This window comes from Tiliqua scincoides, chromosome 5 (genome assembly GCF_035046505.1).
Source record: "Tiliqua scincoides isolate rTilSci1 chromosome 5, rTilSci1.hap2, whole genome shotgun sequence".
Lineage (NCBI taxonomy): Eukaryota > Metazoa > Chordata > Lepidosauria > Squamata > Scincidae > Tiliqua > Tiliqua scincoides.
This window is the reverse complement of record NC_089825.1, coordinates 99,764,267-99,835,426: the sequence shown is the minus strand read 5'-3', so window position 1 is coordinate 99,835,426 and position 71,160 is coordinate 99,764,267. Positions and strand designations below refer to the sequence as shown.

General features: G+C 45.7%; 4 protein-coding genes and 1 pseudogene across 4 annotated transcripts in view; all 5 read right to left on the bottom strand.

Moving 5' to 3' along the window:
* Nucleotides 1–7,229: 7,229 nt before the first annotated feature.
* LOC136652589 (olfactory receptor 6B1-like) lies at nucleotides 7,230–8,213 on the bottom strand. The gene has a single exon (XM_066629521.1). It carries the CDS (start codon nucleotides 8,211–8,213, stop codon nucleotides 7,230–7,232), a length of 984 nt encoding a protein of 327 aa, XP_066485618.1.
* Nucleotides 8,214–23,838: 15,625 nt separating this feature from the next.
* LOC136652588 (vomeronasal type-2 receptor 26-like) lies at nucleotides 23,839–39,593 on the bottom strand. Its single transcript, XM_066629520.1, has 4 exons — nucleotides 39,565–39,593; nucleotides 27,937–27,991; nucleotides 27,383–27,509; nucleotides 23,839–24,743 (listed from the first exon to the last, which is right to left on the bottom strand). Exons 1-4 carry the CDS (start codon nucleotides 39,591–39,593, stop codon nucleotides 23,839–23,841), a joined length of 1,116 nt encoding a protein of 371 aa, XP_066485617.1.
* Nucleotides 39,594–39,605: 12 nt separating this feature from the next.
* On the bottom strand, nucleotides 39,606–55,280 carry LOC136652587 (vomeronasal type-2 receptor 26-like). Its single transcript, XM_066629519.1, has 5 exons — nucleotides 55,068–55,280; nucleotides 52,744–52,870; nucleotides 51,465–52,361; nucleotides 49,705–49,850; nucleotides 39,606–39,785 (listed from the first exon to the last, which is right to left on the bottom strand). The coding sequence occupies exons 1-5, from the start codon at nucleotides 55,278–55,280 to the stop codon at nucleotides 39,606–39,608; spliced, it is 1,563 nt and encodes a 520-aa protein (XP_066485616.1).
* A 5,925-nt stretch (nucleotides 55,281–61,205) lies between these two features.
* Nucleotides 61,206–61,303, bottom strand: LOC136654876 (U6 spliceosomal RNA; annotated as a pseudogene).
* An 8,647-nt stretch (nucleotides 61,304–69,950) lies between these two features.
* LOC136652586 (vomeronasal type-2 receptor 26-like) overlaps nucleotides 69,951–71,160 on the bottom strand; it is a 14,258-nt gene continuing 13,048 nt past the window's right edge. The window contains exon 5 of the mRNA XM_066629518.1: nucleotides 69,951–70,091. Within this exon, the coding sequence (XP_066485615.1) occupies nucleotides 69,951–70,091 (141 nt within the window). The remainder of the gene's footprint in view (nucleotides 70,092–71,160) is intronic.

The window sequence follows — 71,160 nt, the reverse complement described above, 5'->3', positions numbered from 1 at the left end:
TCCAATGATATATAACATGATGGTATTATTCATACATATCAAAATTTTCATGATTTTGGTCACTCAAGCTCAGCTTGTTGCCCCCCTAAAACTTGATGCCTGGTGCAACTGCTACCCCCTGCACCTTCTTAGCTACACCACTGCTTGGCAGCAGCACTGCAATTTCTGCAGCACTGTCACTGCCACCAGAGCAGGGCTACTCCCCTTGAAGGAAAATGCCCTGCTTCCAGTTGCCTTGGTGGGTCTCAACCCAAAACGTTGGGAAACACTGATGTATAGGATTATGTTGTCATACTCCCAAATCTGAACAAAAACCAACAAAGAACAAATGCAATTCTATACCAGGTTACCAAACAGCAAATGTCCTTGAGCTTATAAAGGCTAAGTTCTGAATAAATATGCATAGAATTGCAATGCAAGTATTTAAAATTAGATTTATCCATTTTTACAGACCTTTCCATATTCAGAATTCTCCATGCACCACACTTTGTAGAGGACATTTGCTTCTGAACACAAGCAGATGATCTTTCCCTCATTCATCATTACCTGGCAGCAGTGCTTTTTTTGTAAATAAAAAGGTGCAGGAACTCACAACTTGTTAATATTTATTTATTTATTTATTTATTTATTTATTTATTTATTTATTTTTAAACCATTTTTTATTGGAGAAATAAAATATTTTTATGTGCTTCCCCCCTAAAGATGAACTTACTTCTGAGTAGACATGCATAGGATTGGGCTGTCAATCTCCACATCCCCTTCCCCCTAGCTATTTTTTCTACACAAGGGGAAAAATACTGTACAGGTGCACTTGTAGCGTGTAGTATGTAGTGTGGCACTACTTCGAGGAGAGGAAGCAGTGAATGGATTCTGAAAAGTTCCATGTAGTAAAATTACTCTAAGCAACTGTGGGAATAAGAACAAAAAAAGGAATTCTGTCCTTAGGTGCACATAGAAACAGCTACGTTTGCAAACAAGCAATTAAATATGGTTTAATTCAGGTATCAGAATACTCTGTGTCTTTGGGAAGGCACTTGGCATGCAATTGTATGTCCTCTGGTGCCCTGAGCAGCTGCTGTGCATTGCTGGAGAGGAGCTGCAAATGCTGGCTGGCAGAGGGCATGCTTGTGGGGGAAGGATGAGGAAGATCTCTGGCAAGGCTGGACAGCACATTGTACACACGTAGAATCCCTTTTCACCTGCCCTTAGCATGTGAAAATGGGTGCAGATATATATCTCTGCCAGGATTAAGAGCCCAATCCTAGGTATGTCTACTCTGAAATAAGTCTTGTTCTAGTCAATGGAGCTTACTCCCAGGAAAGTGCCTAGGATTACAGCCTAAGAGCCCAATCCTATGCATGTCTACTCAGAAGTCCACTTTAGTGAATGGGGCTTACTGTGGATAGGATGGCAGCCTCAGAGCCCCTCCTGTGCCTTGTCTACTCAGAATTCAGTCCCAGTAGAGGCAGTGGGGCTTCCTCCCAGGAAAGTGTGGAGAGGACTGCAGCCACAGAGCCACGCCTCTGCTTGTCTACTCAGGCTGCAAGGCTATGACACTTTCCTGGGAGTAAGCCCCATTGAACACAGTGGAACTTACTTCTGAGTAGACATGCCTAGGCTCGTGCTGCAGATTGGTACGGGGCTGCACCACCCAGCTGCCTTCCCCTCCTCCTCCGCCAAGCCAGTACCTGGGCTTTCCATGGGTGCTGCAGCCCGTCTCCCTGGCTGGCTGTCCGTCCTCCTCCTCGGCGTCGGCGCGTGTCCCCCGCACCCTTCACCGGCTTGGAAGCTGCGCTGAGAAGTAGAGCGCGGGGGGAGGGGAGGCGGGCTGGGCTCAGGCGAGAGCTTGGAGATGGGGGCAGGAGGGAGTGGTTGTGTGGTCAGGCAGGGGCCAGGAGCCCGCCCACCCTGCACCCCCCAGCACCCACCCAGCGAATGCCTCTATTTTGCTCCCCGCCTCCTGGAATGCCTCCAAAGGGGAGGGGCCCCTGCAAAAAGGCGCCGGAACTCCGTCCCCCCGCATTGCATTAGAAAAAAAGCCCTGCCTGGCAGCAACATTCCCCTGCTTAGACATCAATACCTTGAGGCAGATTTTCCTTTCTAAAACCCAAAAGGATGGAGAAAAGGTTTTCTTTTCACTTCTTGCAATCACAGCTGGATAGCACCATTGCAGGGGCAGCCAGGCAGCAGAAAAGGTACCCCACAAACATTCATGAGTGATGCGAGAACCTCTGGTCATTTCTTCATCAGAAGAGTCAAGGTTTGGCAGAAACAGGGTGATTGTGCCCCCTCCGCACATGCAAAATTCCTTCAACATGTAAAAGCCACAATACACAGCACTGGTACCAGAAATCTGAGAGGAGACCTCATATGGGGGGGGGGGGGACGGGGACACTTGGTAACTTAAATATGAGTTGGCCAAAAATAGCCACAAATTCTGAAATGAAAGCAGAGGTTTTAATGCACACCAATTTATTCTACTCGAGAGGCATGACACTGGGCTCCCTGAAGTCTTTTGAAATAAAGAACCCTTTGAACAGATTTGTTCAGCGCTTCTTTGACCTCCTTGTTTCTCAGGCTGTAGATCAAGGGATTGGCAAGAGGAGTTGGTATAAAACATATAAGGCTGATAGAATGGGGCACTTTATTAATTAACGTGCACTAAAGGAAAAAGTGCAACAGCGTGCCTTAAACTCCACCCCCAATGGTGAAGGTACTGAATGAGGGAAATGGTTGTGTCTTCCTCCCCCATGAGTATATGGGTGTATCATCTGACTCAAGGTTGCACTCGGTGAAGCCCAAGAGAACCTATCACAGCCAACCTGTAGGGGTTGAGGCAGCTGGAAGTGCAGACCAACAGGTAATGCTTTGCATTGGCTTTACCACTTCCAAGCCAGGGGGCTTGCCAGCCAGCCTCATCAAGCCGGAAAAGCAAGCTTGAGCGATCCTGGCCCAGCCCTTGACTTTGATTACCCCAGAATGGATGCTGGATGATGATACCTACTTAGCTAATACTTTACATTGCAAATTAGTAATACAAGAAAGTCAAGTTCCTCAAATGCAGCAGGAAATTATCACAGAACTTCTTTTCTTAGGTCACAATAGACAAAATGTGCAAAGTTAGGAAGATGAGAAAAAAGGTGTAGCATTCTGGGGGATGATGACACTTGGTAAACTGAAATATGAGTTGGCCAAAACCAGCCACGAATCCAGAACAGAAAGTAGAAGTTTTAATGCACACCAATTTATTCTACTCGGGAGGCATGACACTGGGCTCGCTGAAGTCTTATGAAATAAAGAACAGATTTATTGAACAGATTTTGAACAGATTTCTTCAGAACTTCTTTGACTTCCTTGTTTCTCAGGCTGTAAATCAAGGGATTGGCAAGAGGAGTACATGCAGTATATAGGACGGAGAGGATTTTGTGTAAAACACGTGGCATCTTGTGTTTTGGCAACACATACACTATGATTAGGGTCCCATAGAACATGGTAACAACAATGAGGTGGGAAGAGCAGGTTGAGAATGTTTTCTTCCTCCCATCAGTGGATGGAATACGCAGGATGGTGGATATCACAAAAACATAGGAGGTCAGTGTTAACAAGAATGGTGGGAAAGTGGACAATGAGGAGAATACTAAAGTTGTCCATTCTATTATGTACGTCTCACTGCAGGTAATTTCCAGGAGAGGTGAAAGATCACAGAAGAAGTGGTCAATTTCATTGGGGCCACAAAAGGTTAATGTTGACACAAGGTACAACATGACATACATGGATGAGAACCCGCTAACCCATAATCCAGCTGCCAGGCTAAGGCATACCTTGTCTTTCATGATCATCACATAGTGTAGTGGTCTGCAGATGGCTAGATACCGATCTAAGGACATCACTGCTAGGAGACAACATTCTGTAATGGCCAGGGAAGCAAATACGTAAAACTGAACCAAACATCCCCAAACAGAAATGGTTTTGTCTCCACTTGCAAAGTTAGCAAGGACTTTGGGCAGGATGTTGGAGGTGTAGCAGATCTCCAACAAAGACAAGTTTCCCAATAAGAAGTACATGGGTGTGTGAAGATGACCATCAGTCACAACGAGGGCTATGATGAGGATGTTCCCTGCCATGGTTAATATTTAGATCAGGAAAAACAGCAGAAACAGCAAACTCTTGAGTTCTTGAAGATCTCCAAACCCCAGGAGAATGAATTCTGTGAGGAGTGTTTGATTTCCCTGATGGTTCTTCTCTTCCTCCTAGAGGCAAGTTTAAGATATGACATCCTAGGAACTTATGACATGTCCGCCACTGCATTTTGGGTCTTATAATCTATTAAGAGGCATTGTGAATCAGCAGCTGCTTATAGGGGAGGAAATAACTTTTCTGAAAGCAAAAAAGGAGGTTCTACCTTAATCTCAGACAACACTCCCTCCATCTCAGCAGGAAAAAAATGGGTGTGAAGGCCTTTGCTGAGCAGAAATGATGAGACAACTGTTTTTTTATTTTTTTTCTCCCATCCCCCCAGCTCTATTATTGTTTTTACTGACTATCGGCAATTTTGATCTACTTTGAGCTTCCCTCGATCTGGTAGAAATCTATTGTTTGCTATTGCACCAATCTATTGCACCATGTTCTTCCTTACCTCATCAGCCTGTCGCACGAGAGAAGTACATTCCAGACTGTTCTTTATCAAGTCCATTTGTTTCAAGTTTCTCATTCACTTAACTATTAAAAATATCTAACGGGGTACCTGTTACCTGTTGTTATTCTAGTTGAGTATTCATGTTATATATTAAATGAGTTCCCTTCCCTAGGAGATACAAATCTCTTATGATCAATTATATGTATTTTCTTAATTTATGAACTCTTCCTTAGGGCTGTGGCAGATGGAATTAAATTATTGACAATACAGGTTTAGATTTTAGTGCAAACAAAATCAGTGATCTCATTATTTTAAGAATGGTATGTCCCCCGTGGGAATTAGGTGGATGGAATAGCAAATATATTGCTGATGGGAACCCACTACACGAACAAAATAAAGTGAACAACATACAAGAAAAGAAGCAACTGGAAATCTTCTACAACCAAACAGAGGATGATTTGCAGGAGGCATCAAACTTCTTTTATAAAATTCCTCTTGGAATGTTGGCACAGGGGCATCCCAATCCCAATGAAACTTAGGAGGTGCCTGGAGGTCTCCCCAGGCTAAGGGGATACATGTCCCCTTAGCCCAAGTAAAGACCCAGCCTACCCTTTTGGGCTTCTTCGATCCGTGCCAGCTATTTAGCTACCACAAATCCGGCAAGCCCCATGTAACGCTGGGCAGGTCAGGAGAGGGATTAGGTTATGGCAGAGGTCTTCTCTGCCAATACTGCCCCCTCCCAGGCCTGATCTGCCCCATTCCAACCTCCCTACAAAACTGCCTCCTCCCCACCTCCAAAATGCCCTCCTGCCACCTTGGCCTGGCTGCCACTGTAACTGCTCAGTGGCCAGGTCCACATGGCAATGGACACTGGAAGCCTGCTGCCTGAGTTAAGGCTGTGCAGAGACCAGGATGGAGCTGGGAAGGGGGCAGTATGGGGTGAGGATGGGCAGAATAGGGTGGCAATGAGGGCAGGTAGAAAGGCAGCTCGGACCCAGGAAGGGGATGGGTTTAGTGACTGTGGTGACCTGACCCCTCTCCCAGGCTCGATCTGCTTTCGTCTGTCAAAGAGGACTTGTGCCAGCAATATCACTGGTGCAAGTCCAGCTTGACCCACTGGGTTCACAGAGGCTTTCACAGGGCAAGGGAACAGATGTTCCATTATGCTGAGGAATCCTTCAGAGGCCACAACTCCCTGCAGGATTCCGTGGACACTGTGTTGGCACCCCTGCATTACCACATGGGGAGCTGCAATGGTTTGAGCTGCCTGGATGGTATACTTAAGGCTCTAATCTCATTCACACTTAATCCTATTGAATTCCATGGGGTTGATTTCTGAGTAGATATGTACAGATGTGAGGCTATAATTCTCAAACCTGTTTTCTTGGATTAATTTCTTCAAAAGGTGAATTTAAACCGCCATTTCGGTTTGTGCTGCTAGTCATTCTAGACTGTCAATTACTTACTTCAGTTAAATATGGCACCCCACTCACGTGCCTCCTTTCCTCATGGTGGCATTACATCATGCCTTAAAACTGTAGTCTGAAAGCAGATGGTTTGGCATAAAGTCACAAAAACGCAGCTGCCTTGACACGTGTATGCTTGGAGCAACTTCACCCCAAAGCAGCCATTTTAACCACTGTGCCGTTGCACACTGGTGTGCTGCGAATGGTCTGCAGGTGTTCTGTGGGAGTTTGGGAAAGGGTCACTTATTAGTGGGACCATTAAGGGATGTGAGACCCCCACCAACAGCATGGTGTGCCTTGTCAATTGTCAAAAGACTGATGGTGCACCTTGACAATTTTAGTACCTTGTCAGTGTGCCACAAGATGAAAAAGATTGAAAATCACTGCTCCAAAGGAACAGACCCCATATTGTTTGTTTAGCACAGATAAGACAATCACATGGGCATGCACACATCTTAGAATGCCCGCCAGAATTCTTAGGTATACATAAGAAGCCTATAAATGCTAGACATCAACTCTTACACCAGCAGCAGCAAACACAGCAGAACAACAAAAACAACAACTTGAGAATAGAACATGTGTGTCTCTAGGAGAAGAAGGTCAATATTGAGCCAATTGTCATTGGAGCTTTTGAAGCAGTGCCTAAAAGTCTGAAGAAACACCTCAACATTCTTGGTCTGGAGCAAAATCACACCAGCTCAACTCCAGAAAACTTCATTGCTTGGAAATGCAAGAATCCTACAACAATATGAGATCTCTGTAATTCCCAGAATTTTGGCTAGATCCTGAATTGCAGACTATAATCAGTCTAGCAGAGGCTGTGATGAATAAATTCTTCCAACTCACAATCTTTTATATAGGAGAGGTACAGACATGTATTTACATATTTAAAATACTTTTTTATTTTTGCATTTCAACAAAGATGTTCATCATGTGGTTTACATAGCAGAATAAATTGTGGGACGAAATAGGTTCCTGTCCCAAAGGGGTTCACACTGAAAAATATATACAGATGCAAAAAAAAAAAAAAAAAAAAACAACCCAAAAACCCCTGGTAAAACACCGGTGATGCTATGCTGGGATAAGTAGCATAAATAATTTTAAGTAGGTTTAGGACTCAGCTCATGCTACCTTATTCTTGAAACAATGACTCGGCCTTCCTTTGGTCTTATAACCTGAATCACTTTGCCAATGTATGTTCTAATGGCCTCTTTCACTTCTCTGTTCCTCAGACTGTAAACCAGGGGGTTGACCAGGGGTGTCAGGATAGTGTAAAAGACAGAGAACACTTTGTTCAGCTTTCTCATTTTTTCTGGATTTGGGAGAACGTAGACAATGATTAGGGTACTGTAATAGACGGTAACGACAATGAGATGCGATGAACATGTGGAGAAGGCCTTCTGCCTTCCAGTGGCAGACGGGATTCGTAGGATGGTGGTGATGATAAACATGTATGACGTCAGAGTCAATAAAAAGGGAGGCAGGGTGAAAATAGTGGAGAACACAAATCCCATCAATTCAAAGCTGTGGTCTTCACTGCAGGCAATTTGTGCTACAGGAGCCAGATCACAGAAGAAATGGTTGATTTCATTGGGACCACAGAATGTCAATCTGGTCATCAGATACATCATTACTGACATGGCCAGGAACCCATTCATCCAAGACCCAACAGCCATGATGAGGCAGAGTCTGTCACTCATAACAGAGGCATAATGTAGGGGCCTACATATTGCTATGTACCTGTCATAAGACATTATAGCTAGGAGGCCCAATTCGGTGAGCACCAAAGCAGTAAAGAAATAAAACTGGGCAATGCAGCCAGGAATGGAAATAGCTTTCTCCCCAGTCAAACCAGCAAGGATCTTGGGCAGGATGGTTGAAGAGTAGAAGGTCTCCAGGCAAGAGAGGTTTGCAAGGAAAAAGTACATGGGAGTGTGAAGGTTATTTTTTGCCACAACTAATACAACAATGAGGATGTTCCCAGCCATGGTGAGGATGTAAATCACTAGAAATAAGAGGAAGAGGACAACATTGAGATTCTGAAAATCTCCAAAACCCTGAAGAATTAATTCTGTGTTGATGGTTTGATTTCCCTCTTCTCTGATTGCCATCATCTGCATCTAGGGGGAGAAAAACAATACCGCAGTTCAGTGCAGTTTTAACCAAGAGCACCTATTACCTTCACTAAAATTTCTATTGAGAATGATTCTGAGCAGGCATCCATGACTGCCTCTCCCATTGTAGGATATGGTGCACATCCCACTGTCACAACTGTATCAGCAATGGAAAGTTGGATAGGATTGTGCCCTTAATTAAACTGAGTACATATGAACATTTTTGACAGTTAAACCTTGCACCAGTTCCCACCCACTGCATTTCTACCATCTTACATTTTTTCAGTGAATGTCTGTTGGATGTATATTCATTCAGAAATAACATCTCTCTCTCTCGCTTTCTCTTTGTGGAAACTAAACAGTGCATTCATTTCAATCTCATGTTAATGGATTTTTTAAAATAGTTAAACAATGTTTGCATCCCTTTCTCTCCTTTTCATTCACACTGATTCAAAAAGACCTGGTAACTAACACCAAAGCAAGAGAAACTAGTTATCCGATTGGTGTGATGACAATTTCAAATACTGGAAATCCACACCAATGGTACCATTAAAAGCTGCACCAGAGGGGAAGCAGGTCAAGCGATAAAGCCAAATAAACAGCATGAAACAGTCAGTTTAGGAATCATAGCAACTCTGAACTGCAATTATTCTCCCTTGAGTGCTATCAGTATGATAATGCATAGATAAGGAAAACGTATTTGCCACGTACTAGTTAAAACTTTGTTTACCTGTACTGCTGGAGTCAGGCTCTGCTCTTATTTAGTTTGCAGTGAAAAACTAGCAAAAAACCTATGATAGAACATAAATAGCTCTTTAACACATTTGAACAAAAATAAAATTAAAATTAACATAAGAATGCCAGCAAACATTGTATATGATTGGGTAAAATTGGACAAAAGTGGAAAAGCATGTGGACGAATTTTGAAATGTGGTTATAATCAAAAACGCTGAAAGAACAACGAGCTGAAGCTCAAGTGGATGAAAGTCAGGGTACTGCTGTAAAAATCTCTCTGGGGTAATCGGTTAACCCAAAATCTCCAAACCCTCCACTCCCCGACTGTGCTGCTGCTGATTTCTGAACCATTCCTTTTCTGGTTTCCCTGATGGGTCTTAACCCACCAGTTTGGGAACCAATGTGCTAGACTAATGATTATGCACTCTGATTATGCAGGGGTTTCCTGGCAGTGTGATGTCACAAGAGGGTCATCACACTATGACTTCATAGTCTCTTGCTTCAACTATCAGAACATCGCCCTCACCAGACCAGAAAAAAACAGATCAGACCAGACCAGTTTAGTAAGTGCTTCTTAGTTACCTGAATTTTTGCATTTTTCATCTTTACTATTATAAAGAGAGTTAGTGAGAGGAAGAGGGAGGGATTACGAATTAGTGACCTTATTGGTTATTGTGTAAAGGTATTAGTAATGATGTTGGTTCTGATGATCAGGAGAGGGTGCATTTTTATTATTCTCTTCCTCCTATCTATACTGATTGAAAGGTGATAACATACTGAAAGATCTAAGAAGGATTTATTAATAGCTTCTGTGTCCTGAGCGTCTCTGCTACTTCAGGCAATCTTAGGAAGTTGTCTCTGGCCAGCCAGGAAGGTTACCTGAGAAATTATCTGATACTCAGGACCAGATTGAATGCTTCAAGACAGCCAGCCTTTTCCTTTGTGTGTGTCTTCAGAATCCCACCAGATGAGGCATGGCAGCTGCAAAAGAGACTTCTTTGCTATGATGGGCTCCCCATTTTCTTGAGTAGTGAGAAGATTTGATGGCAAACCTGAGATCACTCAGTTTATTTTGGAAGAGAGAGCACAGGAGATTTTGCGACACAAAAGTCACAAATCCTGTAAGTATCTGCAAGGAAGATGAGGGTTTTTTCCCCCAGTAGTTTACCATCAAAATTGGGAGGGGGGCTATCTCAAATTTGCAAGTGCTTCCAGTTCTGTCATCTCCAGGAAGAGAGGCCCCACTGATAGGTTGGTAGCTGCTGGGCCTGCCACTGCCTGGATCACAAGGAATCGTACACTAACCATGAGGTCAAGATTGGAAAAAGCCTCACCAAGTGCCTTTCACACTTGTTTCTTGGTCTCATGCTCCATTTGTAACAAAACTGCTGAATGCGATTTCAGGAACATTAACTGTGGAGCAGTAATTCAATTTGGAGGAGATGTGACTGACAAAAAGCCAGGGAATGGTGACATTTGGAGGAAAGAAAAGTGCGGGGGGTGGGGAGACTGAGTGACGCTATTGGACTCCACTGGGTGCCACCTCTATCTTCTCTGTCTTGCCCCTTGGTGTCTCTCAGGCAGTGATGAAAGATGCCCTGCTCAGATCCGAGTCTGTACTCACCCTCCTGGCTGAGAGGATCATCAAATATGAACGAAGGTGAAATATCTCTTCTATAGAGACTGGGGAGTGGTTCATTATTTTCAGCTTTATACCTGGCCTTTCAATTCAAATGATCCCCCTGGCAGCTTAAAATAGAACAAAGCAAGCCAAGAACTTTGAGTCCTCTGACCAATGACAGAGGCCAGAGCTTGCTGCTCTGTTGCATCCCCCTTACCAGTCACTGAGCAACTGGAAGTTAGGGCAGAGTTCTTTTCAGGTGGTGGGGTGTGTGTGAGTTGCGTGCAGTTGCGACATTCTCAGCCAATGGTTGTGGGGCAGCTGACCTGGCCTGTACCATGATATTCATCCTGGGGAGACCAAGTGCTGCTTCTCAGGGGCCCTTAGTCCCTAGTGAACATCTCTTCACAGCAAATAGACATTGTCAGAATGGAGTGAATGATGAACCGGGGTAGGAATTCTTCGTTCTGCAGGCAAGGAAACAGAACAGTTCAAGCCATGGGAAAAGACACAGAGGAAGTTGGTATTCTGTATGAAAGGAAAGGATGTCTCATTGCCTTGGTTTCTACACAGGCAGTTCAACAAATAGCAGTAGCAATAGTGAAAAGAGTTTGGAAATGTTGATTTTGAGAGGGGCAAGAGAGGACCATTTAATTCCCCCACCCCTGAGCATCTGACTTTCCTCCCTTTTCATCTGCACCAGGGAATCCTCAGCTGTGGAAGAAGCTCCACTGCTGATCTAACCACTTGTTGGTGTTGGAGCCCAAAGTTCTCAGCCAAGGAGCAGCCTTCCAGCAGGTGAGGTTTCACAATCCCCTGCTCACTGCCAGATGCACAAGTGCCTGGATTGCGCTCCCTCTTCACACAATGTCCTCTTTTTCTTTCCACCCAGACGTCCCTTGAATGGGAACAGAGCTTGCACTCCTCTGACCCACTCTAAGGATGCTCCTTCCTGTCCTCTCAAGGCCTGAGGGTGACCTTAGTCACGACAACTGTCATCGGCACTGCAACAAATACTCCTGCTGGCCAGGGGGCATTTTTGCCCCAGACAGAGAAGGAAGAGGCTACGGAAAGCAGCTGTAGGATGACTTCCTCTTAGGAACATTCAGCATCCTGCTGCAGGGCTGGTTGGAGCAGGACCCCATGACAGAACACATCCTGGGAATTGACACGGTAAGCTCACAGAGGAGAACCTGTCATCCTCCAACCATATGGTATTTATAGAAGAGAAAGATACCAATATATAAGGACCAATAAAATGATCCAAGTCATGTCTAATTGGGTCCAGATACCAATGTCTTTAATCACTGTTTCCCAAAATGCCAGCTGTGCCTAGAACAAATATGACCCTTTCTGGAACGAAAGGCAAGTACAGAAATAGACATTTACCATTTGCTGTGGGAACCTCAGCACAACCCATCAAATCCAGCCTCCTCCACTTCTCTGCTGACCACCCTCCTAGCTCCTTTCCTAAATCAAATTTTAGAAACTTATAAGTAACACTTCTTTTCAATTCTCTTCTCCCCAGATGACATTATATTTAAAGATACTGATGAACAAGAAGAAGGATGTGTACTGGGTTGTACTGGGTAGTTTGGGCAGCTGGCTACTTGGCCTTTAGGATGTGCAGCAAAAGTCCCTTATTTTGCTACTGCAGATGAAGTAACTAGGTTCTGGAATAGGAGAGTAACCACTTTCAGTTCTTTCAGAGGGAAGGCCTGGGATAGGCATTGAAGCGCATCTGCCATTTTGTTGCCCATTCTGCCCATTCTCTCCAGGTCACCCCTCTAAGTAGTAATGCTTTTCTTACTTTTGTAGAGATTTTTATCTCAATATGATGGGAAGAGCCCTTTAAATTAAAGGAAAACAGTCCTTTACAATAGTTAGAGAGAGGGCAGCCAGCTGACAAACCATCAATCATTCTCTCTCCAAGTGACCCCCTCCCTTCCCCCTGAACACCTGAAAGAAAGATAATCCTTTCTAAGGGGCTGGAGAGAGAGTGATTGTTGAATTGTTGTCTTAATGACTCTATCTTAACATCACAAAAGTCAGCAAGGCTGTTTTTAAATAGGGGAGCAAAGGGACCTTTTAAATTGACTTGCTATAGTGCAATTTTTGCCATTCACTTGAGTTCTCCGAAAGGAACCCTCTGGAATAATGAGGCTCAACATGTAAAGTAAGAAAAAAGAGGAGGAAAATGGGATCTTTCTGTGGGAAGGAAGAAAAGGAGAGAGCCTCATAATGGAAAAAGAAGAGAGGAATGAAAGAGACATAAGTGTGGAGAAATGGAGCCTCATAACATAGGAGAAAATGTGGAATGAGGGAGAGCCAGTGGGAAATAAAGAAATAAGACCCAGGTAAGTGGTGACCTAATGATTGAGGCTGATAAGAAATGGAGGAATAAAAGAGAGCCAAATGTGACAAATTAGAGCCTGATCAATGGGGGTGAGTTGGAATCAGGAAAGCTCAGTGGGAAGGAAAAAAAGGGAATGAGGCACAGGTAAGTCATGGCCCAAGAGAGTTTGACAATGAAAGCATGAAAACCAGGAATAAAAGAGAGCTCACTGGTGGGAGAGAAAAAAAAGAATAAAGGAGAGAGGATTATGGCCAAATAGAGATTGATAATATAACAATGAGGGAGAAAGAAGAGCTCAGTGTGGCCACTTTGACTCTGATAATGTAGGGAAAATGGAATAAGACACAAGGAAAAAGTGACCAAACTAAGCCTGATAATGAAAGACAGAAGAATGAAAATAGAGCCATGTGGCACCAGAGGGATCCTGCTAATGTCAGAAAGAAAATGCTGAGAGCTCAGTGTGGCCAAATTTAATTCACCACAATGTGAAGAGGAATAAAAGAGAATGATGGTGGTGAATTCAGGGGGGCTGAAAGGAGAAAGGAGTGGAGAAAGGGAATGAAAGGGTCAAGCGATTGAAGAGTGTGATCACAGAAAAGAAAAGGAATTAGAAAGAGGTGGTGGGAAACGGAATGGAAGAAATAAAATGGAGGTAGATAGTCAGAAACTGCAAAGAAGGAAGGGGTGTTGGGGACAAACTGAGGCATAGGTCAGAAAGACGATAAAACATCTCAGACCTGTTTGCAATCTGAGGCAGAGATAGGAGAGTGAAATAGGGAGGAAAAGGAAGTGGGGACATTTTTACATGCAGAGAAACTTTCACAGATCTTCAAATCAACATCTTCAACTCTTTCCAAACAAAAAGCAGAAGGTGGAAAAGAGAAGTAATAAACAAGTGCAGTATAAGAACAGAGCACTGTGGAAACTACTATATTGTGTTACATTTTCAAAATTTCCTCCGTCTTGCTGGGATGCTGTTGTTTTGATGGAGTCCTTGCGGCAATTGTGGGAAGGAGTTTGTGTCTGTTTAGACTCTGGCACTTTTCTTGGACAGAGGAAAACACAGCAAGGCTTGCAAGTTCTTCTTATTCTTGCCTTATGTGCCCCAACTCTCCCTTGCCTGCAGTACAACTTTCTTATAGGGTGCCACCATTACTCCAGCTGGACGACATCAAGGATGGCAGTCTGAGTAGTCTCTGGTTGCTTCCACCCCCACCTCTTTCCTGGAAAGGTCCACGTAAAAGAGACAAGCAAGAGAAAATGTAGAGCACGTCTATGTAACCAAAGTCCGTATGGTTTCATTGGCCCATCCAGTTCAATTCAAGAAAGGCATGGAGGGGAATATAAAAGTCCAGTTCTTCCCATTGGATTTGGAATCAATTCAACACAGACTTGTACAGATACAATATCATATTCTGCAGAGTCATTATTCCTGCAAGGGCAACTCTTGTGACTTCACACAATCTTCTTGCTTCTCAAGTTGGCCTTCTATTAAAGTTACCAACAGTGTTGCCAGATGCAATGGACAAATGTTCTTTGAATTCAAATGGAAGATTCTTTTATTAAATCTGAATAAAAATATTCATTTTTTTTCATTGCTTGCTGTTTTATTAGATGGTTAGTACCTTTGCATCACAGAACACTAAGGGTGCAATCCTAACCAACTTTCCAGCACTGGCATAGCTGTGCCAGTGGGGCGTGTGCTGCATCCTGCAGTTGGGGGCACTCACGGAGGCCTCCTCAAGGTAAGGCAATGCTTTTTCCCTTACCTCAGAGTTTCATTGCTGCAAAGTTGGTTAGGATTGCGAAAAGACGCAATCCTAGGTCCCCCTTTGGCTGGTGCAAGTCCCTTATGCCAGCCCAGGAAGGCTGCAAAGATGCTATGTTTGCACCTCCTTGAGTGTCAGCTAGGCCAGCGTGCAGAGGTACGCTGGCCCATGGAGGCTGAATTCAGCCTCCGCGCAAACAGAGGGACTGAGCCTTGTGTCTGTGTCTGGGGTGGGTGGGGAGGAGGTGGGAGGGAGGCATTCTGGGTCAGGTGGAGGGCGGTCCCGTGGGCAGGCGGGTGAGGAGGTGGAGGCACAAGTCTGAGGAGATCATAGAGGCCCATAAGGGGAAGAGTTTCCCCTTACCTTCAGCTGAGCCACTTTGCAGCCCTATCTTGCGCTGGAGACAGCGCAAGCCTCCTGTCTTGCCTATTCTGGAAGCTCAAATAATTTTTCCAGTTCAATATGTTAATGGATCACTCAAAAGAGAACAGAGGTCCTCATCTGGTCTACTACTGTCCATTCAACATCTCTCTGCTCAGGCACATGATGCATTGTCATGAGACTTGACTTACCCCAGTTGCAGGGAGGAGAGCTGTTTGGACTTGCTTTGCTTGGAAGAAATTATTGATTCTTCCAACCTCTTCTTTTGGGCTATTCATCCCAATAAATCTTTGGTGATAGAGATACGGAGTAAGATCCAAACAATAGTAAACTGGTTTCTGCCCTGAAAGCTGATTATTGAAAGAAATTATTCTTAAGGCATGGTGATGAATATTTATACAGTTCTTCAGAACTATAGTTCATGCATTCACTGGGGAAAGGGAATGTCTATTAAACCAATTTCATTTCACATGTAGATATATCCAGAGAAAGAGAGCAACAAGTGACAAATTTGGTAGAAGGAAAAAAGAAAACAATTGGTCATACCTCAGGAGTGCCTGAGGTTGGCACTATGACCCCATCTCCCACTGTTGGGCACTGACATTAGATAACCCAGCAAAGGAATGAACAGCAGCATTGCTTCAGAGAAACCACCAGTGGAGACTGCCTTTGGCTCACGTGAAGACGAGTCCAGGTGAATCCTCCAGGAGTTGTTTTTTGCATGTGACTTGGAATATTGTAGTGAAGGTGACTAGTGGGGATCTGAGTGCACCTGAGAGGACAAGGTATGATGGCCAGAGGTTCAAGGTTAATGTTTCCATGTGAGTCAGAGACAGCAGGACTCAATCCTTGAATGTGTGAGTAATGAGGGAAAGAGTGTGTCTCGGCTTGTGCCAAGGAAAATAGCTGTTTTGGTATGTTGCCCCCCCCCCAACAGCAGGAAGAGCAATGGAATGTTAACCACACCTCTGAGTTTCTTTTATTGCATGGGATTTGCCTTGAAGATGAACTATTTCATTGAGGCAAGATGAGCGGAGGGTAAGCGCACACGTCAAAAGGTGCACTTGGGGTTGGTAGATGCAAGTACCTTGTGGGTGAAGATACTGTGGATACACATTCCAAAAGGCAGTCCCTTAAGTTAATGGACAATCAACAGGACAAAACGTTGCTGGCTAAGCCACAGGAAGGATACAGACATAAAGCTTAGTTAGCTTTTTCTGGAGCATATGAACAAAGCTGAAAGGGGAAATCACTTTTTGTTGTCTGAGAGAGATGCAGAATCCTTATTTAAGCCAGGGAGCTGAGGATCAAACTAGATGGGGTTCAACAGATACATGAACAGACACTTAACTGTGTGTATGTTTAGTGAAAAGCAACAATGGGGACTAGGAACTTGACTAGAACAGTGGAGGGTGGAAGGGTGCCTTAACTCATTTCCCCTGACTCATTTTTCCTATCAAAATTGTCTCTGCTCCACTGCTTTTCTTCCTTTAGGGCAAAATGTACAATAAATTATCCAACAGCATTTTAATTTCCCTAATTTATTCACAACTATTTATTTATACACTTATATCCCACCTTACTGAGCAAGGTGGCTTATTTCCTAGTGAATGACAACAAATAAGCTTCATGATTCTATCATATCTGGCCCTTACGAGTAACTACCAGTTGCCACAAAACTGAAAAGGTGGCAAAGAATGAAGAAATCAGAGTGCTCTGGGATTTTAGAATACATTTGCCACACAAAACACCAGATGTGACCATCACTGATAAGAAGAATAAGAAAGTCAGAACAGTAGACAATGCAATACCTGGTAACAGTTGAGTAGAAAATAAAGAACTGGAGAAAATTGCCAAATATTAAAGACTTGCAAATGGAAATTGAAAGACTGTGGCACAAGAAAGCAATGGAGATCCTCCATTTTTCTGTGTGTTTCCACTTGTTAAAAGGTGGGGCCCGCCTTTGAGTGGGGCCCAACTCAAACCCCAGCTATCTATTTGATATTTTTCTCAATATAGGTATATTTATTTACCATCTTTTTCTCAATATAGATGTTTGATTAATCAACATGAGAGGCTATGTGCCTTGCAAATATGTTTAAAAAGATTTTATTCTGTGTCTGTAGAGGACAAGAATGACCCAGTACAAGTTTAGGTTAAAGTGGATGAGGATATTTACTTTAGTCATGTGTACTAATGGTGTAGTCGTAGCAATCCTACAAAACCTGTATAATACTGATCTGTGACTCTAAGGCTGCAGTCTTATTCAGTGTTTCTGAAACTGTTGGTCAGGACCCATTAGGTGAGTCGCGAACCAATTTTGAATGGATCCCCATTCATTTCAATGTGCATTTTATTTTTAATATATGAGACTATATGCTACCATGGTATGTATGTTGGGGAAATGTTTCAGATCTGTACTTTTAACAAGATACTATGTATATGCTTTTAACAGTGATAGTCAATGGGTCTTACTCGAAGTAAGTGTGGATAGATTTCTGGGATATTTGGGGGTAAGTGTGGTAAGCTTCTGGGATATTTGGGGAAAATAGATCAGTTAAAATTCATTTGGATATTAACTTTAGGTATATGTACTAATGGTTTGTTTCAGCATTCCTACAGGACTTGTACAATACCAACTGTGACTGTAAGGCTGCAATCCTTTATACACTTTCCTGGGAGTAAGCCCAATTCAACGTAGTGAGACTTATTTCTAAGTAGTGAGGTGTACGATTGCGCTGCAGGGGTAAAATCCTTTGGGCACCCTGCACTGCTAGGACTCACATTGCAGCATTGCAGGACACTTTCTGTCTGCCACAAATGGAGTCTCAAGTAAGTTGTTGGCAGGGTTGGGTATTGGGCGGAGAGGAGGAGTAAAAGGGCACTTCAGGGGAGGAACAGGGGTTGGTCAGGGAGGGGAGGGGTTGATCTGGTTGGAGTCATGCATGTCGAATCCCATCCCCCATTTTTCAAGCTTCCCCACCCTTGGGCTCTCCTTGGGCTTATACCAGTTATAAGGCATAAGGTACAAGGAGACCCCTAGGCTGTCAGGGGGCCTATCCAGAGGTCAGGGGAAAGTATGCTCCTTTACATCTCAAAGGCCTATCAATCCTGCCCTTCCTCATCTTCTTCTCCTCTCAGCTCACCATCATATCCAACATTTCCACATCTATGGGCCCAATCCAAACTTTGCAGCACTGATGCAACTATGCCAATGGGGCCTGCTCTGCATCCTGCAGTGTGAGAGTAGTCACAGAGGCCTTGTCAAGGTCAGGGAAGAATTGTTCCTTTACTTGGGGCTACAGTGCAGCTCATTGGTGCTGGAAACTTGGATAGGATTGGGCCCTATTGAAGTATTCAATTTGTTCCTCTACTCAAAGGTTTCCAGGGAGCTTTGTGGGAGCTCTGTCTCTGTCTGGGTGTGCTGGCTTACATTTTTCGAGGCGTGAAAGACATTATGGGGCCATCCTTCAGACAGGGCAAGCAGCAGGGAAATTCCAGCCAGGAGACAGGGAAGGGTTAATGTTTTGGTTTTGCACTGAGAAGGAGGGGTGGTGGTGGGGAGGTGGGAGCATCTCTGAAGGAACTGATAATCATTGGATGCTTTTTTACCCTAACAAGTGTGGGAAGAAGGTGTTGGCCAAGGGTAGTGGTGGTTCATAGTCATGCAGAAAAAATGGCATGGTTTCAGCAGGCTCATTTAATGACTGGCCACAGTGGAACTACTTTTGAGTCGAGCTACAAAGGAGTGCATCATCCTGGTAAACCTGCCAGCTGCTGCATGTGACCCTCCTGCTGATGCAGGCTGGTGAAGGCCCTGGACCAAGCAAAAACAAGGCATTAAAAGTTCAGTCATTTAGCAGTTAATGGGAGAATGTATACAAGCTTAATAGTGCTTAGCATAAACAAATATTGGCAATAAGGTAATTAAACAAATTAGTCTCACATGTTTAATTTAAAGCCATGAAGCCACTCATGCTAACAGACCAAATGTTTAATGAAGCCAATGTTGTGCCATGCTGTGAATGTAAGTAGCCATTATGCTGAAACTAATCATTTATGTTTACTTATGTTAATAATGTTAATGAACCAAAAGTTTATGGATGTTTATAGTTAAAACAAAATGTTATGCATTTCACAAACAAATATTAAGAAATAAGGAAAATGTCATGTTCATATGCTTAGCATTTCACAAACAGACTTACAAAGAATCCGTTTCTCTGGTCTGATGTAGGAAGTGCAGGCTATAAATCAGCAAGGAATATTTTTTAGCTAAGCTGACAAGGAGATAAGATTTTGAGCTTCAAAGGACAAAGAAGCTGGAGTTTAATTGGTTTGATGAATGAGGCTAATCTGTAGTTTCATTTTTACACCCCCAAAGCTTGAATGTCAGAACAACTGAACAGAGAATTAAAAGGGATTTTTGCATTCAGGCTTTCTTAGACCAGAGAGAAAAAGCATTTAGATTTCTAAAACTATTATTTTATTAGGCTTCTCTTTAAATCAAATTACAGTCATGTATGCATATATTGAAGGCTGGGAGGAGCCAATATAGCAAAGTTTCATGTCAAAAAGAGATTTAGTAGTCAGGAAGCAGGATGGCTTGCTCCAACTAATTGGAAAAACATATCTCTTGACAACATAAATCAGAGTGTGGGGCTAAGAAGAGACCCAATTAGGAACATTTTAATGAGGAAGTCTTAGTAATGCAACTTCTTATCTTGTTTGACAAATGGAGGCAGGAATGGACAGGAACCAGATAATATGAAAAGCTCTAATTGGCAAAACGTTCCTAAGAATCTCTGTCAAGAGGTAAACGCTGGCAGAAGGAGCTAGATTTAATTAAAATAAGGAGGAAAGTCTCTTAAAATCTTTATTTACAACTAAGTTTGTTTTGTATAGTTTTATACCCAAAGGTAACAGTACACATATGGAGAATCACAACTAAAGAGGACTTGGTTTAAACAATGTTGGCACACAGCTCCACAGTGTCTGGTACAAAGAATGTTGAATAGATAAGCAGATGGCTGTTTGAAACATGTCAGGGTCAGGCCAGTGAGGAATGGCCAGAGATAAGCAAAGACATACCAAAGGCCAGTAGTAATTGAGTAAACAGTGCCATCTAGTGGTTGTTAAAATATATGTCTCAATGTATGTTTTCAGTTATAACTTGAAACTAGCCAATCAGATGTTTGTAAAGTGCTGTATCTCTGATGTCATAACCCCAGCCAATGACAGTGTGAGATTTTCAAACAAAGAAGCCAAAATACTATTTAAACAAAGGGTTCACACTGGAACATTGCTTTTCTCTGCAGGCACTGAGAGTTCCCACATAGCTCTCATTGCTCTCCTCATTTGGACAGAAGTCCCCAAGAGGCCCGTTGCTGGCAATGAATAAAGCTTGTAGACAATCACCATTCTTGACTACTGAGTTTGCTTTTGAACTTTGCTCTCGACCTTGCAACACTGCCTCTTACTGCTTCTGTCCCTACTCTCACGCAGTTTGTTCCACCCCCTTCCACCTTGTTTACAGATGGGATGGGGATAGCAGGGGAGTATCAAATGAGAACTGCAACATGCACACACGCACGCACGCGCACGCACACGCACGCACCCTGGCAGCAGCTCCATTTTTGTCCACAGAGGCACAGCTGACAATTTTGCAGAAAAACTTGGGACTGGAGTCTTTTAAAGTCCCCAAAATGCCCTCGGCAACTCAGAAAGTCTGCTTGTTAGCAGCGGTGTAGCTAGCGAGCAGCAGGGGGGTGGTCCACCCCAAGTACCACCCTTGGGGAGCGACACCACATATGACCTGTTAGGGGTGCCCCAAAAGGGGTCTCTTGGGGTCACCCAGCTGGCTGCCGAGGGTCAACTGGATGGTCTCTTGGGACGCCTGGGTGGGGTGTCCACCTCCCTGGGGTTCCTTGCAGGGGAAGCCTCAGACCAAGTCAGGGAGAGGGGTTCACGATACCCTTGTCCTCCTCCCTGGAGGCAGGACCTAAGGCCTTTGGTCTTCAGGCAGGAGCTCCTGACTTCCCTCTCCAGAACTGCCTGTCATCACAGGCTTCTCTGATTTTATTCACCCCAGCCACACCCTCGACTCCTCCCCTTCCTCCCTCTATAGGCTTAAAAGGGCCCTGACCCTAGCCTGCTTCCCTCCTCTTTGGTGGTTAATGGTGACTCTGCCCTGCTACCTGCTCTGGTCAGGTGAACTCTGTGGGACAGTCTCTCCCATCTAGCTGGCCTGTGTCTTGTCTGGTCAGCTGGAGAGGCAGTGGTGGCTCTATGTCTAGGCGGTTCTGCTCCTGGCCTGCAGCCAGATAAGGCAGGGGTCGGACAAGGGACCCAACATAGCTAACATCGCAGAGGTTAGGAATAACCCCATCGTGCTACATACCGTTGGATGCTGAATTTCTAGCTGAATGCAGTGGGAAAAAAATGGGGTAATGTATCTCCTTTCCATCAAATGTTATGGCCAAAAAACAGGAATCCCAAAAATGCATGAAGCCCTATGGAAAGTGAAATTGAGACATATTGCATGTTTACTTATGAGTAGGCAAACTTTCCTTAGTCCCTTTGAAAGAGCAGACTGAGAGGAATCCAAAGGCACCAGAATGGTTCCTATCCAATGAAAACAACCCCCAAAAAACACCTAAGAAGGAAGTCCCTCCCTCCAAGCAGACGAATGTATTGAGCCCTATGGAAAGCAAAAGTAAGCCACATGTCAGGTTTACTCACGAGTAAGCAACCGTGCCTTGGCTGCTGGTCAAGTCAGGCAAAGGGGAATGCAAGGCTAGCTACATGGTCCCAATCCGATGAAAGCGGAGCTCAACCAATGCTCCAGAAGGCAGCACCCCCCAACCCCAAAATAATGGAACAGAGGCATCAGCTGGTAAGGTCAATTTTTCTTTGTTTTTAGACTTGTAAAGCCGGGTGGGTCCTGATAGTGATATGCTTGAAATATAAAAACTTACACTGAACTGGGCACTGGGAGGGCTGGAAATCTCACTATTGGGGGAGGGGATGTTATAGCAGACAGGCTACAGAGAATATCCACTTGGTGAAACAGGGCTGGCTTCCCCTTATTTAATTATTTGTTTTTCTTTAATTTTATTTTGAATTATTTTTTTTATTTCGCTTTATCATGCAACTTCCAGTCATGACAGCACTTCTGGTGGGTCCCGGACAGATTGTCATTCTAAAAAGTGGGTCCCAGTGTTAAAAGTTTGAGAATCACTGCCTTAACTCAAAACAGGTCAATGAGACGTCCTCGGGGGAGTGGGGGGTGGGTGACACCCAAGTGTCTAAAATTCTAGAAATCATGACTTTGAGGAATAATACCATCATGTAATACACCATTTGCTGCAGAATTTCATGCGTTGCTTGTGGGGAAATATTCACTGCATTTATTTTCTGCCTTTATTATTATTCACTTCATGTCATGAACATTACTATCTCTCACCTTCCTCACCTACCTCACAGGGTTGTGAGGACAAAATAAGGAGAGGAACCATGCATGCCACCCTGAGCTGCTTAGAGGAAAAGTGGTATAAAAATGTGAAGGAAGGAATGAATGAATGAATGATGTTTTATGGGGTGACAACAATTGATGGGCCCTGGGTGTCAAATGAGGTAACTATGCCACTGCTTGTTAGGGCTCCTTTTTGTGTCAGGTTAAAGGGGGTGGAGACTCATAACTTGACTCAGGTCAAGCTGTGCTTCACTTGCCCATCTCTGCATATGAGCACCTTATTGGTTGCCTGCTGAGTCACAATAACACATCATAGGCTCTTGGAACAATCTGTCTCATTGGTCAGTTTTGAGTTTAAGAGATTCACTTTTGTTACATAAGGCAGTTGTGTTCTCTTTTTCAGATTAGTTGGCCATAATATATGACAGAATACAGATAAATCAACATGGTTTGTTTCATTACGTTCTTCATGAAATTATTATTCCAATGATATATAACATTGTGCTTTTATTCAGAAATACACATTTTCCAAAAGTTTCCAAAATGTTGGCCACTAGTGGTGCCATGCCCCTGAGGGTGTCATCTGGTCTGGTACACACCTTCCACACACACACCCCTCTGATGCCTCTGAAGGTATATTGAGATCTTTCTCTTTCTGACCCAGCGACCCCACCAGTGCAGCAGAGTAGGGTGCGTATTCTGATCTGATGCACCAGCCTAGAGCTCATTATGACTAAGTGGCCGAGAACTAGATGATGAAAGTTGAAAGAAAACAACCAGTTCTAAGTAACATGACTGAGAAGCAGCGCATCATAATGTTCAGAAGAAGCTGGGTTATTGCATCATGACCAGAAATATCCATGACTGGGAAAAAAAGTAGATACTGCATGCAAATTTCCAATAGTCAAGTAGGCTATAAAGGTCCCTACTTGGAAAAACTGTTCCTCTTGTGAAGGAAGGACTTCTTGGAGGACGATTCTTAGAGGATGGAAACCATTGGGTTCTTTTGGTCACCTGTGCTGTCTTAGCATCATGCCTTTAATATGAACTTGGTATTTCCTTGTTTCCACATTTTGACTTCTGGGTTGTATCTTGCATTATTAACATTATCCGTGGATAGCTACCCAGAAGGTGCAATTATTGCTTCTGAAATGATTTCTCACCCCACCAAATGGATTCAAAAGAATCAGGATGATTAAAAATGTGATATGCTGTGATCCAGTATTCATACTGTATGGATACATATAGAGAGAAAAACATGCAAAACAACTATCATCTTAGAATCCGATTTAATTACTTCTCTTCTCTGTTAGCAGCTGCTTGGAGTTGAGATCTGGTTTTAGCACAATAACATAGCATTTAGGGAGAAAAATGCAAGTCAGGAGGCCAGTGTTGGAGGCCAGGATGGCAAAGACTTCCACGGCCACCACGTCTTTCCCCTTGGTGCTCAGGTAAGCAGGAATGAAGGAGACCCACACACTGCAGAAGACCAGCATGCTGAAGGTGATGGATTTGGCTTCATTGAAAGTATCTGGCAGTTTTCGGGCAAGGAAAGCGACTGTGAAGCTGGTTAGGGCCAGAAAACCAACGTAGCCCAGGACAGAATAGAGCATGATGATTGACCCTTCATTACACTCCACTATGATGTGCTCAGTCTGGGAGTGCATGTCAACATCTGGAAAAGGAGGAGAGGTGTACAGCCATACAGTGCAAATCCCCACTTGAATGAGGGAACAGGAAAGGACAATGGAGTGGGCCACTTTTTTCCCCAGCCATTTCCTCATCCTGTTCCCTGGCTGGGTGGCCATGAAGGCCAGGACCACAGTGGCAGTTTTTGCCAAAACACAAGAAACAGCCACAGAGAAAATGATGCCAAAAGCTGATTGTCGGAGAAGGCAGGACACCTTGCTAGGTTTTCCAAGGAAGAGAAGGGAGGAAAGGTAGCAAAGCAGGATGGAGCTGAGAAGAATGCAGGTGAGGTTTTGATTGTTGGCTTTGACAATGGGAGTGTTCCAGTTCTTTAAGAAGATCAGTATCACCATAACTGTCATTGCTGTAAAGGAAAAAGCAATAGAAACCAAACCAATTCCTAAGGGTTCCTCGTAGTTTAGGAAGGCTGTCTGTTTGGGGATACATTGATCTTGGTTCTTGTTTGGGTACTGATCTTCTGGGCATTTGACGCAATGAGCTGCATCTGAAAAGGACATAAGAACATAAGAACAGCCCCACTGGATCAGGCCATAGGCCCATCTAGTCCAGCTTCCTGTATCTCACAGCGGCCCACCAAATGCCCCAGGGAGCACACCAGATAACAAGAGACCTCATCCTGGTGCTCTCCCCTACATCTGGCATTCTGACTTAACCCATTCCTAAAATCAGGAGGTTGTGCATACACATCATGGCTTGTACCCCATAATGGATTTTTCCTCCAGAAACTTGTCCAATCCCCTTTTAAAGGCATCTAGGCTAGACGCCAGCACCACATCCTGTGGCAAGGAGTTCCACAGACCGACCACACGCTGAGTAAAGAAATATTTTCTTTTGTCTGTTCTAACTCGCCCAACACTCAATTTTAGTGGATGTCTCCTGGTTCTGGTATTATGCGAGAGTGTAAAGAGCATCTCCCTATCCACTCTGTCCATCCCCTGCATAATTTTGTATGTCTCAATCATGTCCCCCCTCAGGCGTCTCTTTTCTAGGCTGAAGAGGCCCAAACGCCGTAGCCTTTCCTCATAAGGAAGGTGCCCCAGCCCCGTAATCATCTTAGTTGCTCTCTTTTGCACCTTTTCCATTTCCACTATGTCTTTTTTGAGATGCGGCGACCAGAACTGGACACAATACTCCAGGTGTGGCCTTACCATCGATTTGTACAACGGCATTATAATACTAACCGTTTTGTTCTCAATACCCTTCCTAATGATCCCAAGCATAGAATTGGCCTTCTTCACTGCCGCCACACATTGGCTCGACACTTTCATCGACCTGTCCACCACCACCCCAAGATCTCTCTCCTGATCTGTCACAGACAGCTCAGAACCCATCAGCCTATATGTGAAGTTTTGATTTTTTGCCCCAATGTGCATGACTTTACACTTACTGACATTGAAGCGCATCTGCCATTTTGCTGCCCATTCTGCCAGTCTGGAGAGATCCTTCTGGAGCTCCTCACAATTGCTTCTGGTCTTTACCACTCGGAAAAGTTTGGTGTCGTCTGCAAACTTAGCCACTTCACTGCTCAACCCTGTCTCCAGGTCATTTATGAAGAGGTTGAAAAGCACCGGTCCCAGGACAGATCCTTGGGGCACACCGCTTTTCACCTCTCTCCATTGTGAAATTTGCCCATTGACACCCACTCTCTGCTTCCTGGCCTCCAACCAGTTCTCAATCCACGAGAGGACCTGTCCTCTAATTCCCTGACTGTGGAGTTTTTTCAGTAGCCTTTGGTGAGGGACCGTGTCAAACGCCTTCTGAAAGTCCAGATATATAATGTCCACGGGTTCTCCCGCATCCACATGCCTGTTGACCTTTTCAAAGAATTCTATAAGGTTTGTGAGGCAAGACTTACCCTTACAGAAGCCATGCTGACTCTCCCTCAGCAAGGCCTGTTCGTCTATGTGTTTTGAGATCCTATCTTTGATGAGGCATTCCACCATCTTACCCGGTATAGATGTTAGGCTGACCGGCCTATAGTTTCCCGGGTCCCCCCTCTTTCCCTTTTTAAAAATAGGCGTGACATTTGCTATCCTCCAATCTTCTGGTACCGTGGCCGTTTTGAGGGACAAGTTGCATACCTTAGTCAAGAGATCTGCAACTTCATTCTTCAATTCCTTAATAACCCTTGGGTGTATGCCATCAGGGCCCGGTGACTTATTGATCTTTAATTTATCAATGAGGTCTGAAACATCTTCTCTTTTAACCTCTATCTGACTTAACTCCTCGGTCAGGAGGGGCCGTTCGGGCAGCGGTATCTGCCCGAGGTCTTCTGCCATGAAGACAGATGCAAAGAACTCATTTAATTTTTCTGCCATCTCTAAGTCTCCTTTTATCTCCCCTTTCCCTCCCTCACCATCCAGAGGGCCAACCGCTTCTCTGGCGGGTTTCCTGCTTCTAACATATTTGAAGAAGCTTTTATTATTCCCCTTAATGTTGCTGGCCATGCGTTCCTCATAGTCTCGCTTGGCCTCCCCTATCACCTTCTTACATTTCTTTTGCCACAGTTTATGTTCCTTTTTATTCTCTTCATTAGGGCAAGACTTCCATTTACGGAAGGAAGCTTCCTTGCCCTTCACAGCCTCTCTAACTTGGCTGGTTAGCCATGCGGGCACCCTCCTGGATTTAGTGGAACCCTTCTTTCTTTGCGGTATACACCTCTGCTGGGCCTCTATTACTGTTGTTTTAAGCAGCCTCCATGCACTCTGGAGAGACTGGACTCTTTTTACCCTCCCTTTCAACCTCCCCTGGCAACTCAACTCTCTGACAAAGAGAGTGTCAGTAGCTCTATGAATCCAGAAGAATGATGGAAGGTTGAAAGCAAACGTTGGACAAGAATTCCTCATTTTCCTGGTGAACAATGCTTAGTATCAGGGGAATGACAAAACGCAGCAAGTGACAGGCACCAGTGGAGTTAAGTGCACTGAACTGTGTAATGGACTGCCTCTGAGGTCTTTCAAGGTTCCTCCCTTGTTATCATTGTAACCAGTTTCCCTTTAAGAAACCGTGCATCATGATTTAAGTATTCAGAGAAGAACAGACCATACCTAGGCATATGTTATGGTGTTAGGTTGGACAAATATTTGCAAATATTTCCTGTAAATTCAGGGCACTGTCAATCACCTGTCTGGTTAGATATCATGTCATCTGGACACGAAGTACAATCATAGCAACAGAGGGCTTTCCCTTCTCGAACCGTCTTGCTGTGTCCGACACGGCAGCTCTCAACACAGGTTGAACCAGGCGGATTCTAAGAAGAAAGAAGGGGAAGAAACGCTGAAGCAAACATTTGATGCCCACCACCACGACCATCCTTCTCTTTCAGTGCACTTCAGCTTATCAAGAACAGGAGATCAACTTGGTCCTGACCAGCAACAGAGAACTCCCCTTTTGCCAGTGACTTGCTGTAGACTCCTGTGGTATTTGACTACATGGAGAGTCGGCAGAGAGATTTGTTTTTCCTACTGGGTCTCAAAGCAGTTCAGACCACAGTCCAAAAGAAGTAGGAAATACACCAGGATTTGGTTTAATCCCAAAGTGCCTTTTTGCTAGCAGAAAACTCAGCGTGCTTTTATTTCATCAGGGAATTGGCAATTGCACTGGCATTCCTGGCCCCTGTGCTGCCTGGTGTCAGGATCAGAGAATACTGCCCCCCCTCACCGGTTGCCACCCCTTACCATCGCGTCCAGGTCACACGTGGTCTCCTCTGGCCCTCTGGAGTTCTTATAAGGGCTTTAAACATAAGGGCTTTTAGAAGCCTTCCAGAGGATTCAGAAGGCCTCTGGAGGCAGGAGGAGACCATATGCAACTTCCCCGGCCCCCAGAAGGTCTCTGAAGGGCAGCTGAAAGTGGTGAAAGTGGTGGTCGGGAGGCATGGATTGAGGGATGGATGCTGGCAGGGGGTAGAGGGGTGGAACCCTGGGACGTCTGTCCCCCTTTACCCTCCATGGTACACGAGTGGCCAATAGCAATTAGATTCTGAATGGGGTAGCATCTAAGAATAAAAAGAATGGGACAGAAGAGGAAGCTGTCTTTTAATACTCAACACTAGGGACATCCTCCTTTTTTCTGTGTGTTTCAACTTGTGAAAAGGTGGGGCCCTCCTGTGAGTGGGGCCCAACTCAAACCCCAGCTATCTGATATTTTTCTCAATATAGGTATATTTATTAACCATCTTTTCCTCAATATAGATATTTGGTTAATCAACTTGATAGGCTATGTGCCTTGTAAATATGTTTAAAATGATTTTATTCTGTGTCTGTAGAGGACAGGAAAGACCCAGTACAAGTTTAGATTAAAGTGGATGAGGATATTTACTTTAGTCATGTGTACTAATGGTGTAGTCGTAGCAATCCTACAAAACCTGGATAATACCGATCTGTGACTCTAAGGCTGCAGTCTAATTCAGTGTTTCTCAAACTGTTGGTCAGGACACATTAGGTGAGTTGCGACCCAATTTTGGATGGGTCCCCATTCATTTCAATGTGCATTCTATTTTTAATAGACTTTATGCTACCATGGTATGTATGTTGGGGAAATGTTTCAGATCTGTAATTTTAAAAGCATGTATATGCTTTTAACAGTGATAGTCAATGGGTCTTACTCGAGGTAAGTGCGGATAGATTTAGAGCTTCTGGGATGTTTGGGGAAAATAGATCAGTTAAAATTCATTTGGATAATAACTTTAGGTATATGTACTAATGGCTTGTTTCAGCATTCCTTCAAGACTTGTACAATACCAACTGTGACTGTAAGGCTGCAATCCTATATACACTTTCCCGGCAGTAAGCCCAATTCAACCTAGTGAGACTGATTTCTGAGTAGTCAGGTATACAATTGCACTTCAGGGGTAAAATCCTTTGGTCACCCTGCACTGCTAGGACTCACATTCCAGCATTGCAGGACACATTCTGGCTGCCATAAATGGAGACTCAAGTAAGTTGTTGGCAGGGTTGGGTATTGGGCAGAGAGGAGGAGTAATTGGGCACTTCAGGGGAGGAACAGGGGTCGGTCAGGGAGGGAAGGGGTTGATCTGGTGGGAGTCATGCATGTCAAATCCTATCCCCTAGTTTTCAAGCTTCCCCACTCTCGGGCTCTCCTCGGGCTGATACCAGTTATAGAGCTGGCATAGGTAAAAGGAGACCTCTAGGCTATAAAGGGGTCTATAGAGAGGTCAGGGGAAAGTATGCTCCTTTACATCTCAAAGGCCTCTCCATCCTGCCCCCACCATAGCATGCAATGCATGCCTCCAGGAATGCTGTCATGTTCAGGAATGTTCCCAAGCAAATGAAGAGGTCACCTTGCTGAAGGATTTTCAGCCCTACCTGCTGAAATCTGCTATTCCACACAATGGCCTCATCATGGATGGTAAAATCTTGACTTGGAGAAAACTTTCCAGCTGGGATCTTAAGGAAGGATTGATTGGGGAAAGTGACCCAGTTGATGACATCAAGTCCAGAAGACAGTCCCTCTTTGGCAAACCAGACTTCATGGCCAGCACCATTGTTAAAGTGGACATTCTTCAAAAAAAAGTGCATCTAGATTGGACAAAAATAAAAAACACCTGATACCTTCAATATATATTGCGCACTGTGTTACCAAACCCCTGGTCAGAAAAGGCACCTGTAAACCTGAGATGTTCAAGTTAAAAGAACTTTTTTCATTTATTGAAACGTATTAGAATACGCTTGGCAGATCTTCCTCATCTTCTTCTCCTCTCAGCTAACCATCATGTCCAACTTGTCCACATCTATGGGCCCAATCCAAACTTTGCAGCACTGATGGAACTATGCCAATGGGGCCTGCTCTGCATCCTGCAGTGTGGGGGAAGTCACAGAGGCCTTGTCAAGGTCAGGGAACAATTGTTCCTTTACTTGGGGCTACAGTGCAGCTCATTGGTGCTGTAAACTTGCCTGCTTACACTTGAGGAGCCTCTCCTTGCTTCTGCTTTCTCGGTTGTAAAGAGAGCCTCATCAGGTGGAAGCAGGCGGGGCAGCTGTGGCACTTTTCCATGGGCTACAAAGGGGCAGTTCTGTCTCACCTGTGGCTTGAATCACACGTTCCTGTTATATTCCACTTTTCTTACATTTTGGAACTTAAGGCATCAACCCTATTAGGTTTCCTAGGAGTCAACCCCATTGAACGCAATGGACTTACATCTGAGTAGACATGCATAGGCTTGGGCTGTAAAGCAATGTGCATGGGATATCCAAGAGGTCTGTCATCAAAGTCCTGCAAGCTTCAGATCTGCTTAGCTTTAGCAATATGCCCCCCCCCATGTGCCTGGGAACATGATTTCACCCACACCACCCACTCAATCCACAGCAAGTTTACATAGAAGTGATTTCTACTGTGCTTCAATTATCTTCCTAGTAAGTGTGCTTGGGATTGCACCATACATAACAGTTTCAATACAGTGAGGAATATACCTGCCAGGGTTCAATGTTCAAAGGTTTGCCTGTGTCTCCGTTCAGCATTCTTTTCGGCCTGGACGTATATATGGCATTTAAAGCATGTGCTACAGCATAGAGACCATTGTAAATACGGTAGCTCACATCACTCATCTCCATCTCAAATACAGTCTGAGGCAGGCTCTCCAGTTTCTCCTCTCCGGTACAGTGTTTACAAGTTTTAATTTTCACATCACCGCAACACCTGAATGCCAATTTGTAAAAAAAGCAGAGAAAATGTGCAAGTGACTTTTTAGGCTTTAGAGTCTGAAGGAAGTCTTGGAATCCTGGCACGGCCTTCACGGAGGTTGTGAAAGACAAAGTCCCATGGAATGTTTTTGCACAGAAGCCCTCAGTGTAAACAGTGCTGACGAAATCCCACTGAGGTGACGTGATCCAAACCTTCCCTATAAGATGTTTATGTATAAATTCAGCTAGATATAAAAGGAGTGCCAATGGTTCCAGAGTCTGAGAGTCCCCGTCAACAATAACAACGTTGGCTGTCGTGGATAAAAGTGTGGAGCGTATCCTCCATATATTTTGCAAGAATGTATTTTGAGTGGGATCTGAATTAAGATCCTTGGCTCCAGTCCTTTCTAAGAAGGCAACACAAATGCTGTTCCGAGTTAGCAGTGGTGTAAGCCTCTGCAGAAATCCTTCTCCATTATCATCGTCTGAAACAATGAGACCAATCCATGTCCATTGGAAATGCAGCAGTAGCTGGACTATGCCGGTGTGCAGAGTACCTTCCCTTATTGCCATCCAGTATAAAGAAGGGAAATTATTTTTTGTGACTGGTTTCTCATACGTACCATAAGTAATCTAATGGGGGAAAACATGGCTTATAACAGCTTAGAAAATTAACCACCGTTTTCCAAACTAAAGTACTTATTGTACAATCCAGACTTTTGCTTATCAATGATATGCTAAGTGTACTGAATAATGTATCTGTCTATACATTCCCATCATTAAATTATAGTAAGTCTGTAATTGTATGCACAGTTTCCTGGGAGGAAGCCCCATAGACAGTGGCTTAGCTAAGGGGGTACAGGGGGTAGCAGTTGCACTGGGCATCAAGCTTTAGCAGGACAGCAAGCTGAGCTTGACACTAGTGACCAAAGTTGTGAAAATATTGGTATGTATGAATAATAGCATCATGTTATATATCATTGGAAAGGTAACTTAATGCAGAATGCGATGAAAAAAAAATGGCATTGGAATATCTGTATTCTATCAAAAGTTGTGGCCAATTAAGCAGAAAATAAAAACAACTTTGACCCCAGGTAGCAAACAGATGCCTTAGCAATGCCACTGAGGCAGCAGAGCAAGTGGGTGGTGAGCTGCTGGAGGAGGAGGTGTGCTCCTCCAGTTTTCACTTTTTTTAAAGCCAGGGTGTGACATCACTTCCAGTTGTGACATCACTTCCGGGGAAACATTTTGAACTTAGCACTGGACTACACAATCATTAGCTATGCCACTGCCCATAGAACACAATGAGACTTACTTGTGTACTTCTGAGTAGTCATGCATAGGGTTGTGCTCCAAATGAGTTACAACACATTTCCTTTTACCTTGTCCACAAGCCATCACTTAATGTCCTGAAATGGGTAACATATTTGATTCATATCAAGCTATTGTTTTGCCAAGCTTCAAGTTCCCATTTTTTAAAAGATTAAAATCACTTCTATGGTTTGTATCGCTAGAATATGAGACATGACTAAGCAATATTGAAATTTGTGTGATAGGATTGGGGTGCTTAAGCTTAAGAACAGTATATATAACTGGCTGCATTTATGACACATTTTCTTGGGATTCAAACCTGGGTGCTATACACTGAAAAGCATGTTTAGGGCAGGAGGTCTGGCTCAGTGGTGGAGCTGCTGCCTTGTATCCCTGAAGATCTGGGGACACCAGTTCGGAAAAACCAGAAGTATCTGGGAGCTCTCGACATGCTGATAAGGAGTTGACCATCAGTGGCAGGGAGGAGTTGCTGTCAAGTTGCATTGGAGGCGAAGCAGCCAGAGGGAGGCCAGACTGGGAAGGAATTCAGCTGTAATGAGGCTTTCTATGAAAGATCAGAACTATTCTATTATAAAGGTTCCTACAGGGTTTAGAAAACCTTGCTATGCAAACCACCTTGAATTAAAGTCTGAGGAGAAATCGGATGACCAAGAAAGGCGGTATATAAATACCAACATTAGTATTGTCAGGTGTCTTGTGGGGGCGAGGCGGTTGTTGTCTGTGGAGCTTGGTTCCCTTCCTCCCAGGCCTTCCCAGCAAGGGAGAGGAGGCCTAACGAAGGGTGGAGGTGAGTGCCTCTGGAGCCTCAGCTGGGTGACCAAAGGGAAGGGGTCACAGCACCCTTATCCTCCTCTCTGTCTCTTGAAGGTGGTGTTCACCAGTGGGGCAGCAGGAACCGCTCCACACCTTGCCCTCCTGATCCTCATCACAGGCCTCTGTTATGAAGCCCTCTCTGCTCCCCCCTTCCTCCCTCACCCTCCTCCCACTTCCTTACAGGGGCCTGGGGCTCTGGTCCCTGCCTCCCTTCTTTCCCTCGTGTTTGGTGGAACAGGCAGCTGGGCGGGCGCTCCCAGGGTCCAGGCAGCCTCTCCTCCTCCTCTTTGGCTGTTGCTGTCAGTGGGGGGGGTCCCTCCCCAGCCTCTCCAGGTCAGTCAGGGAGGGAGGGAGGCAGCGACCCCGACTATTATTATTATTATTATTATTATTATTATTATTATTATTATTATTATTATTATTATTATTATTATTATTATGAGCTGGAGGTCTCTCTGCCCACATCTGGGTTACAGATCAGTCATGTTATGTCCTCCTATACAACTGAGATCTCAAGAACCTCCTCAAATGGTTATTTCTTCTGAAAAAACGATTTAATTATTGCACTGCATTGCCCCTTTGCAATACTTTTCAAGCTAAAAAAAGGCATTCACTGATAAAGTCCCAAATAATATAAGAAGTGAAGAGCGGTTTTATGCCACCCATTCATGCATCCAAATGTACATACCTGTGGAAACTTGTAGTGGCTAAGAATGTTGGCCATTTGGATGACATACTCTACCGTGAATCCCCCAATGAAAGACAAGACATCACCTTTCTTACCACACTTGTAATTGGGTACATTCCTTTGTTGTTTGAAGAGTAGATCCAGGATGGACTTAGATGTGGCCATTCCTTCAAAAAAGTTGTCATAGATTTTAAAGCCCAAGGTCACGTTGGGCAAGAGGTTGGGATTCCTATTGATCTCATGAATGGCAAAAAGGAAGGCCAGGACATGCTGATAATGCTTGTACTCTATTCTGAAATTAGATTGACATTGAGGCAAAGATAAGGTCTAGCACATTGTCATGTGCGCCACATATACATTTACAGTAGTACCACCCACAATGGCATTTCCTTGAGTACTCTTTTGCTATAGTTTTGTTCATCCTGGGCATGACTGACAGCTATTGTCAATCAGAGCAGTGTATTCTGGGCAGTCATTGTCAGGTTCTTGTTCCATTAAGAACAATGTCTTTTTAGTGCTGGTTTGCACAGCACTCAATTTTAGGGGACAATGACACCTACAATATTGGATATTTGCTTGTACAGTGAAAAACATCATTCCAAGTACAATGAGAAAAGGAAACAAAACTAAAGAGGTGTAAGGAAGAGGGGTGCAGCAATGGAGTTGTTCATCTGAGCAGAACAAAAATAATTGTGTAAGGGAACATTTCTTTCTTTGTTCTGAAGTAAGTCTTAGCTGCTGCAATGGATCTACTGTGACTGTGATTTTGCTGCTGCAAGTCCAAGCGGATATGTGTAGGTAGTTTGTGGCCAGAAAGGGAGATAGGATATAAATGGAGGTGCTTTCAAAGATATCCGCTCTCTTCCTGACCATGGCATTGCCCCAACCCCACCCAACAGACAAGAGAAGGGAGAAGAAGCAGCAAGAAGAGCAAAAACAACCACTGGGCTGCAAATGCGTGTCTAACCCAGTTGCAGCTGAACTTCTGCATCCTGAACTACAGTTCCAGCTACAATGATATCTCTGTGGCTGGCATCCTGATGGAACCTCACAGGAACCTCACTCAGGAACTTGGGTGCAGGAATGGAGTTGTTCATCTGACCAGAACAAAAATGATTACATAAGGGAACATTTCTTCCTCTATCTTGAAGTAATTCTTAGCTGCCGCAATGGATCTACTCAGACCTGTGCCAGTGATTTTGTTCTTGCAAGTCCAAGTGGATAAATGCACTTAGTCTGTGGCCAGGAAAGGGGTAGGATATAAACAGAGCTGCTTTCAATGCTCTCCACTCCCTTCCTGGCCATGCCACAGCCCCATCCCCAAACTGTTCTTCCCGGCAAGCTGCACCTGTTGAAATGCAACCCCAGTGCAGTCTTTTGTTCCCTAGTCTTCATGTTTCAAGTAGAGTGATGGCCACCAAACACAAAATAACTTACGTGAAATTGACTCCCTCCATTGCTGGTAGTCTCTGAAAATTGATTGCAGTGTGTACAGGACATATAAGAGATAAGACTCCACCAATGACAGCATCACCTAGCCTAGTATCACCATAGCTTCCTTCCAATTCACATTTACTGGGCACATCCTCCCAACAGACAAGAGAAGGGAGAAGCAGCAGCAAGAAGAGCAAAAACAACCACTGGGCTGCAAATGCATGTCTAACCCAGCTGCATCTGAACTTCTGCATCCTGAACTACAGTTCCAGCTACAATGATATCTCTATGGCAGGTGCCTTGATAGAACCTCACTCTGGAGCCACATGGAAGCAGCATGTGTGGTCACAGAGTTTCCTCCTGAAATGTTTGACTGGTGTGGCGAGCTAAAGAAGAGATGCCTGATCAATCTTTGTTCCACCATTGAGCACTGACACAGTTCAGAATAAATCCATCTCCTTTAGAAATACAGATGTATTTCTTACGGACTACCCAAGGAAGGAAATTACAGTACTGGATGATTACAGAGTACCTAAACACCTCCCTGATTGTCCTTGTGAAATGAATAACATACATGTTTACGAAGATCAAACAGTATGTAATTTTGGGAAGGGCAGTCTGAACTGGGATCATGGTGAGATGTGAGATGTGTGTTGCCTTTGCTGCGATTCCAGTTCTGATTTCACCCCTCATTACAGAACAGCTACGCTCTGGTCAATAAAACTGATAAGGGAATGCTACGCAGGTGGGCCCAATCATATTATACTACAAATAAAACATGGCCTGTTGGTATTTTAATAGCAGTGGGAACAACATTTAATAAACAGAACAATGGTAGATGGGGGGGCTTTAGGACTTTAGGGCTTATAGTTACACTTCCAATCATGCCCCTGTGTGAACACTTAAATGGAAAGAAAGTTCCCAATAGCTGTCAATGCAAACACTCTTCAGTTTAAAATAGTGCAGTAGTTCCCAAACTGTGAGTCTGAAACCCACCAGTGGGGCATGACCCAATTTTTGATTGGTTGCAAAACTGACAGGGCAGATTGTGCATCAAGGGTTAAATAAGCTGCTAATTGGGGGGTGGGGGCACTGCTGGGCACATTCTCCCAACAGGGAAGAGAAGGGAGAAGCAGCAGCAGGAAGAACAGAAATAGCCACAGGGCTGCAAATGCATGTCTAACCCAGCTGCATCTGAACTTCTGCATCCTGAACTACAGTTCCAGCTACAATGATGTCTCTGTGGCTGGCATCCTGATGGAACCTCACAGGAACCTCACTCAGCAGCATGTGTGGTCACAGAAATGTCTCCCCAAAAGGTTTTGAAAAAGAAATGTTTGGTGATCTCTGTTCCTCCGTGATACAGTTCAGAATAGATCCACCTCCATTTGAAATATGGATGCATTTCTTACCAACTGCACAAGGAAGGAAATCACAGTACTTTGGATAATTACAGAGTATCTAAACATCTCCCTGATCGTCTTTATGAAATGAAAAACATACATGTTTACAAAGATCATACGGTATACAATTTTGTGGAAGGGAGTCTGAATTGGGATCATGGTGTGATGTGGGTTGCCTTCGTTGTGATCCCCATTCAGATTTCACCTCTATCCATAGATTAATTGCTATATGTTAGATAAATCTGATAAAGGAGTGCTCGGCAGATGGGCCAAATTTTATTACACTACATATGAAAAATGATCTGTTGAAATTTTTTAAAGAAATGGTGGGGATAGTATTTAATGTAACAAAACAATGGTGGATGGTAGGGGTGTTTAGGATTTTAGGACATATGGTTGCATTTCCAGTCATGCCCCTGTGTGAACATTTAAACAGAAAGAAGCACCAAATGGTTTGTCAATGCAAACCTTGTTCTGTTTCAAATCGTGCAGCAGTTCCCAAACTGGGAGTCTGAAACCCACCAGTGGGACTTGACCCCATTTTTGTTTGGTTGTGAAACTGACAGGGGAGACTGTGCATCAAGGGTGCAACAAGCTGCTTATCAGGTTGGGGGAGAGCACTCCTGCCCAATCACCATTATAGCCACATTCCTTGGCATTTAGAAATCAGGCTGCAGCCTCTAGGGCCTCTAAAACGTTTGCAAACCAATGGAATATTGTATAGTGGTGAGATCAGGAGCGCATCTTTTTAGATTGTGAGCCCTTTTTGGACAGGGAGCCATTTAGTTATTTGATTTTTCTCTGTAAACCAGTTTGTGAACTTTTAGTTGAAAAGCGGTATATAAATACTGTTAATAATAATAATAATAATAATAATAATAATAATAATAATAAGGTGTGGAACCAAAGCAAAGTCCTAAAGAACTGTGGCCACATCCTCAAACTGTTGCTCCATTTGCCAGTCCCTCCAGCTGCTATTTGACTTATAAAAAAATAAAAAAGAAGGCAAAGCAGCCACCGCATGCTATGAATTTAGTGTTATATATTATTTACTCTGGCACTAACTCAGGTCTGAGGCCACTGACTCGGAAACGAGTCCCCATGCAGGCAGAATCAAGTCTGGCTCTGTCTGGGTGTGCTTGCTTACTTTTCCTGAGGTGTGAAAGACATTGTGGGGCCATCATTCAGACCGGGAAGCAGCAGGGCATTTCCAGCCAGGAGGCAGGGAAGACTTAATGTTTTGGTTTTGCATTGAGAAGGAGGTGGGGGGAGGCAGCTGGGCTCTCTTGTCCATCTCTAAAGGAACCAGTGATAATTGGAAGGTTTTATCCCTGGACGAGTGAGGGAAGAAGGCGGCGGGGGTGGTGGTGGTGGTAATTCACAGCCATCCGGGAGTCATGGCATGGTTTCAGCAGGCTCATTGAATGACTGGTCACAAGGAAACTACTTATGAGTAGAGCTGCAAAGGAGTGGGTCATACTGGTAAGCCTGCCCACTGATGCATGTGACCCTCCTCCCTCGTGCCACTTCTGTCTGCGCACTCACAGTTTGTTCCACCCCCTCCCACCTTGTTTACAGATATGATGGGGACATCAGGGGAGTATTAAATGAGAACTGCAACATACACAAAAACACACACCCTGGCAGCAGCTCCGTTTTTGTCCACAGAGATGCAGTTGCCTTTTTTACCTAAAAACTCAGGACTTAAGTCTTTTAGAGTCCCCAGAATGCAACTCAGAAAGTCCGCTTGTTTGGCTCCTTTTCGAGTCAAGTTAAAGGGGGTGGAGACTCATAACCTGACTCAAGTCAAGCTGAGGGTGTCATCTGGTCTGGTACACACCTTCAATGCCCCCGCCCTCCCGTGATAGCACTGAAGGTATATCGAGATCTCTCTCTTTCAGTACTGCAGAGTTGGGTGCTTATTCTGATCAGGTGCATCAGCCCAGAGCTCATTGTGACTATGTGGCTGAGACCTAGATGATGAACATTGAAAGAAAAGGGCCAATTATAGGTGTACTGCAGTAACATTACTGAGATGTAGTGCTTCATAAAGCTCAGAAAAAGCTGGGTTATTGGAGCACGACCAGAAATATCTCTGAATGGAAAAAATAGAAAATATAGCATGGAATTGCATCTAACCAATGTGAACACTCTATGCTCATAAGGACACAGTAACAAAGTTAAATGTGCTGGCATAACACCTGCTTTCATTAAAATCTTAAAATTCTGTGGGGAACAAACTTGACTCACTCTGCTATAAAGAAGTTCGGTATGGATGTCCAAAAATCTCCTTTTAATTAAGTGATTTGCCAACTTAAAGGGCAGTGCATCCAGCACCCCTACATCAATGCCAATTATCCTGATCTTATGAAGAACCCCTGTAGATCCCACCGGGGTAAGTAAATCCCTTAAGAGCTCAAATAAAAGGCTATTCTGACTAGACATGTAATAAACTCTTAGCCAAAATTTAAAAGTCCTCAACCAAGCCCGATTATTGTCCTGTCTGTAACAAAGGTAACACATTTGGGTAGATCCAAGACTTTCCACAGAAAAACAGATTGAATTTGTTCTAAGGAACAATTCATCTCCTTAATCCAGATTGGAGCACCATGCAGGATCTGGGGGATAATTTTGGCATTGAGTACCTTCAGAGATGCAGAGACATAAGCACCCCCTCTAGAAAAGTGGAAACGTAAAATATTCTGCACCATCAATGATTCATCCTGATTTTACAGTATCTAGTCCAAGTAAGATTGTACGACAAGTGAATGCCAAAATAAGCTGTTGGTGCCAATTCAGTGCCAGCAGCTGATTACCCCCCTCCCCGCCTCGTTCCTCCAGGCTGAGGCTTAGCCGCGGTTAGTTATCGCGGCTGGGGTGAGGCGGGGCCAGAGCACCAGCCTGGAGCGCGCACACCAGCTGGGCTCAGTTCGCTCCCAGCTGGCAACAAGGACAGATGCGTCTGTCTCAGAGGGAGCAAACTCGGGGCAGACTCACGGCTCCGCCAGCGGCAGCGCGATGCCCATGGTGGCGAAGGCTCACAGCTGTTGAGCCTCCCGCCCCTCATCAATGGGCTGCAGCGGTGGGCAGTGGGGAGCCTCGGACAGCGAGGCAGAGGTGGCCAGGCAGGCAGCGGTCCCACTGAGGAGGGCGTTGGCGCGCAAGGCATGAGAGCGTGTGGGGCACCTTCCCGGGCTGAGTGCCGCTCCTCCATCCACCTGAGGGTGCAGGAAGAGAGCAGGCGACAGAGAGCTTGGGAGTCAGGGCGTGTGCCTCCTCCACTACTGTTCTGTGCCGGCAGGCACCTGTATCCCACAGTGAATTTTAGCACATGGGGGACAGGACATTCTCTTCCAGGCGTATGGGAAACAAAAGCCAAAAGAGGGGCAGGAAATCCCCCAAGAGACCTGCACCCCCTCTTTCTCCTCCAGTTTCTTCCTCAGAGGGGAAAGAAGATTTCAATGAGCTGGGAGCTCTCTTGGCATGCTTTGAGGCCAGAGAGAAAGAGAAAGCCCTCCGAGGTGCTGGGAAAGGTGATGGGGTGGGGTATCCGGTACAGTTACCCCGCTGTGTTAATCAACCAGGAAAGGTCGGGGGGCCAGGCTTAGTGAACTTTTGTCTTCCAGGAAGTATATCTGGGGCCAAGGGAGTGTTACCATTCCAGAGCCCTCCACCCAAGGGGACCACACGCCTGAGGTGGAGATCACAGGTGCCATGCAGGTAGTTCAGAAGGGCACGCTGCTGGCACCAGGCGCTTCAGGTGAGCAGGTGCTGGATGCAGGTGGTAGTATATGAGCAGGAGGGCTTTGTGGTGCCCTCTGCCACCCTTGGGGGACAATGGTGGCCATATTCTCAGTGGGAGGCTCCCAATCTTTATTTTCCAGGGGGCTCATGCCAGCAAGGAGCCCAGGGTGGGTTTGCCCAGGCTGCATTGGCGCCAGCCAGTGTGGGCACTCCCCGACCCCCCATTTGGGCTCCTGGGGCGCCAGGTCTAGATGCTTTCCCTCCTCTAGGGCACCTGATGGCCCCTTTGGCCACCCCCAGACTGCCGTTAGTGGGCTGTGTGGAGCAGGTTGAGTGTCCTCAGATAGCTTATGGGGACATCGTGCTCCCTCTGGGGGGTCATCTGGCTCTAGCAGTCAAAGAAAGGATTTGGAGGGGCGAATATGTGGACATGTTTAGCCTCCTGCAGATCAGCCTGAACCCGTCCTGAAGTTGGGGGAGCCGGTACGGGACCAGGAGGTGGTGAGGAAGCGGAAGATTGACAAGAACTGGGCTAATTGGCTGAACAGTTTTCTCATTTACGCATCCGTGCTGCTCCAGATGTACCCCAACCTGCTCTGTTCAAGTATTTGGATATTGTGCACAGGGAGTTCAGGGATTACACTGGCATGGCCTGGATGGCTTATGACCCCCATTTTTGGTTGCGCACAGCACGCGATCCAACGCAGGATTGGCGTGTTCCGCAATGGGAATTGTGGACACAGTTAGTCATCCCTTCTAGGCCAGCGTGGGGTGACTGCTCAGACAGCAGTCATCTTATAGCCAGGAATAAATCAGAACCCAGCAAGGCACCCAACGGTGCCCCCTGGGTTCAAAACCCACGCACATGTTTTGAATTCAATGCCTCAGGGAAGTGTGGAAGGAGCAACTGCACTTTCCTGCATGCATGCGGCTTGTGCGGGGCGAAACACCTGCTGTCCGCCTGCCCCAAGCTGGGGGTGTCCAGGCAGGGCGCCAGGCAGCAGGCAGGGCGTAGTCGCAGGGGCGGCACTCCCTCTTTCCCTCCCTCCAATAGCAAAGGGGCCAACACCGATTAAGTTGCCTTATTTATGTTTATGGTTGGGTTCTTACCCCGGCAGAGTTGCAGCGGTGCGTTTGGCGGAGGGGTTTTCTTGGGGTTTCCAAATTCCGGCGGCAAGGCCTGTTGAGCCTGTGCTGGCCGAGAATTTGCATTCAGTTAAGGGGATGGAGCACGTTGTACAGAGGAAGATTGCTAAGGAGGTTGCAGCAGGTAGGGTGGTTGGTCCTTTTCCGACACCACCTATTCGCAACCTGTGGGTTTCTCCTTTGGGGGTGGTCCCAAGAAAGCCCCAAGTGAGTTTAGGCTAATTCACCATCTTTCCTTCCCGGAAGGCAGCTCCATGAACGATGGTATCCCTAGTGACCTGTGTTCCATCAGGTACACTTCTCTAGACCAGGCAGTAGGGCGGCTGCAGTCATGCGGCATGGTCGCTCTAATGGCAAAAGCAGACATAGAGTCAGCAGTCCACCTGCTGCTGGTCCATCTGGATTATTTCTGCCACCTGGGCGTTTGTTTTGAAGGCCTACTATGTTGACAGAGTGTTGCCAAGGAGATGTGCTATCTCGTGTGCCCATTTTGAGTGCTTCAGTACCTTCCTGGAGTGGGCGGTCCAGTTTCAGACTGGACTGCTTACCACCGCTCACTATCTTGATGATTTTATTTATGGGACCAGCGGGTACTGGAACATGCAAAATGCTGCTCACGACTTTTACTTCTCTGTGCGAGCAGCTGGGAGTTCCCCTGGCGCATGACAAGACCGAGAGTCCCGCCACTCGGCTTACATACCTTGGCATCGAGCTTGCCACTGTTAATCAATGTAGTAGGCTCCCAGAGGCCAAGCTGCACAGGCTGGAGGGCTTGCTTAGGCAGGCCCTGGCTGCCAGGAAGATGACCCTGAGGAAGCTTCAGGTACTAGTTGGGCATCTTAACTTCACCTGCCGGGTCGTGGCACCAGGGCGGACCTTTTTGAGGCGCATGTGTGAAGTAATGGCAGGGCTGCACAGGCCTTCCCATCGCATATGGGTCACGTCTGGCCTGTGGGACAAGGTGGCCCTGTGGCTCCGGTTTCTCGATCAGTTTAATGGTATTTCCTTTTGGAGAACACGGAGGCTGGTGGGCTGAGTTGCAGGTCCAATCTGATGCAGCCGGGGGTCATGGGTTCGGAATTTATTTTAGAGGCAGCTGGTGTGCTGTTCGCTGGCCAAGCGAATGGGAGCAGTTGGGCATCACGAGGGATTTGACATTTCTTGAGCTTTTTCCCATCCGGGTGGCAGTGCATGTATGGGCCCCTGAGTTTGCCAACTCCTCCATTCGCTTTTGGTGTGACAACCAGGCGGTGGTCAGAATCATCAACAAGCAAATGTCTAAATCACCCAGGGTTATGCGCTTGGTGAGAGCGTTTGTTCGCCAGTGCTTATCAGTTAATGTCCTTTTTTCTGCAAGGCATGTGCCCAGGGTTGAAAGCAGCATTGCCGATGCTCTCTCCCGTTTTCAGGAGGAGCATTTCAGGCAGCTGGCTCTGGAGTCTCGTCTGGACCCAGAACTCATTCCCCTATGGCTGTGGAACCTTGGCTCAGCACCGCCCAAAACATGATCTGGTCTTCCCTTGTAGCCGCTACCAGGGTCAGTTATGGGAGGGAGGTTCAGGAGTTTTTGGCTTTTCGCAGGCAGCAGCGTCTGGAGGATGCATAGCTTCTGCCAGTACACCACCTGATGAAGTTCATGATTACCCTTTGGAACAGGGAGTTGTCAGCATGCTCGATTTCTGTCTACTTGGCAGCTTTTTCTTTCCAGACCAAGGCCTTGGGATGGGTTGACACCACCTCTGATTTCCGAGTTAGGCGGATGCTGGATGGGATTAGGAGGACCTGTCCGGTGCCCCTGGATGCCCGGAGGCCGATCATCCCAGGGCTATTACAGAGCTTATATGACGACTTCGGTTTACATTGCGCATCGCACTATGAGGAGATGCTGTTCAAGGCTGGTTGCCTGGTCTTATTTTTTGGGGCTTTTTGCCCCAGTGAGGTAGTGTCTGTTTCCAAAGTCACCCCCGGGGACAGAGCCTTGCGATGGGGCGATTGTCAGTTGGGTGTTAACCGTGTTTCTCTATTTTTAAGGTGTTCTAAACTGACTAGCGTGGCAAGGACCAGTGGGTCCACCTGAAAAGAGCTGCCATTGTGGATATCTGTCTGGTTCAGGTGATCGTGGACTACCGCCGCGTGGCGCCCCGGGGAGACAGGCCATTTTTTTGGCACCAGAACACCTCCCCCCTGACAGTTTATCAGTTCAGGGCAGTTTTTAATGCCGCCTTACAGAGGCTTGGAGTGGCAGCCGGGCAGTTCAGCCTGCATTCCTTTAGAATCGGTGCCCCATTGACAGCAGCCAGGCTTGGCTTCCATGCAGGCTTGGCTTCCATGCAGGCTTGGCTTCCATACCTGAGAGCTGAGACTTCCGGTAAACTGCGGAACGGATAGCAGCCTTTTTACTTCTCTCCCTGCCTCCAACTAAAATATAACAGATTATGCCTCCAATTAGGGGGAAGAAAAGGATAAGAATTAACCTCCCAGATGATAAGGATTCAAGGGAGGCGAAGCAAAAAAAGAAGGGCTGGGAAAAGAAACTTAAAATACATCACCAGTCTCAAATAGTTTCTTATCTCTCTTCTGCAAAGGAGCAACCGGCTGAACAGGACTCAAGGGCCGTGAGTAATAACTCCTCTTTGCCGCCCTTGTTATCCTTCTTGGGTGACACTGCCTGCCCCTCTCCGGACTTTGTGACCAGGGAGCAGCAAGGGGGGGAAAAGGAGGAGAAAGAATTCTTCCCCCGAGGGGGAGTTTGACCGGAAGGGTGAACAAACTTTAGGAGCTGCCTCGCGGCCGGAGATTCTGGTACAGCAGCTGAGCGATGCTTGCTTGATGTCTGCGCATACTTTATTGTTAATTTTGGAGCGGCTGGGTGGAATTGGAGAACAGGTTAACTCTGTGTCTCAGAACATCTCACCGCTTGCTGCCTGGTGTAAAAGGAATGGAGCTAGTGAGCCAGAAACCAGCCTTACCCCCACCCCCTCTCTTCACCACCAGCTGAAATGATTAACAGCAATCATCGGTCAGTGGGGCCTGCTTGTAAAACCCAGCTGTCATTGCGTCCTACAGACATTGTTTTACACATTCCTTGTTATGATGCATTTCTTTGGACTAACAAGCCAAGAATTTTGAACTCCCTATCGCAGCTGCTGAATCATGAACTTCATTCTGAGGAGTTATTGGAATTTTTTTTTCTTCCCACCCGTCTGAATTTTAAACAACTTTTTTTTATCTTTTAGCTCTGTCCACATTTCTAATAAGTTGCTCAACATCAGATCTCATTTGAGATCTTGCAATATTATTATCCAGAGAGCATTTAAACAAGCTGGACCTCAGATGAAATTCAAAAGGAAAGTCACAAAGACTCCAAAGCCACCTTCCTGCTCTTCTCTCTCTTCCAGCTGTAAAATAGATATGGAACAACTAACTAGTTTGAATAGAATCCATTCTCCCAACGTTTTTTGTGCTACAGAAATAGATGGAAAAATCACAGAATCCACTCAGAAAACAATCTCTAGAGTTTCACCTACAGAGCCAGAGATGGATTGTTCCATTTCTAGCTCAGATGGTCTATTCACGGCTCCAGCTCACTCCTTTTCAGCTTCTAATGACGTCAGCATTGACAGCTCTGCTCAGCATCTTTCCTCTTCATCTGTGCGATTTCCCCCAGCCACCTACGTCTCTCCCACTTCTTGTGATGTAGTGAGAGCCATTTCGGACCCTGATTTTACCAAGTATGTTGTTCTGGAGAAGTTTAACAATCTTTCGATTACCACCTTAATTTCAGCTGCTCCAGCACGGGCCGAAATGACAGATGAACTTAAAGCAAACTCAAGGGCTGTTGCAAATTTTCTCAATACTGATGATTATGTCCTCTGCATGCCCAGGCCAGCACAGCCATCCGCAAATTGCTTATTAGCTCCTGATAAGGGGCCTCTATCTCAGAGTGCATTATATCAGGATCATGGTTTTCCCCTGCCTGTTAATGAAATCCCTGACCCCAGTCCAGGTGCCTTTTTTTTTTAACGACCCTCATTTCAATAACTTTACTAGTTTTTTTCTATCTAACAATTCCAAACCCTCGACTGCCATTGTAGGTTCTGAGACTTCCTCCTATAGCGGCCTGGATCTTGCTCAAAGGGGTCTCCCCTCTATTAAGTCTCCTATGGGCCCTCCTTCTTCCCTGCAGGGACAACCTTCCATGTCTCCAGCCCCTTCCCCTGTTTTGACTAATGATGCCCTTGTTCTATGTGATGTCCCTGCCCCCCTTGATGTACAGGGGAAGATTTGTAGGAGCAATAGTGTGGTGGATTCCTCACCCTCTTCTGATCCTCTCCTTCTTTACCTTTCCCCACTAAAGTCCTCTTGTCCCTCCCCATCCCCTTTAGTCTCTGTAGTAGATTCCACCAGTTCACTCACTCATTGACTACAGCTCTCTCTTCCTGTCTCTTCATTCCCCCCCCCCTTTAACTATTATAACCTGGAACATTTCAGGCTGGTCTTCCAAGCGTTCTGACAAAGATTTGATCAGATTTCTTTCCCAGTTTGACCTTATTCTGCTGCAGGAAACTTGGTCTACGTCCCCAATGACTCTAACAGGTTATACTTCTTTCTCTACTCCTACTTTTAAGAGGAATGTTTTTGGAAGACCTTGTGTGGGTCTTTGTTGTTTTGCCAGGTCTGGATCCCCTTATATCATTACACAGCTTCATTCTAATTTACTTTATTTTCAAATTTTTTTTCTTCAGTTTAAAACAGTTCAAATTCTCCTTTTTAATGTGTATATCCCCCCAGCGAATTTGGCCCCACCAGATATATGGGCAGATCATAGTGAGATTGTGTCTGTTTCTTCCAAATCTCATCCCCAGGCTTCCCTGATTATTTCTGGAGTTTTTAATTCTAGAATTGGTTCTTCCAATTCTAAAATTGAGTTTTAGCTCAATTTATGAATTGGCATTTTGTAGACCAAATTCCCCCCTGGTTCTCAAAGACAAGACATTCCAAAGATTCTTCAATAAATAGTTTTGCTCCATCCTTTTAAATTTGTGTATTTTAGCAAATGTATTTATTTTAAATGGCGCCAGGGGTCGGGACATCCCTGGAGAGTATACTCATCTTTCTCCTAGAGGAGCTAGCGTGATTGATTATGTTTTAATTTCCTCAGACCTTGATCCCCTCCTCTCTGATTTTAATGTTAGTCCCCGTTCGGAAAGTGATCATTCACCTATTTGCCTTTCCCTTCAAATCCCTTCTGGGGCTCCTTCCCTCTCCTTGCCTTCCCCAAATCCAACCTGTCCATACAGATGGACTCCTGCAGCAGAGCAAGGCTTAGCTTGTTGGACTCAGGCTCCTATGACTATTTCTCTTTTAGAAGATTTATCCTCTTCTAAGACCTGTCCTGATGCGATTAAAGTTTTTAACTCTTTAACTACTTCTTTGGTTGGTCACCTGAGTGATCTTAGTCCAAATCTACCTTCTTCCCATGCCAGCAATACATGGTTCGATGCAGAATGTTGGAGGCTTAAAAAGCTAGTTCGCTCTTTGTTTTATTCTATCCGTAGTTGTCCTTCCTGTTATAATCTAAGGAATTATTTTCGTTTTCGAAGTGAATGTCGTAAAAAGTTTCAGGATAAACAGCAACACTATGCCCTTAAAAAGTGGTCCTCTCTACATCAAGCCATTTTGTCCAATAACCACAAGGCCTTTTGGTCTGCAGTTACAAGGGCGTGTCGTCCCCCTTACGTTATACACCCTCCAATTCCAATTCCAGAGGCTACTTGGGTAGATTACTTTTCCAAAACCTTTTATTCTCATCCTCCCCCTCCTCTCCTAAATGATGCCCTTCAGAATCTTCCCGAATAGAAACCGGTTTCCCCGACCAAGATTCATGATCTAATTATCTCTCTTAAACCTGCCAAAGCTCCAGGCCCTGACCTCATAATTAATGAGGTCCTGTTAAGCAATCCTGGTTGGTGGGCAAACCCTCTAGCTTCACTTTTCACCCTGATTAACACCTCGGGTTGTTTTCCTGACGTATGGCGGCATTCGTTTCTTTTTCCAATTTTTAAGAAAGATAATCCAGCTCTTCCGTCTAATTACTGACTAATTAGTCTTTTGTCCAGCATCGGGAAGATTTATGCCAAATTCCTCTTTTCTAAATTATTGTCCTGGGCATGCTCAAATAACCTTCCAGACTGAACAATCTGGTTTTCGCCCAGGAGTTTCTACTCTTGACCATGCTTTTCTTTTATCATTTTTAGCAGAGAAATATTCTATTTTTAACAGATCTAGTTTATTTGTTGCTTTTATCGACCTTCAAGGTGCGTTCGATTCTATAAATAGAGATCTTTTATGGAATAAGCTCAATAATTGGGGAATTGATCTCCATTTATTATTTTTACTTCGTCAACTTCATTCTCATAATCATTGTCAAGTACGTATTCCCTTTTCTAATGTTCTTTCTTTTAGCTTTCCAATTAATAAGGGTCTGAGGCAAGGATGTATCCTTGCCCCCCCTACTATTTAATTTATTTTTGGCAGATCTCCCTTCTCATTTAGCGACAAATTCTTTTTCTCTTCCAGTAATTAATAATCTTCCGGTTCCTATATTGCTCTATGCAGATGATGCTCTTCTCTTGGCTTTAACTAAATCTGGGCTAAGGGAACTTATAACTAAGTTTCAATCATACTGTAAGAAGAATGACCTCATCATTAATTCTACAAAGACACAAATTATGGTTTTTTTCCCGACACTGGTCCCCTTCCATCTGGTCAATCAATTCTCATTCGTACCTTCAAGTCAAATCTTTTAAATATCTAGGTCTTCTGTTTCACTACAAACTATCATGGTCTCTTCACAAAAAGGCAATTATTTCTTCCACTAACACTCACCTTTCAGCTATCGTAAATTATCATTTTAATTCCGGAAATCAATTCATTCCTGCTGCAATTCAAATTTTTAAATCCAAGATTATTTCCCATTTATTTTATGGAGTTCCATTTGGATACAAGCAGTTACCAAGGATATTGATCGGTTAGCTGCTTCCTTCTTTTGGAAGATTCTTGGAATTCCTAACCTTATTCGTCTTTCTTCTATATTAATAGAGCTAGGTCTTCATCTTCCCTCCACCTATGCCTGGTTGTTAACATTTAAATTTTGGCTCAGAATTCACTTAACTCCGTCCCCTGATTCTCTTATTTCAGTTCTATTAAAGGATTCCTATGTCTCCTCTTGGTTTCGATCAGTGGAAGCAAAACTCTCTTCCATTAATCTTTCTATCGAAGCATTAGCAGATTTAAGCTTACAACAAGCCTACAGTATTATTAGGGAGAATCTTTTCTTGGCTGAATTTAATTTTCTCAAAAGTACCCTCAATCCCATTTGTTCTCCTCTTTTCTTTGGTCTATCTCCTCAACATGCTTTGAATTCCAATTACTTTTTCACTCTCACTAATCCACAGCTGAAAAGAGCCTTTTTGTTAGCCCATTTTAACATATTCCCTTCCGCAGTACATTATGGTCGTTTTTTGTGTATCCCTTGAGACAAACGTCTTTGTTTATTTTGTAAGGAAGTTCCAGACACTCTGTCTCATATATTCTTTTTCTGTCTTCATCATTCTTCTATACGAAAATTATATTTAGCCACCTGGTTTTCCTATTATCCTCCTTCATGTGAATTCTCTCTTTCAAGGTTTATGGAAGATGACATTTGCTGTTGCCAGATACCTGGCTCTTGTTCTATCAAAAACTCCTGCTTTTAGACAAGTTAATTTGTCTTTGCAAAATGTGTGACCTGTTGTTTTTTTCACTTGCTTTGGGAATTTCCAGAACGCTTTATAGTTGATCCTAAGCCGTGATTCCTGAGTCATAGTATTGGTTGGTTGAACAGTTTACTCTTTGTGGATAGATTTTTCCTTGGTGTGTGTCGCTTGTGTTGCATGCTTTTTGGTGTCATTGTTTTGTTGAATTTGTTACAGATGTATTTATGCCATTAAAGGTTTACTACTACTACCTGGGAGCTATTCAGAGGATTGGGCGATGGCGCTCAGATGCCTTTGAATATTATGTTTGCTGAGGCCCACCAGTCGCGGGGGCCGGAGTTTGTGTTATCGGGCTCCCGCAGTGGTGGGGGGGGGCATGTTGACTGGCATCGCCAGCCTTGCTGTTAAGTGGAGGGATGGTCCGGTTGGAGTCCCTGGTCGTGTTACCTATGGCATCTTGTTCTGGTTCCATATCTGTGGCTTATGTTACCTTTTCTGTTGCAGGTCTGCGTTGGTCGACTCTGGTGAGGGTCCTGATCTGCGGACACTCAATTGTCTTTTGGGCCCGGAAAAGAGCGTTGGCCAGTGGGTTCGACTCCCAGTTGGGACTGGGTGGCCTGGCCAGTGTCACCTGGGCTGCCAGAAGGGGCATGTGCTGGGGACAGTTCTTGCCCATGCTGCTTAACTATCTTGAATGGCATCCCCCTCCCCAGGTAATCATGGTACATCTAGGGGAAATCGACCTGGGCCAGAGGACTTCGATGTCTTTGAGGCTTCAGGCCCACAGGGAGTTCTCAATGCTTAGAAGCTGGTTCCCGGGGATTGCTATCCTTTGGTCCAATCTCCTCCCCCGGCATGTTTGGTGCGGGGCGCAGAGCATCCGTAGAATAGATGTCACCAGAAAAAGAGTTAATGCGTACATGGGAAGGGTAGTAGTTGAGCAGGGCGGGACAGTAATCCAGCACCCTGCTATTGGGATTAGGCAGCCTGCCCTGTTCCACAGTGATGGGGTGTCACCAATGGGCAATGATTTGTTCTTAACGGACCTACAGCAGGGCTTGAGGAATTTTATCCTTGTGGGGAGTGGTGAGGACAAGCGCTAGGCTGTCCTCCCCTGTGGCAGGATACATGCGGGGCTGGGTAGGTAAGTTTCTGGTTCAGTGTCCATCCAAGGCAGCAAGGTGAGGGGTGAGCCTGAACTGCTCCCATGATGCCTGACCAGCTCCAGGAGGCAGGCAGGCGAACCCCTTGCCTGGACTGTCAGGCTGGTGAGGCTCTATTGACTGGTCTGAAGTCTGACTGTCTTGCCCCCTTTGGGGGTGGCGTTGAAAGACCTAGGCTGGCTATTCACAACTGGGGCCTCGAGTCAGGCGGTACACCCAAGGAGTTCGCAGGGGGAGGCAGACGGCTAGGACCGTTTCCCCCATATAGCCCCGCATGCTTGAGGTTATAGTTTATTGCCCTGCTGCAGTTTGAGACACAATAAAGTGACCCATTTGCATCCAAGCCGAAGTCTGGACTCTTTATTTGCGGGTGTGGGGGTAAAGCATTTTACCTGCTCAATCTGCCTTCCTCTGAAAGGCCAGGAATATTTCCTCCAAGCATCACTAAAGATCATAATTTTAGTTTTATCAAAACTGAGGGAATGTTTGTTTGATGTAAGGTAACCTACACATTTAAGAACCAAAAGTTTTAAACCAAGACATGATTGAGATAGCAGGACCACATCATCAGCATACAACAGTAAAGGGACTCGATGCGAGCCCAGCAGAGGCAGATGTCCCTCAACTTCACCCAGACAAGAGGCCAAGTCATTTGAAAGGAGATGGAAAAGAATAGTTAAGTAGGCTACCTCTTCTTAGAAAAAGCGTTCTTCCTGTGAAGGAAGGACTTCTTGGAAGACAATTCTTCCATCCTTGGAAGAGAATGGAAACCTTTGGGTTCTTTCCCAAAGAACCTGTGCTGCATCAGTATCATGCTTCTAATATGAAATTTGTATTTCCTTGTTTCAACATTTTGACTTATGTGTTGTATCTTTATCCTGCAATATTAACATTATCCTTTGATAGCTTCCAAGTAGATGCAACTATTGCTTCTGAAGTGATTTCTCACCCCACCAAATGGATTCTAAAGGGATATGAGGTCAGTTAAAAATGAGATATGCTGTGGTCCAGTATTCATACTGTATGGAAACATGTAGAGAGAAAAAACATGCAAAACAACTACCATCTTAGAATCGGATTTAATTACTTCTTTTCTCTGTTAGCAGCTGCTTGGAGTTGAGATCTGGTTTTAGAACAATTACATAGCATTTAGGGAGAAAAATGCAAGTCAGGAGGCCAGTGTTGGAGGCCAAGATGGCAAAGACCTCCACGGCCACAACGTCTTTCCCTTTGGTGCTCAGGTAAGCAGGAATGAAGGAGATCCACACACTGCAGAAGACCAGCATGCTGAAGGTGATGAATTTGGCTTCATTGAAAGTATCTGGCAGTTTTCGGGCAAGGAAAGCAACTGTGAAGCTGGTGAGGGCCAGAAAACCAACGTAGCCCAGGACAGAATAGAGCATGATGATCGACCCTTCATTACACTCCACTATGATGTGCTCAGTCTGGGAGTGCATGTTAACATCTGGAAACGGAGGAGAAGTTGACAGCCATACAGTGCAGATCCCCACTTGAATGAGGGAACAGGAAAGGACAATGGAGTGGGCCACTTTTTTCCCCAGCCATTTCCTCATCCTGTTCCCTGGCTGGGTGGCCATGAAGGCCAGGACCACAGTGATGGTTTTTGCCAAAACAGAAGAAATTGCCACAGAGAAAATAATGCCAAAAGCTGATTGTCGGAGAAGGCAGGAGACCTTTCCAGGTTTTCCAAGGAAGAGAAGGGAGGAAAGGTAGCAAAGCAGGATGGAGCTGAGAAGAATGCAAGTGAGGTTTTGATTGTTGGCTTTGACAATGGGAGTGTTCCAGTTCCTTAAAAAGATCCATATCACCAAAACTGTCATTATTGAAAAGGACAAAGTGAAGGAAACCAAACTGATTCCTAAGGGCTCATTGTAGGTTAAGAAGGCCATGCGTTTGGGGATACATTGATCTTGGTTCTTGTTTGGGTACTGATCTGCTGGGCATATGAAGCAATGAACTGCGTCTGAAAAGGACAAAGAGTGTCAGTAGAACTATTAAGTCATAAGAATGATGGGAGGTTGAAAGCAAATATTGGACAAGAATTCCTCCTTTTCCTTGTTAGCTCTCCAGTGTTTAGTATGAGGGGATTGACCAAATGCAGCAAGGGATAGGCACCAGCAGGATTAAGTGCACTTATGATTAAGTGCACTGTATGATGGACTGCCTCTGAAGTCTTTCAAGGTGCCTCCCTTGTTGCAGTTCTAATCAGTGTTACCTTTAAGAATCAGAGCATCATAAACTTAGCATTTGGAGAAGAGCAGGCCAATACAAAGCCATATGTTATGGTTTTAGGGTGGACTAGTATTTGCAAATATTTCCTGGAAAATCTGTGCACTTCCATTCACCTGTCTGGTTAGACATCATGTCATCAGGACACGGAGTACAATCATAGCAACAGATTGCTTCCCCCTCTCGAACCGTCTTGCTGTGTCCAACATGGCAGCTCTCAACACAGGTTGAACGAGGCAGATTCTAAGAACAAAGAATGGGGAGAAACACTGAAGCGAATATTTAATGCCCACCACCATGACCATCCTTCCCTTTCAGTGCACTTCAGCTTATCGAGAGTAGGAGCTCACCTGACCAGCAACAGATTACTCCCCTGCTGCAAGTGACCTGTTGAAGACTCTGTTCTGTTGATTTCAGGGAGAGTTCTATACTCACATTTTGGTAGAGAGATTTCTTTTTCCTACTGAGGCTCAAAAGAGCTCAGGGCAGAGCCAAATGAAACACGAAATACATCATTATTAGATTTTATTCCCAATGTGCCCTTCTGCTAGCAGAAAACCTAGCATGCTTTTTTTCATCAGGGAATTGGCTCAGTAGCACTGACATTCCTGGCCCCTGTGCCGCCCGAGGCCAGGATCACAGAATGCTGCCTTCCCAGTGTTTGCTACCCCTTACCATCGTGTAGCCTCCTCTGGCGTTCCAGCGGCCTTCAAGTGCTTTTATACATTACTTCCCATTTTTGTCAGAAAACCAGAAGTGACAGTTTGAAGGGCTTTTAAGAAGGCCTCGGGAGGGCTGACCTTGTGCCGCCTTCCCGGATCCCAGAAGGACTCCAGAGGGCAGTCGAAAATGGCAGTTGGGAGGTGTGGATGGTGGTGAGGGTGTGGGTGGCAGCTAACTGTGGTTCAGGATCAATTAGGTTGTTCACGAACTAATTATAGGCGTGTCTCCATTCACTTCTCTTCATTTTAAATATATTAGACTTGATACTACCATGGTATGCATGTTGGGAAATGCTATAGATCTGACATGTGTAGCCTCCGCAGCCCCCGTTATGCCTTCAGAGGGCAGCCAAAAGCAGTGGTGAGGGGACAAGGATGGCAGCAGGGGTGAGGATGGTGGCAGGGGGGCCATCTGGCTCAGAGGGGTGGCGCCCCAGGGCATTTTACCCACACTCCATGTATGCCAGTGTCCAATAGCAATTAGATTCTGTTGGGGTAATGTCTAAGAATAAAAAATAGGGACATAAGTAGAAGCTCCTTTAATGCCCCCCACTATAGCCATTCTTTTTCCACTGGGCTTCAACTTGTTAAAAGATGGGGCCCACCTCAAAACCCAGCTATCTATTTGATATTTATCTCCATGTTTATCTCAATGTAAGTATTTGGTTAATCAACATGACATGCTATGTGCCTTGCAAATATGTTTAAAATAGTTTTATTCTGTGTCCATAGAGGCATGATCCAGTATGGGTTTAAATCAGGGGTGTCCAAAGTTTTTGGCAGGAGGGCCACATCATCTCTCTGACACTGTGTCGGGGGATGTGTCGGGGGATGAAAAGAATTAATTTACATTTAAATTTTGAATAAATTTACATAAGTTTACATAAATGAATATATTAAAGATGAACTTATATGAATGAATCAAGGTCTTGCAGTAGCTCAAGGCCTATAAAAGGTCTTGCACAAAGCAAGGCTGGCCTTTCCTTTGCTGCCGCTACTGCATCACAGATGTGAAACAGCAAGCAGTAGAGGGAGCCCTCATCCCACAGCTCATGCGAGAGGTCAAACAGTCACCCTCACACTGAGAGCAGTTGCATCGGGCCAGTGCGGCCTCCAACAAATCTCCGGAGGGCCAGAGGCTCATTGGAGACTGGGAGTTCCCTGAGGGCCGCACTGAGAGGCCTCGAGGGCCACATGTGGCCCCAGGGCCGGGGTTTGGGCACCCCTGGTTTAGATTAAAGTGGATTAAGATATTTAACATTATGCATGTATACTAATGGTGTATTTGTAGCATTCCTACAAGACCTGAACAATATCGGCAGGGGTGGGCCATGGGCAGTGAAGAAGATAATGGGACACTTCAGGGGAGGAGCCGGGGTATGTCAGGGAAGGAAGGGGTTGATCTGATGGCAGTCATGCATTTCGGATCGTATTCCCTATTTTTCAACCTGCTCCTCTGTCTGGGTCTCTTTGGGCTTATACCAATTATATAGCTGGCATAGGCATGAGGAGACCCATAAGCTGTCAGGGGCCTATGCAGAGGCAAGTGAAAAATAAGTTCCCTTACATCTCAAAGGTTTCTCAGTCATGCCTCCACCACTGTATGCAGTGCATGACTCCGGGTATGTTCAGTTGTTCAGGAATGCTTGGGTGGTGTGAGTAAAATCATGTTCCCAGGCAAATGAGGCGGTCACCTTGCTGAAGGATTTTAGCCCAACCTGCTTAAATCTGCTATTCCACACAATGGCATCATCGTGGATGGTAAACTCTTGACTTGGAGACATCTTTCCAACTTGAATCTTAAGGAAGGACTTATTGGGGAAAGTGACCCAGTTGATGACATCAAGTCCAGATGACAATTCCTCCTGGGCAAACCAGACTTCATGGCCAGCACCATTGTTAAAGTGGACATTTTTCAGAAAAGCGTGCATCTAGATTGGACAAAAATGGAAAATAGAAAATAGTTCATACATTCTTATTGTACACTTGTATTGTATCAAACCCCCGGTCAAAAAAAGGTACCTGTAAACCTGAGATGTACAAGTTACAAGAACGTTTTATTCATTCATTAAAAACAGAATAGGCTTGGCAGATCTTCCTCATCTTCCTCTCAGCTCACCATCATATCCAACATTTCCATATCTATGGGCCCAATCCTATCCAACTTTCTAGCACTGATGCAGCTATGCCAACGGGGCATGCACTACATCCTGCAGTTTGGGGGTAGTCACAGAGGCCTAGGGGCTACAATGCAGCTGCATTGGTGATAGAAAGCTGAATTGGTTGAGCCTTATTGAAGTATATAATTTGTTCCCCTACTCAAAGGTTTCCAGGGAGCTTTGTGTTAACAATGCTAGTGGCTGGTTTGCACAATTAAATAAATATTTATATTCCACCTTTCTTTCATTTTGCAACTTAAAGCATTGCATCTGGGATACCCAGTTTGTCTGTCTTCAAAGTCCTGCAAGATCCAGATCTGCTTAGCTTCCACAGTGTGTCCACCCCAAGTGCCCAGGGACATGATTTCACCCGCACCACCCATTCCATCCACAGCAATTTCATTTAGAAGACTTTTCATTCTGCTCAGTAGCAAGTTTCTTCCTAGTAGCAGTATCATACATAACCATATCAATACAGTGAGGAATATACCTGCCAGGGTTCAATGTTCAACAGTTTGGATGCGTCCCTGTTCAGCATTGTTTTTGGTCTGGGCATATATATGGCATTTAAAGCATGAGCTACAGCATAGAGAGCATTGTAAATGCGGTAGCTCTGATCACTCATCTCCATCTCAAACTGAGACTGAGGCAGGCTCTCCAGTTTCTCCTTTCCAGTACAGTGTTTGCAAGTTTTAATTTTCACATCACTGCAACACCCGAATGCAAATTTGTAGAAAAGGCAGAGAAAACGTGTGAGTGACTTATCAGGCTTTAGAGTCTGAAGGAAGTCCTGGAATCCTGGCACGGGCCTTGTGGAGGTTGTGAAACACAAAGTCCCATGGAATGTTTTTGCACAGCAGTCCTCAATTTCGCTGGTGAAATCCCACTGAGGTGGTGTGATCCAAACTTTCCCTATAACAGCTCTATGGTGAAATTCAGCAGTATGTAAAATGACTACCAATGGCAACAGAGTCTGATTGTCCCCGTTAACAACAACAACATTGGCTGTCATGGACAAAAGTTTGGAGTGTATACTTAATATATTGTGCTTGACTGTATTTTTATTGGTGTCAAAATTAAGATCCTTGAAAATGACAGTCCTTTCTAAGAAGGCAACACAAATGCTGTTCCGGGCCAGCAATGGGGTCAGCCTCTGCAGAAAGCCTTCTCCACTATCATCGTCTGAAACAATGAGACCAATCCACGTCCATTGGAAATGCAGTAGTAGCTGGACTATTCCGGTGTGTAGAGTACCTTCCCTTATTGCCATCCAGAATATAAAAGAAAAATTATTTCTTGTGACTGGTATCTCATATGTTCCATAGGTAATCTAGCAGGGGGAAACATGGCTCATAACAGGTTTGAAAATAAACCACTGTTATCCATAACAAACTGTTTATTACAGTCCAGACTTTTGCTTATCAATGATACTTTAAGCATACTGAACAATGTGTCTTTGGACATTCCCGCCTAGAATTTATAGCAAGTCTGCAGCACTATACACTATATTACGCTTTCCTGGGAATAAGCGCCATTGAACATAGGGAGACTTGTAGACATGCATAGGGTTGTGCTCTGAATTTGTTACATTTACTTTCACCATGTCCACAAGCCATCAGTTAACGTCCTGAAATGGGTAAGGTATTTGATTCAGACCAAGCTATTGTTTTGACTGAGCTTCAAGTTTCCATTTTTTTAAAAGAATAAAATCACCTCTATGGTTTGTATCCCCAGAATATGAGACATGACTAAGCAGTATTGAAATCAGTGCGACAAGATTGGTGCGCTTAAACTTAAGAACAGTTTTTATAATGGGCTGTATTTATGACACATTTTCTTGGGAAACAAACCTGAGTTTTATATACTGAAAGACATATTTTGTGCAGGAGGTCTGGCTCAGTGGTAGAGCTGCTGCCATGTGTGCCTGAAGATCTGAGGACACCAGTTTGAAACAACCAGAAGTATCTGAGAGCTGTTGACATGCTGATAGCTAGTTGACCAACTGTGGCAGAGAGAAGTTGCTATCAAGTTGCATGGGAGGTGAAGCAGCCAGAGGGAGGCCAGACTGGGAAGGAATTCAGCTGTAATGAGGCTTTCTTTTAATGAGGCTTTCTTTGTAATGAGGCTATTCTTTTATAAAAATTCCGACGGGGGGTTAGAAAACCTTTTAGAACCTCTTTTAGGGGGTTTAGAAAACCTGCAATTCTTTTCAAGCTAAAAAAAAGGGGATTCACTGATAAAGTCCCAAATAATATAAGAAGTGAAGAGCAGTTTTATACCATCCATTCATGCATCTGAATGGACATACCTGTGGAAACTTGTAGTGGCTAAGAATGTTGTCCATTTGGATGACATACTCTACCGTGAATCCCCCAATGACAGACAAGACATCACCTTTCTTATCACACTTGTAATTGGGTACATTCCTTTGCTGTTTGAAAAGTAGATCCAGGATGGACTTATATGTCGCCATTCCTTCAAAAAAGTTGTCATAGATTTTAAAACCCAAGGTCACGTTGGGCAAGAGGTTGGGATTCCTGTTGATCTCCTGAATGGCAAAAATGAAGGCCAGGACATGCTGATAATGTTTGTACTCTCTTCTGAAATTAGATTGACATTCAAGCAGAAATAAGGTCTATCATAAGAACATAGGAGCATACGAAGAGCCCTGCTGGATCAGGCCATAGACCCATCAAGTCCAGCTTCCTGTAGCTCACAGTGGCCTACCAGATGCCTCAGGGAGCACACAAGACACACCCGCCTTGGGTGCCCTTTGGGGAAAAAGGCAGATTACAAGTCCAATAAATAATAATAATAAATAAGACAACAGGAGACCTGCATCTTGGTGCCCTCCCTTGTATCTCATGTGCATCACATGTACATGTACAGTAATTCCATCTGCAATAGCATTTTCTTGAGGGCAGTTTTACTACAGTGTAGTTCATCCTGGGCATGACTGACAGCTGTTGTCTTGTGAGCAGTATATTCTGGTCAATCAGTGTCAAGAACAATGTTGTTTTTAGTGCTGAATCACACAGCACTCAATTTTAGGGGACAATGACTCCCATGCTATTGGATATATGCTTCTACAGTGAAAAGCTCATTCCAAGTACAATTAGAAAAGGAAACAAAACTAAAGAGGTGTAAGGAAGAGGGGTGCAACAATGGAGTTGTTCATCTGAGCAGAACAAAAATGTTTAGGTAAGGGAACATTTCTTCCTTTGTCCTGAAGCAAGTCTTAGCTGCTACAATGCACCCATTGTGCCTATGATTTTGCTGGTGCAAGTCCAAGTGGACATATGTAGGTAGTTTGTGGCCAGGAAAGGGGTAGGATATAAACAGAGCTGCTTTCAATGCTCTCCACTCCCTTCCTGGCCATGGCACAGCCCCATCCCCAAACTGTTCTTCCCAACAAGCTGCACCTGTTGAAATTCCACCCCAATGCAGTTGTTTGATCCCTAGTCTTCATATTTCAAATAGCATGATGGGTACCAAACAAGAAATAACTTACGTGAAAGGGCCTTTCTTCATTGCTGGTAGTCTCTGAAAATTGATTGCAGAGTGTACAGGACGTATAAGAGAGAGGACCCCACCAATGGCAGCATCTCCTAGCCTAGTATCCCCATAGCTTTCTTCAAATTCACATTCACTGGGCACATCCTCCCAACAGTCAAGAGAAGGGAGAAGCAGCAGCAAGAAGAGCAAAAACAACCACAGGGCTGCAAATGCATGTCTAACCCAGTTGCATCTGAACGTCTGCATCCTGAACTACAGTTCCAGCTACAATGATATCTCTATAGCTGGCACCTCGATAGAGCCTCACTCAGGAGCCACATGGAAGCAGCATATGTGCCCACAGAGATTCCTCCTAAAATATTTCTCCAAAGAAGAGATGCTTGGTGATCTCTGTTCCACCATGGGGCACTGATACAGTTCAGGATATATCCAACTCCTTTTGAAATATGGATGTATTTCTTACCAACTGCACAAGGAAGGAAATGACAGTATTCTGGATAATTACAGAGTACCTAAACATCTCCCTGATTGTCTTTGTGAAATGAAAAACATACATATTTACGAAGACCAAACGGTATGCAATTTTACGGAGCGCAGTCTGTACTTAGATCATGGTGAGATGTGAGATGTGTGATGTCTTTGCTGTGATTCCAGTTCTAATTTCACCCCTCATTACAGATCAGCTACTCTATGGTAAATAAAACTGTTAAGGGAATGTTACGCAGGTGGGCCAAATCATATTATACATGGTGTACACATAAAACATGGTGTTTTTTCAATAGCAGTGGGGCAACATTTAACAAAGCAGAATAATGGTGGAGGGTGGGGTGGGGGCTTTAGGACTTTAGGACATATGGTTACACTTCCCATCATGCCCCTATGTGAAAATTTAAACAGAAAGAAGCACCAAATAGTTTGTCAAGGCTGTAGGGGCCTTCCCCTGGAGGGGCCTGGAACAGGCTTGTTCCTCCCCAGGGAGGCCTCAGATTGGCTGGAGGGAGAGGGAGTTCCAGCACCCTTGTCCTCCTCCCTCGCAGAGCTGCCAAACCTGGCCTAGGAGCAGGAGCTGTTGACCTCACAGCTCCCTGCTTCACGCTGACTGCCTCTCATCCCTGGCCTCTCTGTTTTATGGAGCAAGCCTGCCCCCTTTGGCCCCTCCCTTTCCTCCAGGTGGGGCAGAAAAGGCCTTTCCTGTCCTTGGCTTGTTTCCTTCTGTGTTCCTTGTTTGCCCTGCAAGCCCCCTCTGGCTGGTTGAGGTGTGCCAACCTGCTTTGCCCCCTTTGGGCGCAGTGAAGCCTCCCCACCCTGGGCATGGGGTGCCTGCTCCCAGACACGTCGGGGGTCAGGGCATCTGGGAGGGGCCCTGACAAAGGCAAGCATTGTTCTGTTTCAAATCATGCAGCAGTTCCCAAACTGTGAGTCTGAAACCCACCAGTGGGACATGACCCCATTTTTGTTTGGTTGCAAAACTAACAGGGCAGATTGTTCATCAAGGGTTAAACAAACTGCAAATTGGGGGGGGGGCACTGCTGCCCAACCACCATTATAGCCACACACCTCAGTGTTTATAAATCAGACAGCAGCCTCTAGGACCTGTAAAATGTTTGCAAGCCACTGGAATATTGTGTAGTGCTGAGATCAGCAGCAGAACCACAACAAAGTTCTAAAGAACTGTGGCCACATCCTCAAAGTTCTGCTCCAATTGCCAGGTCCTCCAACTGCTCTTTTACTTATTAAAAAAATGAAAAAAGAAGGCAAAGCAGCCACCCCATGCTATGACTTTAGTGGTATATATTATTTACTCTGGCACTGACTTGAGTTCAGGCCACTGACTCGGAAACGAGTCCCCACACGGGCAGAATCAAGTGTCTCTGTCTGGGTGTGCTTGCTTACTTTTTTTGAGGCATGAAAGGCATTGTGGGGCCATCATTCAGACCAGGCAAGCAGCAGGGCCCTTCCAGCCAGAGGCAAGGAAGACTGAATGTCCTGGTTTTGCATTGAGAAGGAGCTGGGGGGAGGCAGGTGAGCTCTCTTGTCCATCTCTAAAGGAACCAGTGATAATTGGGAGAAGGTTTTTCCCCTGGAAAAGGGGGAAGAAAGCAACATGGGTGGTGGTGGTGGTAATTCATAGCCATCCAGCAGTCATGGCATGGTTTCAGCAGGCTCATTGAATGTCTGGTCATAATGAAACTACTTATGCGTGTCATCCTTGCGCAGGGGCCATGCTAATCTTCTCTGTATCGTTCCAATTTTAGTATATGTGCTGCCGAAGCGAGCACAAAAACTACTTATGAGTAGAGCTGCAAAGGAGTGGGTCATACTGGTAAGCCTGCCCGCTGCTGCATGTGACCCTCCTCCCTCGTGCCACTTCTGTCTGCGCACTCACAGTTTGCTCCACTCCTCCCACCTTGTTTACAGATATGATGGGGACATCAGGGGAGTATTAAATGAGAATTTCAACATAAACACACACCCTGTCAGCAGCTCCATTTTTGTCCACAGAGCTGGAGTTTAACCCTCTGTGAGCATTCTGTGGATTTTTTTTTTTAATACTGATTACCCCCACACCCGCAATACACACGAGACTTCGGCTTGGATGAAAATGGGTCACTTTATTGAACTTCAACTGCAGCAGGGCAATAACACTGAACATCAATCGTGCGGGGCCATATGGGGGAAGCGGTCCTAGCCGCCTGCCTCCCCCTGCGTTCTCATTGGGCGTACCACCTGGCTTGAGGCCCCAGCTGTCAATTGCCAGCTTAGGCCTTTCACCGCCACCCCCAAAGGGGGCACGGCAGTCAGACTTCAGGTTAGCCGGCCGAGCCACGCCATCCTGTCAGTCCAGGCCAGGGGTCTGCCTGCCTGACTCCTGGAGCCGGTCAGGCATCATGGAAGCGGTTCAGACTTACCCCTAACCCTGCTGCCTTGGATAGACACCGAGCCAAGTCCCTACCTACCCAGCCCCGCACGTACCCTGCCATAGGGGAGGACAGCCTAGCGCTTGTCCTCACCGCTCCCCACAAGGAGAAACTCCTTCAAGCCCTGCTGCAGGTCTGACAAAAACAAATCATTGCCAACAGGCGACAGATGCACCCCATCACTGTGGAACAGGGCAGGCTCCTTAAACCCAATAGCCGGGTGCCTGATAACTGCCCCGCCCTGCTCAACCACTACCCTCCCCAGGTAATCATTAACTCTTTTTCTAGTAACATCTATCCTGTGCAAACTCCGTGCCCCCCACCACAGGCGCCGCGGGAGGAGATTCGACCAGAGGATAGCCATCCCCGGGAACCAGCTACGAAGAATCGAGAACTCCCTACATGCCTGGAGCCTCAAGGACATCGAAGCCCTCTGGCCCAGATCATTCTCCCCTAGATGTACTACGATTACCTGAGGAGGGGGATGCCATTCCAGATAATGCAGCAGCATAGGCATAAACTGGCCCCAACACATGCCCCTTCTGGCAACCCAGGAGATACTGGCAAAACCCCCCAGTCCCAACTGGGAGCCGAAGCTGCTGGACACTGCTCTTTTCCGGGCCCAAAAGATAATCGAATGTCCGCAGATCAGGACCCTCACCAGAGGTAACGAACGCAGACCTGAAACAGAAAAGGCAACATAAGCCATTGAATCAACAAAACACAAGATGCCCACAGGCAACACAACCAGGGACTCCCACCTTACGGCCCCCACTCTGCACCAAGGCTGGCAACGCCAGTCAACACGCCCCCCCCACCACTGGGAGAGCCCGTAAAAACTGCCGGCCAGACCCCACTGACCCACGGGCCTAACGCACATAGTACCGAAAGGCACCGGAGCACCAACGGCCGATCTTTTTAATGGCCCCCGCCGGGAAGCCAAGCCTGGCTGCCGTCGAAGCCGCACCAGTCCGAAAGGAGTGCAGGCCGAACAGGTCGGGCACCACGCCATGTCCCCGCAAGGCAGCGTGAAACACAGCCCTAAACTGATAAATGGTCAATGGAGAGGCATTTTCATGACAAAAAAGGGGGCCCGCACCCTGCGGCGCCACCCTGCAATAAGCGACAATCACCTGTACAGGGCAGATCTCGACAGTAGCCGCCCTCTTCAAATGGACCCACTGTCCTTTACCTCGTTGATCTGTCTTAGAATGCCTTAAAAATAAATAAACATGATTAGCTCCCAACACACAATCACCCCACTGCAGGGCTCTATCCCCAGGCTTAAACTTGGAAATGGACAGAACCACACTGGGACGAAAAGCCCCAAAAAATAAAACCAGGCAACAAGCCTTAAATAACAGCGCCTCATAACGAGATGTACAGAGCAATTCAAAATCGGCACAAAGGGCCTTCAACATACCAGGAGTGACTGGTTGACGGACATCAAGGGGTCTGGGGCAACTCCTTCTCAACCCCTCCAGCATTCTCCCGATCCAAAAATCAGAAGTGCTATCAACCCAACCCAAAGCCCTAGCCTGAAACGAGAGGGCAGCTAAATAGACAGCGATTGAACGCGCTGAACCTATCCCTGAGGGCAATGATGAACCTCATCAGGTGATCCACCTGCAGAGGCCACACGTCCTCAAGATGATGCTGCTTGCGGAAAACCACAAACTCTTGAATCTTCCTGGCATAACTAACCCTGGTGGCTGTCACTAGAGAAGCCCAGATCATGTCCTGGGCGGTTCTGAGCCAAGGCTCCACAGCCATAGGGGCATTGGGTCTGGGTCCGGCCACGCCTCTGGTGCCAGCTGCCGAAAACGCTCCCCCTGAAAATGAAAGAGAGTGTCAGCAATGCTGTTCCATACACCGGGCACGTGCCTAGCTGAAAAAAGGATGTTAATTGATAGGCACTGGAGAACAAACGCTCTCACCAAGTGCATGACCCTAGGTGATTTAGAAGTCTGACTGTTAATAATTCTGACCACCGCCTGGTTGTCACACCAGAAGCGGACAGAAGAATCGGCAAACTCCTCGGCCCACACATGCACTGCAACTAAGATGGGAAAAAACTCAAGGAACATGAGGTCCTGAGTGATGCCATCCTGCACCCATTCACCAGGCCAGCGGGCAGCGCACCATCTGCCCCTAAAATAAATCCCAAACCCATGGCCCCCGGCCGCATCAGATTGCACCTGGAGCTCGGCCTCAACCAAATACCCTGACCTCCAAAAAGACACCCAATTAACCTGGTCGAGGAAAGCGAGCCATACTGCTATGTCTTCCCGAAGGGACCACGAGACCCGCACACGGTGAGATGGCCTATGTAACCCTGCCATTGCTTCACACATACGCCTCAGGAAGGCCCTGCCTGGAGCCACCACCCGACAAGCAAAGTTGAGGTGCCCGACGAGCACCTGCAACTCCCTGAGTGTCGGTTTTTTGGCTGCAAAAGCCTGCCGAAGCAAGCCAGACAGCTTGACCAGCTTTGCCTCCGGGAGCCTACTACACTGATTAACGGTGTCCAACTCTATTCCAAGGTAGGTCAACCTGTCTACAGGGCCCTCGGTCTTGTCATGTGCCAGGGGAACACCCAGTTGCTCACACAGCGTCACAAATGACTCAAGCAACAGTTCGCATATTCCAGTACCTGCTGGTCCCATAAATAAAAAATCATCAAGATAATGCGCGGTGGTCACGTGACCAGTCCAAAATTGGACCGCCCACTCCAGAAAGGTACTGAAACATTCGAAATGGGCACAGGATATTGCACAACCCATCGGCAAAGCCCTATCAACGTAGTAGGCGCCCTCGAAGCAAAACCCCAGGAGGCAAAAATCATCCGGGTGGACAGGCAACAGGTGAAATGCTGACTCAATGCCCGCCTTTGCCATCAAGGCCCCCACGCCACATGACAGCAACCTCCCCACGGCCTGGTCCAGAGAGGTGTACCTGACCGAACACAGTTCACCAGGGATGCTGTCATTCACGGATGATCCCTCCGGGAAAGACAGGTGATGGATCAATCGAAATTCCCCCGGGGCCTTTTTGGGAACTACCCTGAGAGGGGAGACCCATAGGTTGGGAATAGGCGGGGTTGAAAAAGGACCAACCACCCTGCCCAGGTCCAACTCCTTATCAATCTTCCTTCTAACAATGTGCTCTAACCCTTCAACGGAACGCAAATTCTCGGCTAGCACAGGTGCAATGGGCCACGTGGCCAGAATTTGAAAACCCTTCAAAAACCCCTCCACCAGCAGCAACTCTGTCCGGGTAAACTCTTAACCAAGAACACAGCTGTGGCAACTTAATCGGCGTTGGCCCCCTTTCCATCTGAAGGATTGAAGGGGGCGCCCTGCCCCCGCGGCCTCGGCCTGCCTGCCGCCCAGGGGCCTGTCTTGGCCCACCCAATTTTGGGCACGAGGACACGGGATGCTTTGCTCTGCACAAGCCACAGGCGTGCAAGAAAGTGCAGTTGTTTCTTCCGCACTTTCCTGACGCATTATACTTGAAGCAGATTCTCGGGTTCTGAACCCACTGAGCACCGCTAGGTGCCTTGCCGGGTTCAGCCTTATTCCTGGCGATAAGATGCCCGCTATCAGAGCGGTCACCCCACGCCGGCCTGGATGGCAGGACTAGCTGCGTCCACAATTCCCATTGTGGGACGCGCCAGTCCAGCACAGGATCATGTGATGCGCGTATGCGAAAATGGTGGTCATACGCCACCCAAGCACTACCCGTATAATCCCTGAAAGCCCTGTGTACTATGTCCAAGTATTTGAACAGAGCCTGGGCGCGATTGGGATACATCTGGAGTAAGACAGAGGCATAGATGACATATCCATTTAGCCAATTGGCCCAGTTCTTGTCTATTTTACGCCTCCAAACAGACTCCTTATCCCTAACTGGTTCCCCTACCTTCGGCACGGGCTCAGGCTCAATCTGTAAAACGCTGAATACATCCAAATACTCACCTCGCCAGATTTTCTCTTTAACAGTCAGAGCCAAATGCCCCCCAAGAGGAAGAGCAATGTCCCCATAAGACACCCGGGGGCGCTCACCTGCATCAAAATAGCCCCCCATCTGCATCTCAGGGGCAGCCAAAGGACCCTTCAATTGACCCATAGGGGGCAAACCCAGCATGCCCTGTGCACCAGGCTGAAGGTGGGGGGTGCCGACCCCAGCAGCAGCTGCCGGGACCTGCGCACCTCTGCCCAGCACCCCCTGTTGGTAAGGACCCCATGGGTAATAAGGGTTAGCAGTCCCCCACTGAAACCAAGGAAACCATTGGGAAGCAAGGGCCGCTGAAGGGAAAGCAAAGCCCTCCTTTTCATCCCAGACAGTGCCAACATTGTTGCCCACATCCTGCACTGCCTCACCTGAAGGACCCACAGCCGGCTGCCCACCACTGGGAACGGCCTGCGAGGTGCCTGTAATCTCCACTTCTGGCACCTGGGCAACCAGGGCAGGAGGCTCTGAGCAGCTCACCCCACCTGGCTCCTGCACACACCTCCGGGAAGATAAAATCTCTCTCAGTCTGGCACCACACCCCTTCCGAGTTGACCTACGCAGCAGGGTAACCACACCCAAGACCCCACCACCATCACCCTTCCCCGCCCTCCTCAGGGCCTTTTCCTGTTCCCGGGCATCAAAATGGGCAAGCACAGCCCGAAGCTCATCAAACTCATCCTCCCCTTCAGATGAGGAGGTGGGAGGGGAAGGAGGAGGGGGTGCAGGTCGCTTGGGGGCTTTCCCCCCCCCGCTTTTGACTCTTCTTCCCCATGGTGTGCCACCCAGTGAAAATGCCCCCCCGTGTGCTAATATTCACAGTAGGATACAGTGCTAGCCAGCACAAAGGGAAGGAGGTGCAATCCTGGGCTCCCCAAGCCCTCAGAAGCCGGCAGGTGCCACAGGTAAGCCCCCCAGGCAAAGAGCTGGCGCCCCTCCGAAGCGACTCCTCAGCTGCCCAGTCGCTCGCTGCGCTGGCGCCTCCCTCGCAGGTTCGCCACCTGATGCTCTCCGCTGCCGCGCTATGCCAAGCGCTTCCCAGCCCGCACAGACGCTCGCCAGGGGGACGCAAAAATGCTCCCCTCTGCTGCCCCTCTGCTGCTCCTCGCCCTCGGCACCACCAGCCAAGCTCGCGGGAGGAGGAGAGAGGCAGGCTCAGGCGCTTCCACTGAGGATGCGACCATCCTCGTTGCCGCTCGGGAACGCACTGAGCCTGGACAGAGCGCGCGCTCCGCACCAGAGCTATGGTCCCGCCTCCCCAGCCGCTAGAACCAATCGCGGCTCAAGCCTCAGCCTCAGTGCACGAGGCAGGGAGGGGGCAATCGGCTGCTATTACCTGATTGGCGCTAATAGCTGTTATGGAAGACCAAAAAATGCTAGATGGAAGTTTGCAGAAGTAAATTCAAAGACTAATGAGTGAATCCATGCAACTGGACTTTGGTGCCTTCTCAGGTTTTGTATTGGTGGATTCAGCTAAGAAGTTGAGCTCCACAATCCTACAGTGTTTTAGGTAGTTGACTTAAATCAACTAAACTAAGACTCTTTAAAACCCAGGCATGCATGACATTTACAGTACCACATTGTCGAATTTCTTAGGCTGCCATGACAGCAGTCAAAGCACTGATAGAAGCCTCTAGCAAGGTCCATGCTTGGTTATGACAAAGTTCACTCACTTCACTTCAAACTTTAACTCTTGGACAGATGTTTTTGGGTGTTGCCCTCTGCTTTATGACTGGGGCAGAGAGGAAGGGTCAATTACAAGGACGTTCTAGATGTGGGTTGCTGTGATTGCATAGTTTATTATTATTATAGTGATTGCATAATTATTATTGAATCTGTGGTCTATCTGTGTGTTTTAGTACATGTTAATCCTTTCTAACTCAAGGGCTAAGGCAGAATAAGGATAGGTCACTGTTATAATCATTTCTTTACATTGCAATTGTAACTGATGTGCATGAAATTTTCCAATTGCAACTGAGCCCATTTTTTTCCACATTGTTTTGCATGATTTTCAACACCTACTTTCAACTCCTAGCAGTAGCAGATCTGCCTAAACGGGGCAAATGCCCCAGGTACAGCGACCATGTATTTCCCTTTGGTGCTTAAGTAGGTGGGAATGAATGAGATCCACACACTGCAGAACGTCAGCATACTAAAAGTGACCAGCTTGGCATCATTGAAAACATCAGGTATGATTTACTCTGGCAAGGTACTTGAGTCCAGGCCACTGACTTGAAAATGAGTGCCCACGCATGCAGAATTGAGTCTGCCTTGAGTCTGCAGGGAAATTCCAGCCAGGAGACAGGGAAGGGTTAATGTTTTGGTTTTGCACTGAGAAGTGGGGGAGGTGGGAGCAGGCTTTCTTGTCCATCTCTGAAGGAACTGGTAATCATTGGATGGTTTTTCCCCTAACAAGTATGGGAAGGGTAGTTGGCCCAAGTTCGCCAAGGGTAGTGGTGGTTGATAGTCATCCAGAAGAAATGGCATGGTTTCAGCAGACTAATTGAATGACTGGCCACAGTGGAACTACTTCTGAGTCAAGCTGCAAAGGAGTGGGTCGTACTGGTAAACCTGCCAGCTGCTGCATGTGGCCCTCCTGCCTCTCACTGCTTCTGTCCCCACTCTCACGCAGTTTGTTCCACCCCCTCCCACCTTGTTTACAGATGGGATGGGGATACCAGGGGAGTAGCAAATGAGAACTCCAACATACACACACAGACCCTGGCACCAGCTTCATTTTTGTCCACAGAGCTGCAGTTGCCTTTTTTACCTAAAAAGTCAGGACTTGAGTCTTTTAGAGTCCCCAGAATGCTCTAGGCAACTCGGAAAGTCCACTTGTTTGGGCTTGTTTTTGAGTCAAGTTAAAGGGGGTGGAGACTCATAACTTGACTGAAGTCAAGCTGCACTGGTTTTGTCCATCTCTGCATTTGTGCACCTTTTTGGTTGCCTGCTGTGTCACAATAACACATCATTGGTTCTTGGAACTATCAGTGTTATTGGTGAGTTTTGAGTTCAGCAAATTCACTTTTTGTTACATAAGGCAGTTGTGTTTTCTTTTGGGGGGTTAAATGGCCCAATGTGTGATAGAATGCAGATAATTCAACATGGTTTGTTTCATTTATGTTCTGCATGCAATTACTATTCCCATATAGAACATTTAAATCCCATATAACTTGATGCTATTATTCATAAATACGGAGAGTCTAAAAGGTTTCCAAAACGTCGGCCACTAGTGGTTCCATCCCCCTGAGGGTGTCAGCCGATGCAGTATGCACCTTCCACACCTCTTCATGATACCACAGAAGGCATATCGCAATTTCTCTCTTTCCGACCCAGTGACCCCACCAGTGCAGCAGTGTTGGGTGCTTATTCTGGTCTAATGCATCAACCTAGAGATCATTATGATTGAGATCTAGATGATGAACATTGAAAGAAAAGGGCCCAATTTAAGTGTACTATAAGTGTACTGTAGTAAAAGTACTGAGAAGCAGCACTTTATAATGCTCAGAAGAAATTGGGTTATTGGATCATGACCAGAAATATCGAAGATTGGAAAAAAAAAAACAACCTCAGAACTATAGAAAATTTCCAATAGTTTGGACTACAAAAATTCCCTTCCTCTACTCAGAAAAATTGTTCATGTGAAAGAAGGACTTCTTGGAGGAAGATTCTGCTCTTAGAGGATGGAAACCTTTGGATTCTTTTGGTGATCCTGTGCTGCCTTAGTATCATGTCTTTATATGAACTTTGTATTTCCTTGTTTCAACATTGACTTCTGGGTTGTGTCTTTGTCCTGCGTTATTATCATTATCCTTGGATAGCTACCAAGGAGATGCAACTATTGCTTCTGAAATGATTTCTCATCCCACCGTATACATTCCATACCAAAGAATCTGGACTGAGTTAAAAATGTGATATGCTGTGCTCTAGTATTCTTGCTGTGTGGAAACACAGAGAGAGAGAAACATGCAAAACAACTATCATCTTGGAATCGGATTTAATTACTTCTTTTCTCTGTTAGCAGCTGCTTGGAGTTGAGATCTGGTTTTAGAACAATAACATAGCATTTAGGGAGAAAAATGCAAGTCAGGAGGCCAGTGTTGGAGGCCAAGATGGAAAAGACCTCCACGGCCACCACCTCTTTCCCCTTGGTGCTCAGGTAAGCAGGAATGAAGGAGATCCACACACTGCAGAAGACCAGCATGCTGAAGGTGATGAATTTGGCTTCATTGAAAGTATCTGGCAGTTTTCGGGCTAGAAAAGCGACTGTGAAGCTGGTGAGGGCCAGAAAACCAACGTAGCCCAGGACAGAATAGAGCATGATGATTGACCCTTCATTACACTCCACTATGATGTGCTCAGTCTGGGAGTGCATGTCGACATCTGAAAAAGGGATGGGACTTGACAAAAGATTACTAGAACTAATTCGTGTCCTACACCTAAATACTTCCTGTCAAGTGAAATTATCCCCACAAAGTGACCTTTCAGCTCCAATCCCAATCAACAAGGGGGTCAAGCAGGGTTGTGGGCTGGCACCCACTCTGTTCATCCTTTTCATCAATGATTTGGCCCCCATCTTATCAAAGCTTGACTCGCATTGCCCCAAACTAGGATCGGTGGACGTCCCTTTACTTTTATAAGCTGACGACATGGCTCTGATCTCATGTACAAAAATGGGCTTATGGAGACTGGTCAAAGCCTGCATTGAATATCTTACAACAAACTCTTTGCAGCTAAACTATGAAAAGTCTAAAATTGTGGTATTGTGGTATTGTGCAAGTCATATAGTGACTTGCTGAACAATAAAGGAGAGATTTTAAGTAAGTCTGAGTTAGAAGAGAAAGGACTAAAGTTGGACTGGTGGAATGAAATGCAAATAAGAACAAGATTACGAGAAGACCAAAAAATAGGTCTATATGAAGAAGATATAAGTTTTGATAAAATATTTTTGATTGATGAGGGGAAGTATATAAGAAAAATGTACAGTTTTCTCCTGGAGATGAGAATGGAAGATGAGATAGTTAAAGATGCAATGGTGCGTTGGGCAAAAAAATTTGGATATAATATATTAATGGAGGATTGGAATCAAATTTGGAATACAAATATTAAGATAACTAAAGCAGTGACTTTTAAAGAGAACTTATATAAAATGTTTTATAGATGGTATTTAACACCAGAGAAGTTAGCAAAAATGTACTCTGGGTTAT

Bases quoted from the DNA above. Each gene is read 5' to 3' on its own strand.
- LOC136652588 (XM_066629520.1), bottom strand. From the start codon at position 39,593: ATGGGCATCGCGCTGCCGCTGGCGGAGCC. The intron at 27,510-27,936 runs GTAAGGGGTGGC...CTTTCTTCTTAG, and splicing joins CGTGTGACCTGGACGCGATG to AATCCGCCTGGTTCAACCTG. The intron at 24,744-27,382 runs GTGATTGACAGT...TGTCCTTTTCAG, and splicing joins CATGATATCTAACCAGACAG to ATGCAGCTCATTGCGTCAAA.
- LOC136652587 (XM_066629519.1), bottom strand. From the start codon at position 55,280: ATGCACGCTTTTCTGAAAAATGTCCACTTTAACAATGGTGCTGGCCAT. The intron at 52,871-55,067 runs GTTGGGCTAAAA...CTTTGTTCTTAG, and splicing joins GGAATAGCAGATTTAAGCAG to AATCTGCCTCGTTCAACCTG. The intron at 49,851-51,464 runs GTAATTAAATCC...CCCTTCTGGCAG, and splicing joins GCTGCTAACAGAGAAAAGAA to CCCAGGTGACACTGGCCAGG.
- LOC136652589 (XM_066629521.1), bottom strand. From the start codon at position 8,213: ATGGCAATCAGAGAAGAGGGAAATCAAACCATCAACACAGAATTAATT.